The sequence below is a fragment of the Zingiber officinale genome, chromosome 1B (genome assembly GCF_018446385.1).
Source record: "Zingiber officinale cultivar Zhangliang chromosome 1B, Zo_v1.1, whole genome shotgun sequence".
Lineage (NCBI taxonomy): Eukaryota > Viridiplantae > Streptophyta > Magnoliopsida > Zingiberales > Zingiberaceae > Zingiber > Zingiber officinale.
Window position 1 is genome coordinate 39,145,178 of NC_055986.1, and position 72,089 is coordinate 39,217,266.

The 72,089-nt window shown below is 37.4% G+C and overlaps 2 protein-coding genes and 1 long non-coding RNA gene across 3 annotated transcripts; 2 read left to right on the forward strand and 1 right to left on the reverse strand.

Moving 5' to 3' along the window:
• Positions 1-11,661: 11,661 nt before the first annotated feature.
• Positions 11,662-13,247, forward strand: LOC122037955 (transcription factor MYB88-like). Its single transcript, XM_042597457.1, has 6 exons — positions 11,662-11,714; positions 11,816-11,995; positions 12,079-12,212; positions 12,340-12,485; positions 12,592-12,665; positions 13,133-13,247. The coding sequence occupies exons 1-6, from the start codon at positions 11,668-11,670 to the stop codon at positions 13,245-13,247; spliced, it is 696 nt and encodes a 231-aa protein (XP_042453391.1). The 5' UTR covers positions 11,662-11,667.
• A 33,950-nt stretch (positions 13,248-47,197) lies between these two features.
• Positions 47,198-48,205, forward strand: LOC122052720 (probable serine/threonine-protein kinase At1g01540). Its single transcript, XM_042614432.1, has 2 exons — positions 47,198-47,715; positions 47,895-48,205. The coding sequence occupies exons 1-2, from the start codon at positions 47,277-47,279 to the stop codon at positions 48,101-48,103; spliced, it is 648 nt and encodes a 215-aa protein (XP_042470366.1). The 5' UTR covers positions 47,198-47,276; the 3' UTR covers positions 48,104-48,205.
• LOC122052801 lies at positions 48,074-49,529 on the reverse strand. The gene is made up of 4 exons (XR_006132104.1): positions 49,460-49,529; positions 49,209-49,321; positions 48,474-48,580; positions 48,074-48,402 (listed from the first exon to the last, which is right to left on the reverse strand). It is a non-coding gene; the product is annotated as an uncharacterized LOC122052801 (long non-coding RNA).
• Between the last annotated feature and the right edge of the window lie 22,560 nt (positions 49,530-72,089).

Below are 72,089 nucleotides of genomic sequence, written 5' to 3' on the forward strand. Positions count from 1 at the left end.
CAAGTAGACTCACTCGATCAAATGAGCTCAACATCTAATGTTGACTCATTTGGGCATGGCCATGCACTTAGTGGTCTCACTCTATCAAGAATACCGGTGTCGCTCCCGTCATATGGGAGGGATAGATCCCATCTACATCACTCACATCCCTCTACATAATTCGTTATATACCCAGTAATCGCCTTTATAGTCCACCCAGTTACGGGTGACGTTTGATGAAATCAAAGTACATAACTCCTTATGTAGGGATCCATGTTGACTTCAGGTCTAAGGACTAATAGTCATACTAATAGCCACATGAGAAAGTATATGACACTCATATAATGATCCATGATACTTTCTCATGGCGGGTCATTCAGTATACATTCTCCAATGCATACCCATGTGTCAACTTGATATCTCCATATCCATGACTTGTGAGATCAAGTCATCGAGTTGACCTACATGCTAGTCTTATTGCATTAACATTGTCCTTGAATGTTAATACTCGACTAGGAATGATTTAGAGTAGTGTTCCCTATATCATCTCACTATCGGTTCAACTAACCGATTGATATAGGTGAGAACCTTCTACTCAAGGACGCTATTATACTTAGTTTATTTGGCACCAATATAAGTATAATAACCAAACTAAATGCCTTTATTAATATATAAGAATATGATACAATGAGTCCATACAATCATCAAATGATTGGCTCTAGGGCTCTAACTAACAAGACTATCTGTCCCAGATTACATTCTCTTTAAGATTGTCACAAATTGTCTTCTGCTAATCACATCTAAACCCTTGGCAGAGATCCGACCATATCACTGCCTGATGCTTTATGGATTGCGTCGGCGTCTTGATTTTGACATCATGTCGAGCATTTATTCGTCTATCATCACCTATAGTGAGCCTAACAGCTTCACCGTTTATATGCCTTATGGGCATATAATTACGGATTGGCTCGAGACCCTACAGATTGATGTCTCCAAGGGAAGGATAGTCAAGATGATGAGGCAGGACTGTAGACTTGGAAAATGTGCATTTTCCAAGTCTGGCATCATAGGAGAGTATGGGACGGTTCGTTGGAAGAATGGGAGAGCACTGGGTGAGTTACCACGGGCACCTCCACGACAGGTTGATGCTGCTCCTGTTGCTGCTCCTCCTCCTACTGCTGCTGAGTATGGAGAGGCAGATCCTGATCTGCGCTGGCAGATCGTTGAGCTGGAGAGCCGCATCGATCAGCACGATGAGCTGTTGGCTGCTGAGCTCCATGGGCTGTACGTTCGGATTGACCAGCGTTACGATGATCTACGCAGTCAGCATTTGGCGACGCAGCAGGTGCTTCTGGGATGGATGGAAAGCTACCCACCTCCGCAGCAGCAGCATGCCGCCTCAGGGACTCATTCCTCCAGCTGATGATGATGATGCTCCTCATATTGAGGATGTTGATTGATACACCTTGTTTTATGTTGGTCATTTTGATTGCCTATGTTTCGGATACTGTTTGATAGAGACATGTGTCTGACCTGGATATTAGCTGTTTTCATATATTTATGCTACTCACTTTTCTATTACTTGCTTCTCTTTATGTTTCAGTTCTTATTGGCTATTTATATGCTTTTCATATGTCATATCTTGATTGTCTTATTTACTGTCCGATAATACACTTAGAGGGAATTCTATGTGGATTAAGAAAGAGATAGTATGGGTTAAGGGGGAGTCCTTTAAGTCTTATTACCTAATTTGCACCTTTTCGGTGTTTGACAAAGGGGGAGAAGATGACTAAGTTTAGAGATGAATAAAGTTTTGATTTTAGGGGAGAGGATAACCTTGAGGATTATTGACTTCCTTACATAGTGTTGTATCCGTCTTAGGGGGAGGATCTTGATTCCCCTAAAATTATGGAAATATGAGCATTTTTGATCTAAACTTAAATTGTGTTGTCAAATAACAAAAAGGGAGAGATTGTTGATACAATCTGACCTAGCTGTTGTTTTGATGTTGACACTGATTTAAGTTTGTATCAGATATTAATTAAACTCAGATTGATTACTGATCAAGGTTGATCAGGTGGAAGGGAAAAGTCCAAGTATGGAAACTTGGCACGCAAAGTCGGAGAGGGCTCGGTAGCTCGTTCTCTGGACCGGACGAAGTCGGAGAGGGCTCGGTAGCTCGTTCTCCGGACTAGGTCAGAGAGGGCTCGGTAGCTCGTTCTCTGGACCGGACGAAGTTGGAGAGGGCTCGGTAGCTCGTTCTCTGGACTAGGTCAGAGAGGGCTCGGTAGCTCGTTCTCTGGACCGAACGAAGTTGGAGAGGGCTCGGTAGCTCGTTCTCCGAACTAGGTCAGAGAGGGCTCGGTAGCTTGTTCTCCGGACTAGGTCAGAGAGGGCTCAGTAGCTCGTTCTCTGGACCGGACGAAGTCGGAGAGGGCTCGGTAGCTTGTTCTCCGGACTAGGTCAGAGAGGGCTCGGTAGCTCATTCTCTGGACCGGACGAAGTTGGAGAGGGCTCGGTAGCTCATTCTCTGGACTAGGTCAGAGAGGGCTCGGTAGCTCGTTCTCTAGACCAGGAAGGCTTTAGGGTTTAGGGCTGGGAAGCCCTAAACCTACATAGGCATTGGATCAGTCTGTTGACCGATCCAGTGATACTATGGTTATCTGATCGGTCACTAGACCGATCAGTAACCAATTAATAACTCTCTGTGAACTCACCAAGTATTACTGATCGGTCTGTAGATCGATCAGGAGGCAACGGAGTTCGGGAGAAAGGATAGGGGGATCGGTCTGTGGACCGATCCACCTATAGCCTGATCGGTCCACAGACCGATCAGAGCTCTCCTGGACCGATCAAGCTGTAGCCTGATCGGTCAAAAAGGCTGTGGATCGGTCTGCTGACCGATCCACAATAGTGTCTATAGTTTCTGCTGTTTCTCTGCAACTTCTGATTCATCTGATTTAACCATCTGCTGTGAGCTTTTTAAATTTGTAGGTTGCAGGTATCATGCCAATGCTTAAATTCAAATCAACCTCCATCAGAAGAATAAGACAAAGTGTTCTTTCTACTGTGTTTCACTGCAAATGGTGCAATTGGAGCATCAATGTTTACTGACTACGATCTGGCTGCGATCAGCTGGCGATCAGCTGGCAATCAGCTTGACTCCTGCTTATTGGTTCGAGTTCAGAGACACCTGTGAAGACCATGTGTTCTATTGGTGTGAGTTCAGAGAACCAAATGAGGAGGAAGAGTGATTGGCGACGCCTTAGCTTGCAGCAACGATTCGGTGCAGGTTGACAGCGATTCGGTACAGGCTGAACGCAATGGAAAAGCAGAGGCATAAGAAGAAGGATGAAGAGATGTTCGAAAAAAAAATAGACTCTCTGTCGATCAAGCGAGTGTGCTAAGCTTTGAGCTCTTGGCTGAGAAGCTGCTTCCTCCTTGCGCTCTGCTTTCACTGTCGTTTTCGCGTGGCTGTGAATATATTCTTCATTCTCTTTAGCCACTGACCATTGTAAGTCTTGTGCTTTATTTACATATCTTCTGAGACTTTGTGGAGAGGTTACTCCACCGAGAAGGAGGAAATCTTTAGCCGGAAACTATCCGGGGTGTGATCTACCGAAAGATCAAGGGATCGTCCACCTTACGGACACGCCGAGGAGTAGGAGCAAGTTATCCCCGAACCTCGTACATACTGGTGTTAGTTGTGTTTGTCTCTTTTCTTGTATTATATTTTCGTTTGCATATTTCCGCTGCGCTAACGACTTGTAGGAAGAAATTCTTTAAGCTTTTAGAGGAGGCTATTCACACCCCCCCCCCTCTCTAGCCATCCGAAGATCCTAACACTAATCTGCTACAGTACTGCTCATAACTACAGAGGAAATATGTAAGGTATATACAAACTTCCAATAAGTAAACAAAGGACTAAGCACCCACAACGAGGGTACATCTCAACATAAGCAAGCATAGCAACATAAGTGAGCAACAGCAGTAAGTAAGCAATAGCAACATATATAAACAGTAAAAGCCAAAGCAAGTATAATAATAAACAGTGTATGCATGGATGGTCACTCCCGCCCACCTCTCTACACCATGACCCCTGCATGATCGAGAGGCCGGGTCAGTGACAGACTATACACCACTCCAGCTACCACTCTTTCGAGTGGTTGAGGGGACAGTTGCATAGTAGCTAAGTAGCTACATCTGCGACGGGGGTCCCTACTACTCGTAACTCCAGCTACCACTCTCCATGAGTGGCCGAGTGCGGCACGACAGGACAAACGACATCAACTCCATCTACCACTCTCTCGAGTGGCCGAGGATGCGGCCCTGGTCAATGACTCTCTTGACTACAAGGGAGAATTGGTCGTTGACATGCATGTCATGACATGATGCACTAAATGCAACAATCATCATATAAATATAAGCAAAATTTAGGTATGCTACATGAAGTCAGCATGCTCAACATAGTACATAAATAAACAAAGTCAAAGCATACAAACATGGTATCTAGTATCTGCTACTGATCATGGACAACAACAAGAGACTGTATAGATATGAAAACAAATTTCTCAAAGATCGCGTGGAAGTATCAAGCGTAGGAAAATAAGAGTGAAGTCAAGGTAAAAATAATTTCTTATCCAAAATAGTTCATGCACCAAGGTCAAAGTACTAAAAGAAACAAAGCAAGAAGTACTTGCCTCAAAAGAAGAACGTGATAAACTACTCCCACATCAAGATGTTTGTCTCAAATCAGCATCCTGTAGAGATTTATACAATTTAACTATCTTCACATATTTTACACAGCTAAATCAAATACCTAAAACTAATTAGGAAATTCGTACTTAGAACACCATCATTGTTTAATCTCCCAATTAATGTTTAGAGCTCTAATTCCATTCACAACAAACACATTCCATCATCACATTGGGTTGGGTTAAACATAATTAATTCCAACGATTCACCCAAAATTTGTGACCCCTGATAACCCTCGGCCGGAGAAGTTGCTGCCGGAAAGTATGGCCGGAGACAAGATGAACCTTCTGCCCTCTATGCAAACTATCTCCAATCAAAGCTTAACATAATTCCTTCACTTCAAATTAATTTAAAATTTACAACTAAGTATGGATTAATCACTAATAAATCTAATCAGCATTAGGTTGTACCTAATCCAACAAGACTTAGCTCTTCCGGCGATGGCTCATGGCGATCGACAAGTCCGCTGTGTTGAGGTTCAGGCGATACTTGATCTGACTGCCGGCAGAGACCACAAACACCCATGGTCAAGATCTAGCTGCATCAAATCACATCCGACCATGGTGGAAATCAAAACCAAGTATCGGGAAGGTGGAGCCTACGGCCAGCTAGCACATCTATCGGCCTATGGTTAGGAACATCGCTAAGGGAGAGCTGGCCAATGGCGATGGATCGAGGACGGTGGCATCTACCCATCGGTGCTAGGGTTTGAATATTTGGTCTTGGCCAAGATCAAGCTGTGCAAAGACAACGACTCGAATCAAGAAGGAGGGACGACAGGAGAAATCGATCGAGCGCTGTAGCGAGATCGGGAGGCGGAGGCGGAGGCGGAGGATCGGGTGGAGAGGGGCCTCGGTCGGCGATTTGAGAGGAAGAACATCCACTGGACGAGCTCCGTCGATGGAGGAGAAGAGGAGCTCAATCGATGGTGGGTCGAACGGCGCTGGTGTGATCGGCTTCCTGGCTATGTCGGCGTCGGCGTCGGGGAAAGATAGCGAAGGAGAGGGGAAAAAAGGTTTTGGCTTTAAGGTTATGGCACGGGAAGGTTTAAGAAAAAGGAAAATAAAAATATATAATATAAACTTAGGCTTAGCTTAATTAAATCCTAAGTTCTCTCCTTAATCAACTCCCACTTTTGGGTATTCCAAATAGACTTTTCCTATAGCCCAATAATTGGTCCCCTCAAAATACGTCAAACGGGCTCCAAAAAATTTTCAAAAAATTCCTAAAAATTCCAATAAGATTATTTGTCAAATAACCTTATTTTTAATTATTATTTTGTTACCGTATTTTATATATCGAGCCTACATTCGATCAACCGATCTCATTGTTCGGTCAACCGATCAACCAACGGTCTCTCCCTGAGCTGGCCCGATCAGCATGCTCGACTAAGTCTCTGGTTTATCTCCGGTTCGATCGACCGATCAGCCAACGGTTGGTTGCTGACGTGGCTACTGATGTGTCACCAACAGCTGGCTTCTGATGATAGGGGTTCGGTCGACCGATCATGGCGTCCGGTCGACCGAACACTTGTCAAGTCAACTTCCCGATTGACTTACTTTTGGTTCCATTCGCTTGGGTGATTGAGGCCAACCGGAATAGGGCTCACCTAAACCCAATTCCCGACCTTCTCCTCGAGCAGTCTTTCGTCTCAACTTTACGCCCCTCGAATGTCGCGCACATTCTTCTCGCCCACCGATATACTCTTCCATAGCTCTCTCGTCCTTCGGACGCACCGAGCCCGTCGGCTCTCTTCCCGTGCTGTCCTTCTCGCTAGCTGCGTCTTTCGCTCGACTTCCTGCGCTCCTAAGCTCTTGCACACTTAGACATAGGGATCAAAAGCAAACAAGACCTAACTAACTTGGTTGATCACATCAAAACAACCACGGGGTCCAACAGTCTCCCCCTTTTTTATCTGCATCAACCCAAGTTCAAGTTAGGGTAAAAACAAACAAATAGTAATTTTAAGAAAATTACTAAACTAACATTTTAAGCACAAAAATTATAATAAATAAAATTTACAGCATAAGTTAGAAAAAAAATTAAAAATTTTAATTATCCTAACTCCTCCTAAACTTGTTACTTAACTCTCTCCCTTTGATCACAGTAAAAACGGGGTAAAAATGATTTTCTAAGTCATTTCAAAATCCCCAAAAAATTTCTAAGTCATTTGAAAAATTTGCTAAGTAAAAATTTAATATTATTTTTAGAAAAACTTAGCTTAGATATATATATATATTTTTAAAAAATCTAATTTCAGAAAAGATTTTAATTTTAAAAAAAATTGAGAATTTTTCTAAGTAAAAATTTCAAGCAAGAAATATTTTTCTAGATATAAAAATATTTTTGAAGAATTTTCAGGAAGATGTTTAAAAACTTTTCAAATCATTATTTATTTTTAGTTTTAATACTTTATCAGAAAGTTAATTAAACATTTCATTTCTATATTCGGCTTCCAGACAGTGGCGAGACACTAGGTCTTCTTGGTTATTAGAGCAACAATCACTTTCTAGTCAAAGTCTCATAAAGAACTCTTAATGTTTAATTTTCTCGCTGAAAGCCCTTAACTTATAAAAATTTTAATCTAGCAAAGATTTTGGAATCCAGTATAGATTTCTTCCTACTGGGTTATTCAAAAACTTAGGGGGTACATAGTTTCTAGGAACTTTCCTAAGTTGTCCCTGATATTTTCTAATATACCAATTTAATTTTCCATAAATTCTTAGTTTAGATTTTGGGAATTTATTAATGCATGCATCATTATTTTTCAATTTCTCAATTTCAACTTTTAATTTTTAATTTTCTAATTTTAGATTATCATACATTTCTAGTGGGCATGCTTTTGCTAAGTTTAATTTTAATTCAGCATTTTCTTTCTCTAATTTTGCTAGATCTTTCGTAAGTAATTTAATAAATTGAAATGACTGATTAGGAGTGAGATCACGTACCTTACTTACCTCACTCGGTGATGCTCCCCCTTCGTCGCAACTTTCTTCTTCTTCTGAGGTTCCTCCCCCTTCATCTATGCTCATCTCTGAGCTTGAGTCATCTTCGAAGAGATGGTTGGCCATCAGTGCTAATCCTGAGAAGGCTTCGACTTCTGATTCGGAGGATGAAGAATCATCCCAAGTGGCCTTCAGACTCTTGCGTGTAGAGGGCGTCGGTCTTCGAGGCTTCTCCTTGTGCCTTATCTTTAACTTGGGGCAGTCATCCTTGATGTGCCCTTCCTCGTTGCAGTTGTAGCATCAGACCATCCTTCTTTTGCGTTGATGCTTCCTTGACTGTGATTTAAACTTATTAGTTTTAACGAACTTATTTAATTTTCTTACCAGAAGAGTCACTTCAGTTTCGTCGATCGATGCTTTGGAGTCAGGATCGTCCTTTTCGGCTTGTAGGGCAATGTTGAGGTTCAACTTCTCTACTTGTTTAGGCTCTGCAAGTCGAGACTCGTGAAGTTCGAAGGTAGAAAATAAACTTTCTAAACTACTTACCTCAAAGTCCTTAGAGATATAGTATGCATCTACTAAGGACGTCCATTCAGGAGTTCTGGGGAAGGCGTTGAGCGCATATCGGATGGAATCTCGGTTTGTTACCGATTCGCTGAGATTTTTCAGTTGCGTTATCAGCTCCTTGATTCTCGCTTGGAGTTGCGCTACCTTCTCACCGTTGTTCATCCAGAGGTTTGTTAGTTATGTCCTGAGGATATTGCGCCTCGTTAGCTTTGCTTCTGAGGTGCCTTTGTGGAGCTCCAGGAATTTTTCCCAGAGGTCTTTGACGAAGTTGTAGCTTCTGATCCGACTTACCTCCTGGGGTGGCAGGACGCTGAGCAGGTGGAATTCTGCCTTTCCGTTGACCACGAACTCGGCTTGCTCCTTCTTCGTCCAGTTGTACTCTTCTTTGTCTTTTGGCGCTGCATATCCATATTTCATTATTAAAAGTATATCAAATTCAGTTTTAAAAAATACCTCCATTTTTCAATTCCATGTAGCAAAGTCTCCGTCGAACTTTGGGAGATGAATGTTCGCGTCGGCCGTTGTCTCGATCTTTGTGCTTCAGTCGGCGGTTAGTCCTTCTAAGGCTGTCGGGCTCTGATACCACTTGTAGGCGCAGCAGGTCCGACAAGAGGGGGGGGGGGGGTGAATTGCTTGTAAAAAAAATATATCCTCCTCAAAACTTTCAACTCAAAATAAAAGCAACAATAAAGTAAAGTAAAAATGACATAAAAGAAAAAGGGACTCAGCGAATTGACTTGGTTACAACCAATACGATTGTTAATCCAAGGTGGTTGAATAGATGCACTAATAGAGTCTCCTTCTCTGAAGGCGGAGAAGCCTTTTACACTTTTAAAGCTCTTACACGTTGCTTGGAAATGAAATATAGAGTTGATTTTCGTTAATGCAGAATAGCTATTCGAGACCCCTTTATATAGGGATTCCAAGATTTATCCAGTTCACATAATCTTCGAGATCAGGATTTGACTCGAGAGGGATCGGTCGACCGATCCCCAGGTTCGGTCGACCGAACCTGCTTACTTGCCCAACCTTCTGTCCAGATGCAGTCTGTGTGGATTGAGCCTGTGTTCGGTCGACCGATTAGCCAATGGTCTCTCCCTAAGCTAGCCCGATCAGCATGCTCGACTAAGTCTCTGGTTTATCTCTGGTTCGGTCGATCGATCAGAAGGTTCGGTTGACCGATTAGCCAACGATTGGTTGCTGATGTGGTTGCTGATGTGTCACCAATAGATGACTTCTGATGATAGGGGTTCGGTCGACTGATCATGGCGTCCGGTCGACCGAACACTTGTCAAGTCAACTTCTCGGTTGACTTGCTTCTGGTTTCGTTCACTTGGGTGATTGAGGCCAACTAGAATAGGGCTCACCCGAACCCAATTCTCGGCCTTCTCCTCGAGCAGTCTTCCGTCCCGGCTTTACGTCCCTCGAACATCATGCACGTTCTTCTCGCCCATCGGTGTACTCTTCCGTAGCTCTCTCGTCCTTCGGATGCACCGAGTCCATCGGCTCCCTTCCCGTGCCGTCCTTCTCGCTAGCTGTGTCTTCCACTCGACTTCCTGCGCTCCTAAGCTCCTGCATACTTAGACACAGAGATAAAAAATAAACAGGACATAACTAACTTGGTTGATGACATCAAAACAACCACGGAGTCCAATAGTGATATCCATACCAGCTACCCTAGTAGCACTACAACAAAAACCCTCATAGATATCGGTGGAACAACAACAGTTTTAAGTAAAAATCGATGTCTTTGAGTATTTTACACCGATTATTTCCAAAATCGATGTCTATGAGCGTAGATTTTCGCTCATAGACATCGATTTTTTAGGCGATGTCTATGAGCGCCTTTTTTTTCGTTAATAGACATCGATTTTTACTGCGGTTTTTAAAATCAGATGTCTATGATTAAATAAAATAATTTAATTTTTCCACCCATACTTAGTCGAAATTTGCAACACTTCATTCTTCTCTCCAAACCTAAACCTATGTCGCGCCGTCCACCCATACTTAGCCCTAAACCTATATCGTCGCTACGACACCACCACTTTCCTCCGGCCATCTCTCTCAGCCCCTCATCTCCCTCTTCTCCTTCTAGCGTACCTGCCTCTCCCGATCAGGATCAAAACCACCTGCTCCGGTCCTAAACAAAACCGCAGCATAAATGATAGATGCAATTCCCCCCTTCGAAGAGCACACTGGCCTTCCCGTCGGTGACCCTCTGCACGATCCCACTGTACATGTGGAAAGGGTTCTTTGGGGATCATGATCATCCCGGGCAGGAAAAGGGGAAGCTCGGGGAGCTTCGGCTTCGCCCGCGCCAGCAACACCGCGATGCTCTCCTCGCCGCCCGCCCTTGCCTTTGCCTCGGAAGGCGAGGGGTTCCGCTGGATGAAGTCTTTGAGGCCCTTTTCGCCACTTGGGAAGATTGAGGGTGAAGATTGAGGCCCTGTGGAAATGTGAAAACCCTAATCCCCTCCTTACATCTACACTCTTACCTGTTGCAGTTCTTTGATCTGATGTTGGTTTTGTTTGCCTTTTCACTATTGTGGTCGTCGCTGGAAGATTTGAGTGGATCGGTTGATATGTGTAGGGTTTACTCGATCGATTTGTTTTCTTTGCAAATCTACGCCCGTAGATCGGTTTGGTTCCTGCCTTTTAGTGGCTGTCTGCGAGACTACCTTCGAACTCCGATTATATCAATCTCCTGGGTCTACAAAATCTGCACTTCGCCAAAATCAAACCTTTCCTCTCTGAGATACCATCGTTGTACCAATCTCCGGGTTCTACACTTTCAATTTGTTAGGAGGAGGCAACAAATCGCAAACAGAGTCGAAGAGAAATGAGAGGAGGGTTACTGGAAATCGAGCCTAAGGAGCTCAAGTTCGTTTGTAAGTCTACATTTCCCTTTTCTCCTCCTCGATCAAGCGATCCATGTTTTATGTGTTTTTCGTGGTTTGCTTTCTTTCTGGACGGTGTGAGGTTGGAGTCGTGTACGATCTTAAACTTGCTTAATGGTTCGCATTTGGTCTTCGAAACAGTCTAAGTCCTACATTTCCCTTTTTTTATGATCATGCATGATGGTTGTGGATTGTTTTGTTTGGCTTCTTGGGTGGACTGTTTGATCACAAGGAATTCAGTTAGTTTTCTAACAATTTTTTTGCTGGTTGTGGATCGAGCAGTTGAGTTGAAGAAGCAGAGCTTGTGTTCCCTGGAGCTAATTAACAAGACAGATCAGTACCTTGCCTTTAAGGTATTTCTTTTCTCCTTTTTATTGCATTATTACTTACATCTGTGTCATTTATTGATTTAAGTTACTGGTTTGATCAAATCTGGATTTCTTATATAGTTGTTTGGGTTTTGTAATCTAACTAATCAAGCTACCTGTCATTGCTTGAAGCTTTCTGATAATCAGGCACAAAAGATGTTTGGCAACAGATGGACAGAGATTGCAAAGGTTGTATCAGGAAGGTATTTCAACCAAACTTCTTTATTTAGTATTTACTAATAAGCCATCCGCTGTGATGGGTGGACAGGTTGTATAAATATGATTTGTATTTGCTTTACAACAGAACAGATAACGCTGTAAAGAACCGCTTCTCCACCCTCTGCAAGAAAAGGGCAAAATTTGAGGCTTCATCCAAGGAGAATAGTGTTCCATCTTTGGACCCAAGCAATAAGAGGGTTCTTGTTGAAGAACCATCTATAGCAATACTAATAGGGGAACCATCGACATCAAATAAGCAGATGGGGTAGATGAATTCACTGTGAACTAAACCACCAAGAAAAAGTTTAATTATTTATTTTTCTTATTAGTATTTCATTTGCAAGATAGGTATCACATCTCTCCTCTCAAAGAGACAATTGAAGCACATAGGAGATCTCTTGGGGAACATGGTCCAGCTCAACATCTGCAAAGGCCACCTCTATTAGAAGTTCAAAACTTTGACACAGTTAATCAGTCATCAGGTAATATGAGAGGCTATACATATGATGGTAAATCACTATCAATTTGGTTTATCTTCTTTTTGTGAAAATATTTGTTGATGCCTTCTGCTGCCCCCTAAGCCCTCGCCTTTTCCTAATGACTAAGCAGCTTCCAATAAGGTTAGTCAAGCAACTTTCCTTGGGAGAGATGACCCAAAACTAACTGCCTTGTTGCAACAAGCTGAATTGCTGACTACCCTTTCCAAGAAGGTTAATGCAGAAAATACCAACCAAAGTCTTGATGAGGCTTGGAAGGTGCTAATTTTGTCAGCGCAAATGATTTATATTCAATTTGCTTGAAATGTTAACCTAACTTCTATTTCATTAGTGTTGTGAATCTTTGGAAACTTTGAACCATTAGGAGCTTCAAGAGTACTTGATTCAAACTGAAGACAGTGGGCTACTAAGAAAAAGAATTGCTATTTTTGTAATCAGGTAACTAATCAAGCTACCTGTCATTGCTTGAAGCTTCAAGAGTATTTTTCTCTTGTAAATATTCAATGTTTTCATGACCTCACATTGATGGTTCTAATTAGAGTGGATCATAGTTCCTGTAATTTGATTCAACATATGCTAGTTCCATGTCTCTCTTATGCATGAGTGACTGGTTTCACTCATTTAGTTTATGTTAGCTACATCTATCTTGTTTGGTTCAGTCTTGATCAGTTCCTAATCGTTTCTTCCATAAGTAATCTCATGAATTTATGCATACCAGTGCATTTCAACTCTATGTTAGGGTTTTGATTTACTGGAACCACATTTCATCTCTAAATTAAACTTACCTTTTTCAACTCAAGAAATTCTATAACCTCATGTGCCTGGTTGGTAACTTGTGTTTACTGTCATATGTTGATGAATGGCCTAAAAACCACTTCTATTTCTACCTTGAGATATGCTGATAGTTTGTTGGGTTTTGATCAGGTTGTTGAAGTACCAAATGTCAGTTGGGATGATATTGGTGGGCTGGAAAATGTCAAGAGGGAACTGCAAGAGGCATTTGAAGGTGAAAAGTGGTGAGATTAGGGACATGAAAGGTGCAAGAAGAATGGAGCAGTATAGCAAGTTGAACAGATTCTGATTCTCATAATTTAATGCCCCCATCGGGTTTGCCTCCGTCGGCCTCTCGAACGACGAGATCCGTCTGGAGGATGAGAGCCCTCTCCTTGCCGAGGAAAACGACGCCCCCATTAACGGCGTGGCGGAGTATGAGAGACCGAAGAAGGTTTTGAATTTGATGAGTGATACTGGTGGTGGGCATCGCACGTCGGCGGAGGCCATCAGGGCTGCCTTCAACCAAGAATTCAGCGATGAGTACCAGGTGAATTAGAAATTTAATTAGTGGTCTTGTCTCCAAGTGGTCCAGAAAGTAGCTTTTTCCCCTTACTCTATGGATCAAAATCTTGTGCTAGTGTAGGTCTTTGTGACTGACTTGTGGATGGAGCATACGCCCTGGCCATTTAATCAATTACCGAGAAGCTACAATTTTTTGGTAAAGCATGGTGCTTTGTGGAAAATGACGAACTATGGTACTGCACCTCGCTTGGTGCACCAACCACATTTTGTGGCAACTTCAACGTTTATTGCTCAGTTAGAATGTTTCCTTGTTTTTATCTTTCCGACACCTTGTTTTTATTCTTTTTCAACATTAAAATAGTGTTGGATAACTTCTAGATGTGTGTGTTGGGAAAATTGGTTATTGTTATGAATTAGTATCAATGTTCCTTAAATAGTTTAGCTGTAAGTTTATCTTTCACTTTGGCTTAAAACGATGAATTCCAATATTATCTTATCCTCAATCTCTTTCTTTGTGTTGGCTAACATGAGTTCTTATCCATATTGCAGAGAGAAGTGAAAATATTCTACTTGTTGACCTTCTCTCTGATTGTTTCACACAAACCTGAGAATAAATAGTTTGATGCGGTTTTTGACTACTGAAAATGGATATACCCTTTAATTCAGTGAGAAATGTTGGATCAGAGTGAATCATCAACTTATATTTGTAGTTAAGATCTTCTCAGAGACATTTTTTAGTCTGTTTATCTCTATTATTTGGCACAATCAAAAGCCACAGTCACTAAACACTAGGAAGAACTGTGTGCCTTGGTCAGTGATGGTGCAAAAAAGAGGATCATTATCATTATCATGCCTAGTAATTTCAATTAAAGTCCATGCTGCTTTTATCTTAGGCGTATGAGGTAATCAGTGAAATTATATGGAAGTGGTTTTTTTCAATTAAAGTACTAGAACTATAGACTTGTCCTCTGCTCATTTTACTTTCTTAATTTGAGAGCAAATCAGGAGAACCCTATTTAAATTTAAATAGATATCTCGTTTCATCATCGAGTGGATAAATGCATAAATCTTTATGGTATTTTGCAGGTAAAGATCACTTGCATGTTTCTCAGTTTGGTGGAGAATAAGGTAAACCTTTCCATTAAAGGATCCAGAAGATTATTTTTTATTTACTGGGGTACTCCTCAATTTTCATCAGTACAACATGAATGTATTCCACAAGCTATTCTGGGAATGGATGTTATTTGTCAAGCAAAGTCTGGAATGGGTAAAACGACAGTTTTTGTACTTTCTACTCTTCAATAAATTGAGCTAATAGCAGGCCAAGTTGTTGCACTTGTGATGTGTCATACAAGAGAATTGGCCTTCCAGGTTTGACTTTATTTTTAAAGAATGATTTATGTTGATTTTGGTGGTTCTAGAATTTTGATTCATATTTATATTTGTGCAGATTTGCCATGAGTTTGAGCGATTCAGCACGTACTTACGAGACATCAAGATTGCTTATTGTATACTATACTTGTTGTCCAGTAACTTATCTTTGAACTATTAATATTATATCGTGATATAGGTTTTACATCAAAAACCAAAGAAGACACTGAAGGAGATAACCAAAGATTTATGCCCAGTTGAGACCACTTATAAATATTCAAAGTTTCAGTCATTTAGATTGTCAGTAACGAACTGTTTTTTTGGTTTGATTTGGTTTTCAGGTTCTTAGCATACAACAGTTATACAGAATCAGTACTATGTACTGGGATGACATGTATAGCACGCAGAGTATTACATCAGAGGTCTGATTTCACTTAGATATGTTCTTAATATATATATATATATATATATATATATATACATGCATAATTTTCATATTCACAATGGAATAGCTAAGTGTGGTACCAACTAAGTTTGTGTGGGGACAAAATAGAGAGCAATTAAAGCACCAAGACGGGGCCAATCTAGTGACGCAATAATGGTGCGTTTCTAGCATCTAGTAATATTCTTGTTGACATAACCAACTGATGGAAGACAATTGGGAATAAATATATTGGCCTATACCAAGTCTTCCATCTCATAGCTTGCCTTTGGGACAAATGGTATCAACCTTATTTTGCAATGACTTCAAACTGTTTTGTTGCACTTTTAGGTCTTTCCAAGTAATGACGTAGAGTTTTTTTTTTCCTTTTCAATTTTATAGATCATTTCAAGTATGAGACTTGTGATGGCCGAGGGCTCAAATAATTCTTCCAATAATTCTTTCTTGTTAGATGATGATTCCAGGTAGGCCTTAAACTTTTTCTTCCTCTGTTCTACATATTAGTTACTATAAATTAGATTTACATTCTTCCTCTGTTACCCTCCTGTTTATCCACTGCTAATCCCCCTGTGCCTATCATCAAGTAAACAGGGTAGTATTATAGCAAATATAATATCATTCTTTTATGATATGATCTACACATGCACATTATAAACAATATACAATAAGCAATGATGATATATAGTGAATTTACTTCTTTACTTATTTCTTGTTTTACTTGATGTATTATTGAGCATCCTCATCCATATATTATAGGCCTTGGAAATTATATACAGTTATATATTGACCATAATATTAGTAATTTGATTATCAAGTTGATCTCATAGTTCTGTTGGTTCTAAAGGAAATTTATTCTTTGTCACTTTTTATACGTACAAGAGTTTTGGATTGTTTAGGGGAGAGAATTACAAGTCAAAAAAGCTCAAGTTCTTTAGTGGATATATACAGTTGTTTGTTTCACCTTTCTTGATCTCAATGCACACCAATCCCTTAGTTTAGGGAGGTAGTACATTTTGTTGAGTTGTTGTTACAAATTAATCCCTTATATTTATGTGATAATTGATGAATGTTTCTTTTTTTAAGCATTCCAGTTAGTCATCTTGTTATCTTACTGTTTTTTCAACTATGATTTTTGGTCTTGGTTTACTAATATATTATTTATGTGTTTTTACAGTTTACAAATCTTAAATACTCTAGAGTTGAAATTGATGAAGTGCGGATCGAGTGGGTTGAATGCATGCTAGATTACATTTGAAGTGCGGTTCTACCTTGATGTGTTGTTAAAAGAATGTTCTACCTTGATTTTGATATCTATTAGCTAGCTTTTGATGTAAAAAGAATGTTTGGGTATTTTATGGATACTGTTGTAAGAAGATTATTTATATAATTTGTGAATATTTGTGTATTTTATGGATATTGTTGAATGAAGAATATTTGTATAATTTGTGAATATTTGTGTATTTTTTATTATTGTCGGTTTTTCATTGTTTCGGAAATCAAATTGTTAAAAAATATCCATATTACATCAGTTTTCCACCGCTGCAAAACCGGTGTTATTAATTAATATTACATCGGTCATTTATCGCTGCCAAAACTGGTGTTATTAACATACAATATTACATCGGTTTTACACCGTTGATGAAACGGTGTCGTTAAATGATACTACACCGGTTAATAACCGATTCGAAGATCGGTGTCGTTAAGTGATACTACACCGGTTTTAAACCGATGTCTAAAATGGCAGACCTTTTACATCGGCTTCATAGACATCGGTCGAAAATGAAATAGACACCGGTGGAAAACCGATGTCTATGAGGGTTTTTGTTGTAGTGTAGTATAAGTAAGATCATCTACCCTAACTAAGTTGTTATAAAATTCAGCACATAAACTTATGTTTACTGAACTGGTACAGTAAACAAGATTATGTAAGTTATAGTGGTTAATGACCTCTACAGCTAGAATACAGGAACATAAGAAAAACTATCTATCTAAACACCTAGTCCTAATAGACATATAAATGGTAGACTCAAACCTAATCCTAAGTTCGTCAGTTGGAAATCTAGGATCAACACTAGCAGTAGAGGGCCCAACACCAGATCTAGAACGTTTTCTACATTATAAAAAACTATACTAAGCATAAAAAATAAATGAAATATTTAAAGAAAACTTATGGGGGAAAAAGAAATTTACTAAGGCATCATGAATAATATTTTTAGAAATGACGACCTCGGTTGACTTGCAGTTGCGTAATGACCAAAAAAACGAGGAAAAATTTTAATTAGCACTTCCTCTCTCGTTGAGGCTCAAAGAAAGTCTTTACAAGAGATGAATAAGTACAGTGCAAAAAGTGTTGGAGTGTATACTAAAAGTCTAGCTTTTGTATAAACATTTATAAGAATCACATTGGTCCAGTGTCTACATTTATATATACCAAATGTAGATGTTCAATTAATTTATATTGTAGATAACATAGTGTGTAGTGTCACACACAGAAGATTGTGTTATCGGTTCTTTATAAATTATAAATAGTAGCTCACGACTAAGATGGAAAGGAACAAACCATTGGAATAGTCGTAGTGTAATTAGGTATTAGTTTATCTTGACTAATAAATTACACTAGTACACTTTAAGTGTATTGAGCAGAACCATTTAAGGTAAGTTCTTTTATACTAATTTAATAAAAGAACTAGACCTTAGTTATTATGGAAGTGTGTGCTCTTAATCCTAATATAATGACAAGCACATATATTTAATATTTATTTCTTTGACTTATCAAAGGGTGAGATTTAGTTTGATAAATCAAAATGTCCGATAAGTTGGGAAATGATGTTACTTATAGTGTGACTTGTTGATTATAGAAGGAAACTGTGCCCTAGTAATCTAGGTTGATAATGTCCCCAAGAGGAGCTCATAAAGATTGTCATGTTAAACCCTGCAGGTGGACTTAGTTCGACATGACGATAAGGTTGAGTGGTACTACTCTTGGACTAAGATATTAATTAAATGAGTTGTCAGTAACTCACTTAATTAGTGGACATTCGACATCTTAAACACAGGGAGACTAACACACTCATAATAAGAAGGAGCCCAAAACGTAATTTGGGATTGGTGCAGTAGTTCAATAATAATTCTTTAGTGGTATGAATTATTATTGATGAAATTAAGTTGGGTATTCGGGGCGAACACAGGAAGCTTAACTTCATCGGGAGACCAAAACCAATTTCTCCTCTCGGTCCCTATCATAGCCTCTCTATATATAAAGTAGTGTATCCATCTAAGCTCATCTTATAGTCCATGTTGTTGGCATTACTATCCAAGAATGCTTCATGTTGTTGTGATCAATGTGAACAGCAAGTTCATATTTACTTGCTGTGAGATGTCGTTTGCTTAAAACGTGAGAAGATGAAATTATTTTTAATTAAATAAATTTTCCTTTTCATGGCAAAAGAATTAAGAAAGTTTTTATTTAAATTTCTTTATTTGCCAAGACCAAGAATTATAAAAGAGGAGGTAGAGGTGCTTTCATGGCTAACGACTCTATTCTTTTCTTCCTCTCTTTTCCTCCTTGGTGTGGCCGGCCCTAGGGTCTTCTCTTCTTCTTCTTTTCTCTTCCTCCTTTGTGGTCGGCAGCATCAACACAAGAGAAGTCCATGGTGGCTAGTTCTAGCTAGGAGAAGAAGGAGAGAAAGAAGGTTTTGTTTCTAGCATCCCTTGGAGCTTGGTAGTGGTGGCCGGACCTCTACTTCTCTTGGAGAATTGTGGTGGCCGAATCTTGCTTGGAGAAGAAGGTGGCTTAGGTGGATTCTCATCTCGGTAGATCGTTGCCCACACAACGTCCGGGATAAGAAGAGGAATACGGTAGAAGATCAAGAGGTTATTTGCTTACAAAGAAAGGTATAACTAGTAATTGTTTTCCATAATCATACTAGTTTTCTTTGTATAGTTATTTTTGGAAATACCAAACACAAGAGGCATATGATTCTAGAGTTTTCGGATTTGTTTCGAAGTTGTGTTTCTTTTCTTTTATTTTTTGAATTTGTGATTCGATTGTTCCTTTTGGTTAACCTAGAGTTATTTAAGGAACTTAAATATTAGCTTTCCTTAAAAGGCTTTGTTTAGGCGGTGGTGGTTGCTCCCATATCCAAGAAGGTCATGTGCCTCGCCATGCAGTTCTGGAAGCCAATTTTGGAAATTAATATTTAATAAAATTAATAACATAGGTAGATTTGAATTAATAGTGTTAAGTTCCGCTTGCGATTCAAATCTAAACCATTAAGAACAGATAAGTTAAATTTGGAATCAATGATGTTAAGTTCCGTCTGCGATTCCTAATTTAATTTCTAAAGAGCACAATAGGTTATTTAAGGAAAGGTTCGACACTTGTACAAAAAAATTTTGTACAGTGAAACCGGTATGTTTTCCTAGAACTAACCAACAATTGGTATCAGAGCTAGAGTTTGCCTCTGTGTGTTTGGTTTTCAAATTAGGTTATGCACATGTCGACATATATAATTTAGGCAGGATAATAGTAGGATGTGCTAACTTTGTGGTTGCAGGCTCCAACTATTATGGCTTATAGATGTTGTGTGTGATTAGACCCTTGGACATGTCAAGGGCATTATTTTTGTGTGTGCATGATTGTATATAACTAATACAGCAGGAGTTGTATTAGCCTTAGGATTTTAGAATTTTATTTTTGATCTAGATTACATATACATTCCTTCGTGGAATATAGGATCGATATATGTAAAATTTATTTTTATCACGGATCGGATGCTTACGAGGCGTGGTACTTTTGGAGCACTACAGGCGCAGTGGAATAACAAGCAAGATAGATGCGACGACTCGACCCGGTGGCAGTGGCTAAAGAAGGCAGCAGCTAGGGTTAGAGCACGCAGAGAACAGTGATAGAAAAAGACCATAATAGTTAAATAAATAATTTCCATATTTATTGCTTTTATTTACTGTGATGTGTGTATATGCATGTAATGTATGCTAGGATAGTTTAAAATTCCTCACTTTAAATAACTAAGTGGGAGAGGGATTTATTTTAATAAATTCCATGGTCTCCATTACTGGTTTGTAAGTGATGCAAACAAACTTGCGCGTTGGCTCTGAGTGCCTTCCTCCATATCGGATGAGTTTGTTTGCGGATCACTAGATCAAACTTTCATTTTAGATGACTATAGGAAATTAATTAAGAGCGTGTGATCTTCCCCATCGGAAGGGGCACAATCTTATTAATAGACTTAGTGTCAAGTAATGGTATACACTTAGGCACGTCTAATAGTATCTTCGTCATCGGAGTCACTGCTATTATTTGTGTGACCAAAGGAAGACCAACTATTAATTTGTCAAAAAGATAAGTTGACAAGATAATAAAATTAAAACCCCCTCTTACAAATGTCAAATTTTTGTATACGTCCACACTATCATGACATACAAAATTCATGGTGTATGAGGTAATTTTATTTGTCAGGATGACAAGAAAATAAAATTAATGGGAAAAACTCCTCTTACAAATGTTTGGTTTTGTATACATCCACACTATCATGACATGCACAATTCACGGTGTTTGAGGTAATTTTATTTGTCATAAAGATTTATTGACAAGATAATTAATGGGTAAAACCCTACTCTTACAAATGTTCGAATTTGTATACGTCCACACTATCATGGCATGCAAAATTCCCGGTGTTTGAGGTGTTGGTGAATTTAAATAATATTATTTGAGGAATTAATGTTATTTTAAATTCAAAGTTTTGACCAAAATATTTGATCAAAGATAGACCAACTATTAATTTTATTTGTCATGAAGTTAGAATGATGAGATAATAAAATTAATGGACAAAATCTCTTTTTGTATACGTCCACACTATCGTGGTATACAAAATTCATGGGGATTTTAAAGTGTTGGTCTTAACCAAATATTTTTGTGATTCTTAGGTTTTCAAATGTTAGTCAATCCCCTAATTGTTATACTATAGAAAAGACTTAGTAGTCCCAATTATAATGATTGGAAATAGGACTTGGACATTAAGGTAGACTGTCTTCTTAGAACTGAGAACAATATAGGTGTATTTAATTTATTAGTTGTTGAAACATATTTAGTGGTATTATCTACCAGTACCTGGAGTGTAGATACAGATGTCACTAATCACGTCTGCAATTCATTGCAAGGTTCTAGGACACCCGACAACTATATGAAAAGGAAAACATCGTTTACATGGGCACTACTGCAAAAGTAGCAACTGTTACAGTGGGAGATGTTTATCCTCTAATAGATATAAGATATAGATTTTCAGAAGTTGTCTTTACGTAATGAGTTTAGAAAAAACCTAATTTCGGTTTCTAAACTATTAAAGAATAGATATTCTGTCTATTTTGATAACATATTTGTTATAAAAAAATAGGGAAGTTATCGCATTTGGGCGCCCCGGATTGCTATACCAGGGACGCCCACCTGGTTTTTGACCGGGTAATATATATATATATATATATATATATATATATATATATATATATATATATAAAGAATCAAGAATTTTTTTTGAAATAATTTTTAATGTTTTTAAAAGAATTTTTGAAATAATTTTAAAGGTTTTACAAGAATTTTTAAAAATAATTTTTTAAAAGACTTTATAAAGTAATTTTTTAAAGTTTTAAAGAATTTTTAAAATAATTTTTAAAGTTTTTAAAATAATTTTTTTAAGATTTTAAAATAATTTTTAAAATAATTTTTTAAAGTTTTTAAAGAATTTTTAAAAGTATTTTTTAAAGTTTTTAAAAGAATTTTTAAAAGTTTTTAAAGAATTTTTAAAATAATTTTTAAAAGTTTTTGAAAGAAATTTTAAAATAATTTTTAAAGTTTTTGAAATAATTTTTAAAATAAATTTTTAATGTTTTTAAAAGAAACTTTAAAATAATTTTTAAAGTTTTTAAAAGAATTTTTTAAAGTTTTTAAAGAATTTTTAAAATAATTTTAAAATTTTTTAAAAGAATTTTTAAAGTTTTTGATAGAATTTTTAAAATAATTTTTTAAAATATTTTAAAGAATTTTTAAAATAGTTTTTTAAAGTTTTTAAAGAATTTTTAAAATAATTTTTAAACAGTTTTAAAATAATTTTTTAAAGTTTTTGAAAGAATTTTTAAAATAATTTTTTAAAAAGTTTTTAAAAGAATTTTTATTAGAATTTTAAAAATAATTTAAAAGAATTTTTTTAAATTTTAATTTAGTTTAATATATATATACAAAATTCCCGGTGTTTGAGGTGTTGGTGAATTTAAATAATATTATTTGAGGAATTAATGTTATTTTAAATTGAAAGTTTTGACTAAAATATTTGATCAAAGATAGACCAACTATTAATTTTATTTGTCATGAAGTTAGAATGATGAGATAATAAAATTAATGGACAAAATCTCTTTTTGTATACGTCCACACTATCGTGGCATACAAAATTCATGGGGATTTTAAGGTGTTGGTCTTCACCAAATATTTTTGTGATTCTTAGATTTTTCAAATATTAGTCAATCCCCTAATTGTTATACTATAGAAAAGACTTAGTAGTCCCAATTATAATGATTGGAAATAGGACTTGGACATTACGGTAGACTATCTTCTTAGAACTGAGAACAATATAGGTGTATTTAATTTATTAGTTGTTGAAACATATTTAGTGGTATTATCTACCAGTACCTGGAGTGTAGATACAGATGTCACTAATCACGTATGCAATTCATTGCAAGGTTCTAGGACACCCGACAACTATATGAAAAGGAAAACATCGTTTACATGGGCACTGCTGCAAAAGTAGCAACTGTTACAGTGGGAGATGTTTATCCTCTGATAGAAATAAAATATAGATTTTCAGAAGTTGTCTTTACGTAATAAGTTTAGAAAGAACCTAATTTCGGTTTCTAAACTATTAAATAATAGATATTCTGTCTATTTTGATAACATATTTGTTATAAAAAAAATAGGGAAGTTATCCCATCTGGGCGCCCCGGATTGCTATACCACGGACGCCCACTTGGTTTTTGACCGGGTAATATATATATATATATATATATATAAAGAATCAAGAATTTTTTTTGAAATAATTTTTAATGTTTTTAAAAGAATTTTTGAAATAATTTTTAAAGGTTTTACAAGAATTTTTAAAAATATTTTTTTAAAAGAATTTTTAAAGTAATTTTTTAAAGTTTTAAAAGAATTTTAAAATAATTTTTAAAGTTTTTAAACTAATTTTTTTAAGATTTTAAAAGAATTTTTAAAATAATTTTTTAAAGTTTTTAAAGAATTTTTAAAAGTATTTTTTAAAGTTTTTAAAAGAATTTTTAAAAGTTTTTAAAGAATTTTTAAAAGAATTTTTAAAAGTTTTTGAAAGAAATTTTAAAATAATTTTTAAAGTTTTTGAAATAATTTTTAAATTAAATTTTTAATGTTTTTAAAAGAAACTTTAAAATAATTTTTAAAGTTTTTAAAAGAATTTTAAAAGAATTTTTTAAAGTTTTTAAAGAATTTTTAAAATAATTTTAAAATTTTTTAAAAGAATTTTTAAAGTTTTTGATAGAATTTTTAAAATAGTTTTTTAAAGTTTTTAAAGAATTTTTAAAATAATTTTTAAACAGTTTTTAAAATAAATTTTTAAAGTTTTTGAAAGAATTTTTAAAATAATTTTTTAAAAAGTTTTTAAAAGAATTTTTATTAGAATTTTAAAAAAAATTTAAAAGATTTTTTTAAAATTTTAATTTAGTTTAATTTAAATTAATTTAATTTACGTTAATTTAATTTTAATTTTAAATTAATTTACTTTTAAGTTAATTTAATTTTAATTTTAGTTTAATTTAATTTAATTTAATTTTAATTAATTTAATTTTAATTAATTTAATTTTTAATTCTTTAGTCATCTCCCCCGATCTATGTTTTCAATCAAGGAATTCTATAATTTTGTGAGATGAATTAGGTTCAGTTTTACGGTTTTGTTTAACTTTGTGTTAGATTCAGGTTTAGTTTTGGACTCAACAAATAGGAATTCACTTGGATATCATTAGAGTAATTATGTCTTCGAGGTTTTCCAAATAGTCCTATCCACTGAACTTAATACAAAACCTTCGTCTAATTGGTTAGGATCCATAAAGGGTAGCTTCAGTTAGTTCCACTTAGCCAAATGCACCAGGTTAAAACCATATCTTCCTAGACATGCATAGACTAAGCTTCCGTAATGTACTATCATCCAATATTTCATCAGTACCATATATCAAGTTAAACTTGGTCCCTTTCTGGTTTATGTCTGTTACTTTTATAATTATAATTGACTTGATGATATTCTAAGTTTTGAAGGGTTTTAAAATATTTAGATTTTGAATTTGTTGGTCTAGGTTTGTATTTTGGCTTTTGATTTGATTTATTCGATTTTATATAATATATTTTTTCTTTAGATATGCAGTATTGGTTATGTCCTACTTGCGTGGTTAAGCACGCTTTCGGAACCCAAGCTTTACTTGATTGTTTGTGTTGGGTTATTAAAGATTTAAATGTTTTTATTTGAACTTGACTTGTAGTCAAGTCCGGTTTTGTTGTAAATTACATTTTGATTATTGAAGATTAGATCTAAATTCTTAGATCTTGTTGTAAATTTTCTAAGAGATCTTTTAATGTATTATCTATTTTTAGTGATAAATTTTCCTCCTCAAGTGTTAGGTCTTGAGCTGGATTTGAATTTGTGGTTTGTTCCTTGAGATTTTGATTCTCTTCAAAGAGAAATTTATTTTCATTTTCTATTGTTATTAATTTCCTATTTAAACATGCGATAATTTTAAAGAACTTTCTATTCAAATTAAAGTATACCTCTTCGGGACCTTCGGAAATGAGTACGGACTCGTGGGTCAACCCTAAACCCTAAACCTGTCTTCTGATTCATCCTTCGACTCTGCTTCGAGGGCCATCAATGCGAAGTGACTCTGGTGCTTCTGGTCTTCGGCCTCCGATTCTTCTGAGGACGAGTCATCCCACGTTGCTTTGAGAGTCTTCTTTTTGGTTGTCTTCATCTTGTCACTTTTCAACCTCGGGCACTCGTTCTTGTAGTGTCCCTTCTTATTGCTTCCGAAATAGGTCACGTTCCTCAGTTCGTTCGAGGAGTTGATCTTTTGCAGGTCCTTCTTGCTGAAGATTTTCTTCCTCCTGGTGAATATCTTCCTTACCAGGTTCACCAGGTACTCTTCGTCTTCAGAATCCTGGTCAGACTCATCTTCAACCTCAAGCTTGGTCTTTGTTCTTTCCTTAGAGGAACCTGCAAATAAGGCAATACCCTTCTCGGTCCCGGCGTTAGTTTGCTCGTGTAATTCTAATTCACAAAATAGTTTGTCTAACTTTAACTTAGATAAATTTTTTGAAATTTTGTAGGAATCCACGATAGATGCCCACAAATTATTACGTGGAAAAGCGTTTAACTCATACCTAATTAGATCGCGATTCTCCATTTGATGTCCTATCGCGTGGAGTCCCTTGAGGATATCTTTGATCCGTGTGTGAAGCTGACTTGCCGTTTCTCCTTCCTGCATTTTAATATTAAATAATCTGTTTAAAAGAAGGTCGCGTTTCGTTATCTTGGCGTTGCTTGTTCCTTCGTGTAGTTCAATCAGCTTGTCCTATAACTCTTTAACGTTTTGATGTGGTCCTACCTGGTTCAACTCTTCCTTCATCAGTCTGCATTGTAGCGTGTTGAGTTCTTTGAAGTCTATTGACGCTTTTTTTCTTCATGTCCGGAGTCCACTATTCTGGTTCCAGTGGAATTCCAGAGTTGTCGACCGGCACCTTGTTGCTTCTGGTGATGCTAAACCATTGGTCGAAATTCGTCTTCAGGTAGACCTCCATCTGCTTCTTCCAGTACGGGAAATCATCCCGTTGAATAGGGGAGGACGTACTGTGATGAACCCTTCAACTTGAGACATTTTTTAACCTGCACACAATTAAACAAATAGACGAGGGGTCCTAAGACTTGGTCTTGGATTAGTAGTGCAGAATAAAATGAAAGAAAACTAAAACTGAATTGGTGTTGCACCAATTCAGATTAATTGCGAAAAAAAATCCCAAAAAGGTAACAATACTAGTTTGGAATATGACGCAAAACTAAAATCGAAAAAAATGAACAAAAAAAAATAGAAAAGAATTTCTGTTGGATCATGAAGTTTCGCTAGAGGGGGGTGAATAGCGATTATAAAAATTTCGACAAGAGTAAGCGCAGTGGAAAAGACGAAATTAAAACAATGTTAACACAATAACCAATTTTACTTGGTTCGGAACCTTTGGCGACTCCTATTCCAAGGCCCGCACACGAGGGTGCTTTCGTTGGGCAATTCACTAGCAATTCGAATAATCATTTTACAATTGAAAGTATAGTTGCTAATGAAAAATAAAGCAGTACCGACAGAGGAAGAAATCAAAAAGAAAAGAGCGCGTTGTCGGAGCTTTGCGGTGTCGCAGGAGCACAGAAGAGCAGGTCGTCAATTCAGAGTTGTTGTTGAAGCTCCACCTCTGCCCCTTCTTTTATATGAAGCTCGGGGAGCCCCGGATCCCTTCCAGGTGCCCTGGTGGTACGTGGCAAGTTCAACCAGTGAGCTCCACGTGGCGACGACGTGTTTGGATGAAATTTTCCTCCCGGGCGCCCGGACCTCCTTTTTCCAGGGAGCACCTTTCCTGCAAAACAAGGTTAGTCCGAGGCAAATATATAAATTATAACTTGTAAAACAGAGTGTTAGTTCAGTTTATAGTTTAGCAAAAAGAGTATGACTTAAATTCTGTCTTTCCGAGACCGGAATCTAGTCACGATCTCGACTTAGATATCCGAAATGGATCTAAGCCGGATCGACGCCTAATGTTCCCTTCCCTAGAACGCGTCCTCACAGTCACTCCCTTCCAGTGACTTACCTTTACTCACCTGCCAGACGTCCGGTCAGCCCTTCGACCCGTCTGGACTTCTCGCCAAGCGTCCGGTCAACCCGTCGACCCGCTTGGACTTCTCGCCAGCTATCCGGTCAGCCCGTCGACCTAGCTGGACTTCTCGCCAAGCGTCCGGTCAGCCTGTCGACCCGCTTGGACTTCATGCCAGACATCCGGTCAGCCCGTCGACCTGTCTGGACTTATCCTGCACACTCGGTCAGAGTGTTAGATTACGACAAACCTAACTTAACCTGATTTGTCATTCATCAAAACCTGAGTTAGATCGTTAGTGCTAACCGCACCAACAATCTCCCCCTTTTTGATGGAATGACAACCTGGTTAAGTTAGTAAAGAATATATGCGAGTAAACAGAGTTTAAACATTTTGTTCTCGCATGAGGTTTTAAGTTGGTTTTTAACTTTGACATTTTATTTTTCTAACTTAGCCACCTATTCCTCCCCCTTTGGCATTCATCAAACAATGATATAATTTAAACATTAAAAATACAGAACACATAAAAAATGTAAGGAATGATGTCTAGTTATCTTGGGGGAGTTTAAATTTTTTGAAGTCTTGTTTAAATCATTAGCTTTAGCTTTTGAAAAATAGCTAAGTTTTGAAAGAGTGGCCAATTTTTTAAGGATCATTTACAAAATTACTTTAATTTTCAAAAATGACTTTGCAAACTCAAAAGAGAATTTTCTAATCAAAAATTTGAAAAGCTAATTTTCTAATATAAGTGTATAAGTTTCAGATTTTAGGATCAAGGTATATTTTCAAAATATGTTTCAATTTTGAAGTATTTTTCAAACATAAGTTTTGAAAATCAAAATTTTAAGGCTAAGTTTTCAAAACTAGATTTTCCAAACAACATTTTTCAAATTTTGAAAAATATTTCAAAGCTAAAGACATTTACTTTTCAAAACTGATTGAAACTAAGTTTGAAAAAAAATCTTAGTTCATAAAAACTGATTGAAGAATTTAGTTTTATAAAGGCTAGTTTTTACAAATATTTGAAACATAAGGTTTCAAAAATTAAGTTTGAAAACTTTTCTTTTCAAAACTTATTAAGTTTGTAAAAACTTTAAATTTGAAACCAAAGTTCAATTTGAATAAAAATATTAGAAAAGATATTATGTTTAAGGTGGAGAAAATAATTTTGGTGTTAAGTGTTGATTTAATCCTCCCCCTAAACCTGACATCTAAAATAGTTGTCTAACTAATTAGGTACTTACTGACTATCAGAAGATAGCAGCTTTCACTTGGTTAGTCAAGTTAAATTCATTGTAATCAGTTAACGGTTGACTTAACTGAGTAACTTAGCTTGATCAATGTATGTTTTGTATTTAACGCCCAGACTTGTATCGATGCACTGACATAAGCATCTTATGTCCAGGCAATTGGCCTATACATCTCACCCCTTTCTATGTATGTCAATCGCAAGTAAGGTAAACCTAGGGTGTTGGTGAGATGTTCAAATGCTAGTTCTAGGGGAACATGATTTCTAAGGGGATTTTTCTAGTCTAATGCTAAAATTGTTTTGAAATTCTAAAAGTGGGAAAGTTTTGAAAAAATAAAGCAATTTTAACCTAGAATTTAAAACAGCCAATTTTAAAAAATAGTTTTGAATTTTGAAAATCCTAGTCTATTAAACACATCTCTAATTTTCTACGCAGATTACTGAATTCATTTTCAGGGAGTGGTTTTGTGAATATGTCAGCTAAATTGGAATTTGACTCAATGTATTTGAGTTTAATGTCCCCTTTAGTAACATGATCCCTGATAAAGTGATGCCTAATTTCAATGTGTTTGGTTCTGGAATGATACACTGGATTTTTTGTTCGGTTAATTGAGCTAATGTTATCAATTAAGACTTTGACATTTGTAAGGTTTAAGTTAAAATCTTTTAGGGTATGTATCTTCCATAATAATTGTGCAACACACTCTCCTATTGCTATATATATTCTGACTCAGTTGTGGATAAAAACCTAACCTTATACCTAGTATCACACAGTTAACTGATACTTAAAAGATTATACTTGAAATTTTCAATAAGTAAAAACATTTGTAATAATAAAGTCAATTTTTAGTTCGATATTACCTATCCCAATTACCTTGAGTTTGCCATTGTTCTCAAAGGCAACTGTTCCTAGGCTTTTGTAGGTGAGTTGAGTGAATTTTGTGTGATCTCTAGTCATATGTTGTAACACCCCAAATTTTAATATTTGGATTCCTAATAGTACTTAAAAATATTTAGAAATGCTTTAGAAAAATTCTAGAGATTTTTAGAAATTTTTGAAGTTCGTTTGATATTTTTACCAAAGGAAACAAGTTGCAAAAAAAAAATAATGTCCAAGCCAAGATTCGAACTGGAGACCTCCGGCCAAACCAAACATTAAGCAAATCCTGTTAGTTAGAGCCCTAGAGCCAATCATTTGATGATTGTATAGACTCATTGTATCATATTCTTGTATATTAATAAAGGCATTTGTTTGGTTATTATACGTATTTGTATTAGTGCCAAATAGACTAAGTATAATAGCGTCCTTGAGTAGAAAGTTCATACCTATATCAATCGATTAGTTGAATCGATAGTGAGATGATATAGGGAACACTACTCTAAATCATTCCTAGTCGAGTATTAACATTCAGGGACAATGTTAATGCAATAAGACTAGCATGTAGGTCAGCTTGATGACATGATCTCACAAGTCATGGATATAGAGATATCATGCTGACACATGGGTATACATTGGAGAATGTATACTGAATGACCCGCCATGAGAAAGTATCATGGATCGTTATATGAGTGTCATATACTTTCTCATGTGGCTATTAGTATGACTATTAGTCCTTAGACCTGAAGTCACCATGGATCCCTACATAAGGAGTTATGTACTTTGGTTTCGTCAAACGTCACCCGTAACTGGGTGGACTATAAAGGCGATTACTCGGTATTTAACAAATTATGTAGAGGGATGTGAGTGATGTAGATGGGATCTATCCCTCCCATATGACGGGAACGACATCGGTATTCTTGATAGAGTGAGACCACTAAGTGCATGGCCATGCCCAAATGAGCCAACATGAGATGTTGAGCTCATTTGATCGAGTGAGTCTACTTGGAGTTCAAGATTTAGATTGATTAGAGGATGACACGGTCTATGCCTCATATTGATCAATCTAGATGTCTAGGATAGAAGGACAATGTCATATATTTTGTGAGGAGTCACAATTGGTAGTCACAAGGTGATGTCGGATCTCGACATTCTTGTAACTTGGGTAGTAATGATGTGTTGCTAGATATCGCTCATTACTTATGCTCCTAAATGGGTTTAGGGCATTGCCAACGTTACAAGAACCTATAGGGTCACACACTAAGGACAATTAGATGGAGATTTGGTTCATATGATGAACCAAGAGAATTAGATTCATTTGATGAATCATATTGGATTAAGAGTAATCCAAATTGGGCTAATTGAGTTGGACTCAAGTTGATTCATGTATTCAATGAGTCTAATTTAGATTATGACTCATTAAATCAACTTAATTTAATGAATTAGATTCATTATATTAAGTTGGCTTGAATCATATGGTTGGATTAGATCAACCATGAGAGAGATTTGATCAAGTTTGACTTGATTTGAGAGGAAGAGAAAAAGTCATGTTTGACTTGACTTTTTGCCACATCACTAGTGAGTTGGCAAGATGTGGACCAATAGGATTGCTCCACATCATCAATGTGTGCCACCTTATGGAGGTTACAAGCTTCTATAGCATTTAATGTGGCCGGCCCACATTAAATGAGGAGGTTACACTTGTTGCCATGTCATTTAGTGAAGTGGCAAGATGTGGACCAATAGTGTTGATCCACATCATCCTAGAGTGCCACCTCATGGGGGTTACAACTCTTAATGGTCTCCACATTAATTGGAATTAATGTGGGGGTTACACCTCCTAGAGTGGCCGACCACTTGATGGCTAAGGGGTTTTTGAATTTCCTCTCAATTGATTCATTCACTCTTCTTCTCCCTTGGGTGCTCTCTCTTCTTCTTCTCCCATTCCTTGGCCGAACACTCCATTGGTGCTAGCACACCTTGTGTTTTGGTCATCTCCTTCTACTTGTGTCCGTGTGGATACATATAGAGGTTGTCTACTTTGACAACTAGAGATCCGACATACCATTGGACGAGCGGGATTTGCGAAGGGCACGCTTCAAGGGTAATGATCTTAACTTTAGTGTAGATCTAAAGGTTTTACAAACTCGTACAAGAAAAAGGTTTTTTTTGAAAATTTTTGTTCACGAATCTTTGCACGAGATCCATGGCTTTGGGTGACTCGGGGTTTCCGCGACGCGAAAAAGCGGTTTTCGCGGCCCGAATAACCCAACAAATCCGGTTGACCAAGTGTGCAAGCGGTCGCTACTGATCAAATAGGAAAAGAAATTTAATTAAGCAGTAGTTAGGAACATTTAAAATAAAAGGGGAATAAAAAGGCTCGATTGAGGATTCGAACCCGCGACCAGGTGTTTCGGCAGAAACGCAGCTAGCCAACTGTTCCGCAAGCGTTTTGTAAACAAATTTATAATGACTAGGTCTTAAACCATAACAAAAATGCTAGGTTATAAGAGGGATAAGTTGATATTGGATTTTCTTGCCCGAACCCTAATCCCTCTCTTCCCTCCTCTCACGCGGCGTCGGTTCTCTCTCGTACGAAGATGAAGCCGAGCTAGGGTTTCCTCCCTCCGGCGGCCGGCGAAGGCTTCCTTCCGGTGAACCTTGGTGATTTCGATCCTCTAGTTGAGGAGAGCTCGTAGGGACAAGGAAGAGCTCGGGAAGCTCAAGCTCCTCCGAACCCTAGAACCTCCTTCTCGGTTGGAGGTCCAAGAAAACCTAAGGTAAGTGCTCTCACCTGCGGTAAGGGTAGTTTTCGGGATTTTGAAGCATTTTCTTTTACTTGCACAGCCTTTCACTCTCACAATGTGGTTTAAGAATTCGGGTTGTGCTTGCTATACCTCCATGCGTGTGTTTGTGGTTGGGTTTGTTCTGTGCCATAGCAAATTCGTGTGTAGGTGGCTGCAAAATCCTAGTTTCGGCTTATCTTGATGCTGGTTGCCACGAAATTGAATTTAGTTTGTTTAGATATAGAGATGAACATGTTTAGTTTTTTTTTAAATGGCTATGGGTGGCATTGTAATTCCTTATTACTTCCTTGCCGTGGATTGAAACAGTAGCAATCTTATGTTTTCTTTTGTTGCCATGGCACATAGCAAGAGGAATAATCATGTTTTAGGTTTATAGTAGCAATTATCCTTACTAGTGCCCTTTTGTTCCTTATTGTTTCCTTGCCGTGGGACAGAACAGGGGAAAAGATTTTGGTTTCGGGTTGTTTCTTTTAAGCACTAAAATTGTCACAGACTAAGGTTTGTAGCGATTATGACATATTCCCCAGCAACCCAAACTAAGATGCTTTAGATTTAGATTAAGATTTGGACAGTAGCAAATCTGAACTTCCGAAGTCGATGAAACTATAATTGTCATTTCAGATTACTGTATTAACAATTGATCCGAAGTTTGTTAATTGAAATATTTTCTTCAAGCACTATTAGATGATATCTGTGGTCTTTGACTTTAAGATAGTGCTACTCACCTATATATTGTGACATACCGTATTGTGTTGCAAGTTGTTGATTATGAGGAATAAACGGCAATTAAGAAAGAAATGAATTGTTTAGTTAGGCATATGGTTTGGATTTCTTCAGGCTTTGTAGTAGAAATTTGGAATCTTTTTGATGTAGATCTTCTTGTTTGGGATCTTAATGGGCATGATCAATTTATATGGAGTTTTACAAGTTCCTTTGGACATAACTGAAGAAAATGGAGAAATGCATGTGATGAGTAGTTGTGGTCCATTGTTTCCTTAGGATAATTTCAATGTTGATGCATAGTTTGAAGTTCTAAAAAGGATACATTGCTTACTTATGATAAATTGACAGTTTAGATAAGATGTGTGATATGGTTAAATTTACAGTTATGGACAGCCTTAGTTTGTATTTAGTTAGATCTTCCAGCAGTTTATTTAGACTTGCAGATTTTTATTAAGAAAAGCCGTGCAGATTTTTATTAAGTAGAGCAGATTTTATTAAGCATTTCAAGTGTAGATTTTAATTAACATTTAAGTGTAGTTTTGTTAGCACAGTATGCAGATTTCTATTAGCTAAATATGTAAAATTTTGATTAGCATAGTATGCAGTTTTATTGAGCATTTCAGTATAGTTTTATTAAGTATTTTCATGCAATTTTGTTAAGCATTTCAGTGCAATGTTAATAAGCGTTTTAGTATAGTTTTGCATGAGACATCCTTTTAATAGAGGTATTAACAAGTATAAGAAAGATAAAGTATAAGAAAAAAAAGGGCCAAGGCCTTAAGTAGATCCTAAAGTCAAGACTTTAGGGATTTTGACACACAAGGTGCTTGTTAAAATGCCAAGGCATTTAAAGAAGAAGTAATTAAGATAATAAGATATTTTACTTTGAAAATGCTAGTACCTGACTTCCAAGGTTGTCGTTAAACAAATCCAGGTGTCCAATTCCAAGATCTTGGCCCTGGTAGACCAAGGTCTGCTCTTTTAGGATTGGTGGCTCGCTACCCCAACCTATTAGGGAACGCGCATAAGATGGTACTACGCCTGGGCCCAAGAGAAGTTGATTATTATTTTGAAGTATTAAAGTATAAGTTTTAAACAAGTGATATTAAAGTATAAGTTTTAAACTAATGAAATAAAAGAATGAGTTTTTAAGCAAGTGAAATAAGATTCAAAAAGTGTTTAAAATTCAGTAAGTTTAGTTCTCTATGCTAGCATGATTGTATAGATTTGCTTTACATGTTTAGCCTTTCAGTATGTTTCTTTTACTAGTAGATGAGCATGAGTAGTTTTCCTTTTGAGCATTTAGTTTTAGATTTCAGTATATTCACATGCATATCGAGATTTTGTGAGTTAGATAGCGCTTACTAAGCATTCGCTTATAGTTTGCATTTCCTCTTATTGCAGATACAGGAAAGGAAAAGATATAGCAAAGGAAGGCGACAAGGTGGCGCAGATGGTGTGTGATGCCAGGACTATGGGAGAGACTTGGGTATTTTTAAGTTTCCGCATTTTAGTGATTAAAAAATATTTAAGATTGTATCTTACCTTTCTAGTCATTGGAGATTATTTTTTTTTAGATTGTATGTTGAGATGAGTTTGACACTTATTTAATTGGGTAGTTGTTTGATATATGTTCCAGCCGTCTGTGGCTGATGTATACTATGTATGTATCCCAGTTTATGGTCACCGGTACAGGGGAGATGTTGCCGAAATTTTTCGGTAGAGACTCCTCGTGGTTTTGATCTTACCGGTTAAGTAGAGTTAGCAGTTAAGTAATGGTCACCCTTAGGGAGTAGTATAGTAGTGAGAAGGGTGGACGTTACATATGTTTGGAGCAACCACTATCCAAAATCCACTTAGTTTCCTACAGTAGGTAGGAATTGGGGTTAGTCTAACTATTGGACCAGAATTTTTTTTTTAGTTAAAAAAAATTAAGTTTTAATTTTAAAAATAAATTTTTAAGTTGGAAAACATTTAAGTTTTAATAAATTTTTAAGTTGAAAACAATTTAAACAATTATAAAAAATTTACGTTTAATTTAATTTAATTTTAATTTGATTTTAATTTAATTTTATTTTTATTTTAAATTTAATTTAATTTTAATTTAATTTAATTTTAATTTTAATTTATTTTATTTTATTTTAATTTAATTTAATTTTAATTTAATTCCTTAGTCATCTCATCCGATCTATGTTTTCAATCAAGGAATCCTATAATTTTATGAGATGAATTAGGTTCAGTTTTAGAGTTTGTTTTTAACTTGTGTTAGATTCAGGTTTAGCTTTGGGTTCAACAAATAGGTGTTCTCTGGATAAACTTCTGGGCTATGGTGAGTCACTCGGACATCATTAAAGTAATCATGCCCTCGAGGTTTTCTAAATAGTCCTATCCACTGGACTTAGTACAAAACCTTGGTCTAACTGGTTAGGATTCATAAAGGGTAGCTTCGGTCAGTTCCACTTAGCCAAATGCACCAGGTCTGTTGGGTTTTTCGGGCCGCGAAAATCACTTTTTCGCGTCGCGGAAACCCCGAAACTCCCTAGCCAACGGATCCGTGCGAAGAAAACTTTGAAATTACAAATACGAGTTTCTACCTAGATCTACTCCTAAATCTACATGAAAAGATTCATTACCCTCGTTGCGTGCCCTTCGCGTTCCCGCTCGTCCAACGTTGTCGGATCTCAAGAGTATCAAAATAAATACCCCTCTAGAAGTATCCACACGGACACGTAGGTGGAGAAAAACCACACAAAAGGGTGTGCTAGCACCTTGTGTGGTTCGGCCAAGAAGGAAGTGAGGGAGAGAGGAGGAGAGCACTTGAGGAAGAAGAAGATGGAGTTACCAAAATGCTTGAATGAAAATGAATCCCATTCAATCCCATAAGTGGCCGGCCACATTTCCAAAATGTAACCCCCTTTCTCATTAAATGTAGCCATTAAAGAGTGTAACAACCCACCCTCCTCAGTACTACTCGATAGAGAGTGGATGCTACTTAACTACTCATTCTACTTAACTGATATCGCTTACCCTAAAGATAGTAACACTTATCATTTAGTTTTTTTTTTTACATGCCAGTCTTATGCACAAAAAGATAACTACAGGTATGCTCTATAATGAAGTGGAATATCCAAATCTTCAGTGCACAATCAAATGAACGATTTATACATCTAAGTGTTATGTGGTCATAATCATTGTATGTATATCAAGTTGACTACAGAATCGTATATATCAGTAATGCCATATATTGCAATTAAATCAGTGGGTAGTTAATGAACAGATAACTTGATGGATGAGCCTAATATAATTATACAAATCACAGGTTGTATTCAACAGAATGATGATGCAATCAGTTGTAATATCAGGCATAGATATATTAATTGAAATATTGTATTCACTATACAAATAAGATAATCTATTCCAATAAGTCAACAGCTAAAACTAATCAAATACTTAAAGTATAAAGATGGCTTAAATAAAGGTATATTGTTCAAGCTAATAATAACAGATTATTTAATCAGTTCAACAATCATTTTTATTTTTATTTTTTCTCGGTCCCGTGGCTTCCATAGTTCAACATCACACACGTTATAGCATCTCCTTGTCGCCTTCCTTCACAGTATCTTTTCTTTTCCTTTATCTGCAGTAGGAGGAAATGCAGTCTATAAGTATAAAGCTTAGTGAGCGCTATCTACTCACAAAACTCGATATGCATGTATATAAATAAAAACATGCTAAAACTGAATGCTAACATATAAAACTACTCATGCTCATATATAGCAAAGGAATCATGCTAACTGAAATACTAAACATGTATAGTTAATCATGCTCATAAGAATGAAACTATAAAAGAAGCATACTAAACATGTAAAGCTACTAAACATGTAAAACTACTAAACATGTAAAGCTAAACATGCTGAATAATCTAGTAGCAAGGAAACAATTGAAACTACTACTGCATGCTTCAAATAACAAGAAAACTAACTTTCTAATTCTAGACAGATTTGAAGCTCGTTTTATTTGTTTCAAAACTTATACTTTAATACTTCAAAATAATAATAAACTTCTTTTGGGCCCGGCATCGTACCACTTTGCGCGCATTCTTAATAAGAATCGAGGTAGCTAATCCCGAAACTTACTAAGATACTTCTAGGCCTTGTGCCTAGGGGCATCTTGGAGCTCATCCCTTGGACCTTGTGTCCGGTACATGCCCTTTAAAAGTAACATACTTTCTTTTTAACTATAACTTCTTTATACTTGCCCTTACTTGGCATTTAAGCAAACACCTTGTGTGCGCTTTTGATATTCAATCTTCTGGAATTGAAATCAAGTCTAAACCTTAGTCTTTCTTGCTTATAGTTCTTAAAGACAGAAACTCATGCTTATGTAATAGCAAAGAAACTAATAACTGCATGCTTGTTAGAATGCAAGGTACCCAAAACTAAAATACTAATGTTAAGAACTGTTCTTGCTCCTTAAAACAGCAACAATAGATCTATCCAAATATACTAAGGTACCAAGTTATGCATGCTCATTAAGGAAACTACACTACTGTTCATGCTCAATTAATTAGCAAGGAAGAAAAATCAAGAAAATCAACACTGCAAGCTAAAGGCCGGCTGTTCATTTTCATGCAGTAGCAAAGAAAGGAATTTAAAGATATCAATGTTGCAAACTAAAGGATCGGCTGCTCATGTTCAACTAGTAGAAACCGAAACCGCATGTTAAACCTAAACAACTTATTCATTTATCTCAGATTTCGACAAAACTAAATCTGCACTTGTAAAGGCTGTTCATGTTCGGAATTTACAACAAGATTTCAAAAACTGAACTTCCAAATCAAGGTTACTCAAGCCTAATGCACGGCACAAACCCAAATCCGTACCAATCCGATTTGCACAGCAAGGTCACAACAGAATATTATAACTCTAACTTGAATTTCTAATTGCAAGGCATGAAGGAAATCCAAATCATATGCCTAAACTAAACAATTCATTCCTTTTCTTTGAGATCCCCGGCAGTAAGCACAAAACCATAATCTTTACAGCATGTTTCAAAAAAAATCGAGAAGATCAAGGTCCGAAAACTACTCTTACTGCAGGTGAGAAGCAGCTCACCTTGGGTTCTTGGACTTACAACCGAAGAGAAAGGGCTGCTAGGGTTCGGAGAAGTTGTTTCCTCAACGATCTCTTGGTATCTACTTGTTCTTCTCGACGAGGGGATCACGAAGGTGTGGAGATCTCGTCGGAAAAAGTCCTCGCCGGCCGCTGGAGACGAGCCCTAGATTCGGCTCTGTTTCCGCCCGAGAGAGCCGGTGCCGTCGCGAGAGAGGAGAGGAGAAATTTCGAGAGAAAATTTTTAGGTTTTCCTCTCTTAACTTAACCTCTTTTATAACCTGGGTTATTTTATTAAATACTATACCTTAAATATTTGTCCGTTCTTTCCTTAATTAACAATAGCTGCTGGCACAGTTGGTTGGCTGCGTTCTGCTTAAGGCGCGGCTCGCAGGTTCGAGTCTCGGCTGCAACTATTTTTTTCTTCCTATTTATTCTCTATTCATTAACTACTACTTAAATATTATTCACTCCATATAAGGTTAACAAAACCGTTTCGCTCAGCTGGTTGGGCCGATTTTCGCTTGGGTCAGTCTAACTCGAAGTCGTGGGTTCGAACCTTGCTTTCAACGGTTTTTGTCAAACTTTCTTTTTTTTTAAACATACTAAACGACTTTCAAAAATTGCATAAAAATACTCTAAAAATTTCTAAAAATCTCTAGAATATTTTAAAAATATTTCCAAATATTTTTATGGACATTTGGAACTCGAAATAAGGAAAATTGGGTCGTTATAAAGAGAATGACATTGTAACTCCCATGAGGTGGCACACTTTGATGATGTGGCACATCATCATTAGTCCTCCTAATACCAAATCACTAATGATGTGGCAAATAGTCAAGTCAAACTTGACTCTTTCTCTTCTCCTCAAGTCAAGTCAAATTTGACCAAATCTCTCCCATGGTTGATCTAATCCAACCATTTGATTCAAGTCAACTTAATATAATGGATCTAATCCATTTAATTAAATTGATTTAATGAGTCATATTTTAAATTAGACTCATTAAACACATGAATCAACTTGAGTCTAACTCAATAAGCCCAATTAGGATTACTCTTAATCCAATTTGATTCATCAAATGAATCTAATCCTCTTGGTTCATCATATGAACCTAATCTCCATCTAATTGTCCTTAGTGTGTGACCCTATAGGTTCTTGTAACGTTGGAAATGCCCCCAAACCCATTTAGGAGCATAAGTAATGAGCGGTATTTAGCAACACATCATTACTACCCAAATTACAAGAATGTTGAGATCCAACATCACCTTGTGACTACTAATTGTGACTCCTCACAAAATATGACAAGTGTCCTTCTATCCTAGACATCTAGATTGATCAATGTGAGACATAGACCGTGTCATCATCTGATCAAATGAGCTCAATATCTCATATTGACTCATTTGGGCATGGCCATGCACTTCGTGGTCATCACTGACATCCCTCCGCATAATTTGTTACATACCCAGTAATCGTCTTTATAGTCCACCCAGTTACGGGTGACGTTTGACGAAACCAAAGTACATAACTCCTTATGTAGGGAACCATGGTGACTTCAGGTCTAAGGACTAGTAGTCATACTAATAGCCACATGATAAAGTATATGACACTCATATAACAATCCATGATACTTTCTCATGGCGGGTCATTCAGTATACATTCTCTAATGCATACCCATGTGTCAACTTGATATCTCTATATCAATGACTTGTGAGATCAAGTCATCGAGTTGACCTACATGCTAGTCTTATTGCATTAACATTGTCCCTGAATGTTAATACTCGACTAGGAATGATTAAGAGTAGTGTTCTCTATATCATCTCACTATCGATTCAACCAATCGATTGATATAGGTAAGAACCTTCTAATCAAGGACGTTATTATACTTAGTTTATTTGGCACCAATACAAGTAAGTATAATAATCAAAAACTAAATGCCTTTATTTATATAGAATATGATACAACAAGTCCAAAATACAATCATCAAATGATTGGCTTTAGGGCTCTAGCTAACAGAAGTCATATCTTCATAGACATGTTTAGACTAAGCTTCCCTAACATACTATCATCCAATATTTTACCAGTATCATTTTTCAAGTTAAACTTGAACTCTTTTTAACTAATCCTAATTACCCTGTCAAGTAAGTTGGTTAGGGTTACCCTGCCAGGTAGGTTAGTTTTAGAGGTGCCAGCTATTCTGGAGTCTCCCCCTGAATTAATGGCCTTTTAATTTAATTTTGTTCTCGGTTTATGTCTATTTCTTTTATAATTATATTTTACTTAGTGATAGTTTACATTTTGTTGAGTTTTAATATGTTTAGATTTTAAATTTTTTGGTTCAGGTTTGTATTCTGGTTTTTTATTTGGTTTATTTGACTTTATATAATATATTTTATCTTTAGGGATATAACATGTAACGACCCACCTTCCTTACTATTTTCTAAGGTGACCGTTACTTAACTATTAACTCTACTTACTAGTGTTACTTATGCTAATATTAGCAATACTCAACTTTGTCATGCCCCCAGAGAAGTTCCTATCGAAAAATTTCGGCAACATCTCCTCTGTACTAGTGACTATATGGAGCATACATACACAAAAGAAATAACATCACCACGCAGTTTAATAAAATCAGATCATGCAAGTAATGAATAGCGGAAACATAATGAAATACAACTTCTAACTCCAAAATTTTCTTATCAACCTAAATAAAGAATTTATCTAAATAAATTCTTAAACTAAGTCCCAAGGCTTCTATAGTCCAGGCATCACACATCCATCTGCACCTCCTTGTCACCTTCCTTGACTATAGATTTTCCTTTCCTTTATCTGAAGTAAGAGGAAATGCAATCTATAAGCAAAATTACTTAGTAAACGCTATCTAACTCACAAAATCTCAATATGCATGTACATATATCTATAACATAAACTAACTGAATGCTTACTGAAAAATACTCATGCTCATCTAATAGTAAAGAAATCATAACAAACTGAAATGTTAAACATGTAAAGCTGCTCATGCTCACCTACTAGCAAATAGCAGTAAGCTAATCTAAATAACATGCTAGCATAAAAGAAAACTAAACTTGCTGATTTTAAAACAAAGTGAAACTTATTTCATTTGTTCTAAACTTATTTTTTTATTTCACTTGTTTAAAACTTATTCTTTTATTTCACTTGTTTAAAACTTATTCTTTTATTTCACTTGTTTAAAACTTATACTTTAATACTTCAAAATAATAACCAACTTCTCTTTGGCCCAGACGTAGTACCATCTTATGCGCGTTCCCTAATAGGTTGGGATAGCGAGTCACCAATCCTAAAAGAGCAGACCTTGGTCTACCAGGGCCAAGACCTTGGAATTGGACACCTGGATTTGTTTAATGACAACCTTGGAAGTCGGGTACTAGCCTCTTTAAAGTAAAATATCTTATTATCTTAATTATTTCTTCTTTAAATGCCTTGACATTTTAACAAGCACCTTGTGTGCCAAAATTCCTAAAGTCTTGATTTTGGGATTTACTTAAGGTCTTGGCATTTTTCTTTCTTTTCTTTATCTTGCTTATACTTGTTAATACCTCTATTAAAAAGATGTCTCATACAAAACTGCACTAAAATGCTTATTAACTCTACACTGAAATGCTTAACAGAATTGCATGGAAATACTTAATAAAACTGTACTGAAATGCTTATTGAAACTGCACTAAAACTAAATCTGCATACAAGCTTAATCAAATCTGCCTACAAACTTAATCAAAATTCTGCACTATAAACTTAATCAAAATTCTGCACTATAAGCTTAATCAAAATTCTGCACTATAAGCTTAATCAAATCTGCCTACAAACTTAATCAAAATTCTGCACTATAAGCTTAATCAAAATTCTGTACTATAAGCTTAATCAAATCTGCACTATAAGGAGATCTAACCTCCTCTTATCATGTTCAAAATATGAAAAGTCTATCACTTACTTTGAGCATTAACATGGTTGAAAACAAATCTCAGAATTACTCTTAAATCCCTGGCAACAATTCTTTAAGTATGCTACTGCCAAATTAAAAAAAAAAAGAAAGCAAATCTCTTATATCCCTAGCAATAATTCTTCAAGCATGCTACTGCCGAACTAAAAAAGGAGAACAAATCTCAGAATTACACTTAAATTCCTACTGTCTTCATCTATACAATATATCGTGTAGTTCATATAAGTTTACATACTTTCCTTATTGTTTACAACTTTGAAGTCAGTTCTATCTCTTCCCTAGAACATCTTCAAAGAAAAACATCCCCATTAATCATGTTCTATCAAAGAATTGAGTTGACTACACTTCCTCCAATCAAAAACATCAAACAACTTTCTTTGAAACAGATAACCTTTAACACACTTCTAAACATATGGCACTCACAACAGACCTTTGAATTCGTAGCTACAATTTACAAATGCTTAACTAATAGCAGATGGGAACTACTCATGCTCACAAACAACAACGCAAAGAGGGACTGCTCATGCTCGCAACAGCAAAGGAAAATTAACCAGCAAAAGAAAATTATCACTTGAAAACCTAAATTCAAATCTGTTCTTCATGCATAAACTGAACTAATCCTTCTCTTCTTTCTTTAGGGTTCAGGGCAGTAAGCAAAACCAAGAATCTTCACAGTAAAACTCGAAAAACAAGGAAATACCAAAGCAAATTCGAAACTACTCTTACCACAGGTGAGTAGCAACTTACCATGATTCTTGGATTCAAACCGAAGGAGAAGAAGACTTCTAGGGTTCGGAGAAGTGAAGATCTCAGCCACTTCCTCACCTCTATGTTCTCTCCTCGACGGGGTGATCTCGACGATGTAAATGGCTCTCGAAAACCCCCTCAACTGGCCACCGGAGTAGCCCTAGCTCCTGCTGCGGATTTCGCCCGAGAAGAGAAACGCCGTCGGGAGAGAAAAGAAGAGGAATTAGGTTTTAGGTCAAGGGAAAATTAACCCCTAAGTTCTCTTCATATAACCTTAATATTCTGTTAACTATCTTAAATAAATTTGCTACCCTTTTCTAAACAGAACCGCCCGTGTGAACACTTAGTCAGCCATGCGTTGCTTAAGGCTTGGCTCGCGGTTTCAAATCTCGGCTGCAACCCTTTTCTTCCTATTATTTCCTGTTATTAACTTCTACTACTTAAATACATTTCATGCTTCTTTTAATCAGCAACGCTTATTTGGGCTTCTGGTCAGCCGAGACAACGAAAGGTTTTGCTTAGCCGGAGGTCTCCGGTTCGAACCTCGGTTAAATTTCTTTATTTTTTTGCAACTTCTTTCGTTTAGTAAAAATACCAAACGACCTCCAAAAATTGCATAAAAATACTCTAAAAATTTCTAAAAACCTCTAGAATATTTTTAAAGTATTTCTAAATATTTTTAACCACTATTAGAACTCCAAATGAGGAAATTTGGGTCATTACATAATATTGGTTAGCTCCTATTTGCGTGGTCAAACACGCTTTCGGAACCCAGGCCTTGTTTGTTGATTTGTATTGGGTTATTAATGATTTAAACGTTTTATTTGAGTTCGACTTATATCCGAGTCCGGTTTTGTTATAACATGTCTTTTGATTATTTAGAATTAAGTCTAAATTTTTTGATCTAGTAGTAAATTTTTCTAACATATTTTTTAAATTATTAATTTCTAATTTTAATGATGAGTTCTCCTCCTCAAGTGTTGGATCTTGAGTTGGTTCATTATTTGCAATTTGTTCCTTGAGGATTTGATTTTCCTCGAGGAGCAATTTGTTTTCATTTTCAAACTTAACTAATTTATTATTTAAGCACGAAATAATTTTGAAAAATTTCCAATTTAAGTTTAGGAATACCTCTTCAGAACCTTCGGAAACGAGTACGGACTCGTGGCTCGATTCGGGTTCGGATCCGTCTTCCCATTCATCTTCTGACTCTGCTTCGCGGGCCATCAGCGCGAGGTGGCTCTGGTGCTTTTGATCTTCTACTTCCGACTCTTCCGAGGAGGAGTCGTCCCATGTCGCTTTGAGGGCTTTCTTTTTGGTCGGCTTCAGTTTGTCGATCTTTAATCTCGGGCACTCGTTCTTGTAGTGGCCCTTCTTGTTGCATCCGAAGCACGTCACGCTCCTCGAATCGGTTGGAGAATTGATCTTTTGAAGGTCCATCTTGCTGAAGCTTCTTTTCCTCCTGGTGAACATCTTCCTTACCAGGTTCACCAGGTGTTCTTCATCTTCAGAGTTCTGGTCAGAGTCTTCTTCCAGTTCAGACTTGTTCTTCTTTTCTTTTGAGGAACCTGAAAATAAGGCTACACCTTTCTCGACCCCAGTGTTAGTTTGCTCATGCAGTTCTAATTCACAGAAAAGCTCATCTAATTTTAATTTAGATAAATTTTTAGATATCTTGTAGGCATCTACGATAGATGCCCACAAGCTGTTGCGTGGAAAGACGTTTAGGGCATACCTTATTAAGTCTCGGTTCTCCATTTGGTGCCCTATTGCGTGGAGTCACTACAACAAAATCGCTCATAGACATCGGTTTTCCACCGGTGTCTATTTGATTTTCGACCGATGTCTATGAAGCCGATGTTAAAAGTCTGCCATTTTAGACATCGGGTTAAAACCGGTGTAGTATCACTTAACGACACCGGTTTTCGAATCGGTTATTAACCGGTGTAGTATCACTTAACGACACCGTTTCATACACGGTGTAAAACCGATGTAATATTGTATGTTAATAACACCAGTTTTGGCAGCGGTAAATGACCGATATAATATTACTTTATAACACCGGTTTTACATCGGTGGAAAACCGATGTAATATGTATTTTTTTTAACAGCACAGATTTGATTTTAAAACCGACAATAATAAAAAAAATACACAAATATTCACAAATTGTACAAATATTCTTCATTCAATAATATCCATAAAATACACAAATATTCACAAATTATATAAATAATCTTCTTACAACAATATCCATAAAATACCCAAACATTCTTTTTACATCAAAAGCTAGCTAATAGATATCAAAATCAAGGTAGAACATTCTTTTAACACATCAAGGTAGAACCGCACTTCAAATGTAATCTAGCATGCATTCAGCCCACTCGAACTGCATTTCATCAATTTCAACTCTGGAGTACTTGAGATTTGTAAACTGTAAAAACACATAAATCCACCCTATGTCAAATAACTAAAACAAATGTGTACATATATCAAATAAAAAATATAAGATCACAAGTGCTTGTCATAAACATGCTTACCAGCGTGTTGAAACCTATTCTGTGAATGGTGGCTTCGAATGAACTTCACGAGCAAGGCCAAAATTTGCTATCTTCACAAAGTCCTTAGTTACCAATAAGTTATCTGCAAAGGTCATAATCTAGTTTAATAGAATGCTAACTTCACCAGAATAATTATAGGTGCATAAATCACATTTAACAAAATAAATGCTAATCCTAGATAACAACGTTGTAGGAATAGATCTGTTAAGAGCACACAAATGAATCTTTATAGGGATATTTGGTTAAAAGCGGAACTAAAGAGGTACACCTACCTCCCATGTCAATAAGTCACTTCCTCGAGTTGGATATGGCTTTTGCAAATCTAGCTCCATATAGAAGGTGTAGAGTTTGATATCTTGAAGCTGCAAATCCAATCAGAAGTAGGATTAACGTGGTAAGCAAGACATTGAAAATCCCATTAATAGACACATATTGGCCATGAGAACCCTTGTTCTTGTCATTGAAATAAGGTGGGGTAGTTGTCATGCCTCCCAAACTTGAATTAAAAGGATATGGAAGAAGACCCCTAAATCCTTCATTTATCCATTGAACTTCCTTAATGTACGAAGGCATAAAAAATGAAGAAGGATAACGATGCCATTCACTTCCGATGCAAAGCATAGTCTCTGTGCATAAAGGCAAGCATTCCATCAAATTTAAAACTATAATCCAATCAATATAAAACTATAATCCAATCAAATTTACAGGCTATCGCTTCTGCATAATTTCCCTATTGTAATACAAGAGAACTATCAATTTCCAACTAGGGGCAAAGACAACAAAGAAGATGATAGACAAATTATATGACTTTCTTCTATTAAATGAGGCAATATGCAATAACTCTCAAACTAGCAATGAAAAAGGCAGATATAGTACTCTACCTGTTGCTTGTATATAATAGCCAAGTTGTTGAAGGGCACAGATATCCCTGTTGTAACTGCTAAAATTGCCTTATAGAATGATGCAACAACACTCATCATATTACTGCATGAAGAGAAGTTTCATTAAGGAACAAAAATAAACTATCCGCACAGTTGTCATCAAACATTTCTAAAGCTTACCAATCCATGTATATATATGTTGCCAAGGCTTGACAATGCTTGTGGATGGTTAGGTTGTAAAGCAAAGCATGACTTGGGAAAAATTATTAAAATGAAGTTATTAACAAGGAAAAAAACAACTTGTTATTATCTCCCTGATTTCAGGATCATATGATTCCAGTTTCAGAACTAAAATTCTTTCAAATCCGTAACATTCTGAACGGTTGGGTTTTTTCTGCAGTTGGGCCCTGTACTTCAAAAGACGGTAGAATCTTTTCGTCTCCTCCCTCCTACGGAAAATTATGTTCCCCCATTTAAGGACCCTTGGAGGTTTTGGTGACGACTACAATGTTTTGGTATGAAACCTTCCAACGTGTCTACAGATGACCTTCATTGTATTTTTTGTATATACCTTGCTTGGTGTTTGGATTTGTTTATGCAAGGAATGAGCACTGCATCATCTACTGGGGATCTTTAACCATGCTTTATTTTTGAAGCAACTACATCAGCACACTGGGTTACATTAGTTTGCTTTTTGTTCTAGCATCTAAAGCAAAAGAAAGTACATAAAGGATAGAGGATAAGGAATAACCATGACAAGAAATCAGGAAAATATATAATAACAGTAGTCCTTCAAAGACAATGAAAATAAAGTAACTAACTTAAATCTGAAGGTGATGCGTAAGTTCAAAAATCTTAATAAAATAAATTATAAGTCGACATAAAAGGATATAGCTTTATAAGTAATTTAGAAATTATAGACAGTTTTAATTTAGAAACCTACTACAACACTATGTTAAAGGTTTATGCAGAAAATAAGCTGTTGGCCTCAATAGCACTGATCCAACTGCTAAGTGCTCATATCAAACTGCTTCTCCACTCATTAGCCTTGAGTACTCCAACCGCTGGGATCCAATGACCGATGAGAGGAGCAGTATCGGGTCATCTCAAGAGGCTCCTCAGATCTATAGGTTTAACTTGGAGGAGATAGAATGTGCTACTCAGTACTTTTCGGAGGTGAATTTACTTAGCAAGAAAAGCAGCTTTGCGGCAACATACAAGGGGATACTACACGATGGAACGGAGGTTGCAGTGAAGAGGATCAACAAGACTAGTTGCAAGTCAGAGGAAGCTGAGTTTCTCATGGGTTTGAAGGCATTGACATTGCTAAGGCATGAGAACCTAGTTGGATTAAGGGGCTTCTGTTATTCAAGAGCAAGAGGAGAGTGTTTCCTCATTTATGATTTTGTTGCAAATGGGAGTTTGTCGGAATATCTAGATGTCAAATGCGATGAGATTCACAAGGTCCTTGATTGGTCTGTAAGAGTTTGTATCATCAAAGGCATTGCTAAAGGTATTCTACTTGACCTATATGACTATTTATTTTCCTTCTCAGATAGCTATCATAATGAATATACTACTGTAACAACAACAGCAACAAACATTGATCATTTAAGATGGAATTTCATCTTGTCATTTACCTACATTTGCACTTTGCCTTGAGGAATCCTAATTTGTTTGATTCTTACATAGGTATGGAATATCTCCACAGCGACAAACCTAGCAAGCCCTCCTTGCTCCATCAAAACATGTCATCGACAAAAGTCCTCATTGACCGCCATTTCAACCCCCTACTCTCCAGTTCTGCCCTGCACAAACTATTAGCAGACGATGCCATTTTCTCCTCTCTCAAAACAAGTGCTGCCATGGGCTACTTAGCCCCCGAGTACTCTACCAATTAAAATAAATTATAGTGGCAAATACTCTACCTGAGCAGGCTATCCAAAGCAAACCTTGTGGATGCAATAAATTATAGTGGCAAATACTCTACCAATTAAAATAAAGTAATCCAAAGGATTAAGTCTATGTCCAGAAACAATTAAGGTAATTTGATGTGCCTATATTGAAATTAATTACTATACAGATACATATGTACTCTGAAGGGGGGATACACAGTGAATATAGCTCACCTTGCAATGCTTTAATCGGATGCAATCATATTTATCATCTCGAACCCATCTCACTGCTGGAGTGGTATTTCCTAAAGCACAGAATCGAGTGCCAACTGATTTGAACAGAAACTAAAATAATATTATGAGTAAAAACACTTACCCTCATCCTCCTCTAGTTTTGATTCCTCCACATGAAGCAACTCCTTGACCCTTGCTTGATTCTCTGCACTTCCCAATCCAGTATCTAAAATAAGCACATCGCATCCTCTGAAACAATGTGTAAATGTATGTCAGAAAGAAGCAGGGTGGAATTAGGCATCGAAAACTGAATTAAAAAAAAACCCTAGAGGGTGGAAATTAAATTACAAAAACCTGGAGGAAATGAACATACAAAAGAAACGCTAACCATAGGTACGGCTCCCTTCTTTTAACATAACCATATTAAATTTATATTCTAACCTAAACCATCCAATATCTAAATTCCCATTAGATCTTCAAGGTTACAATCTTCCATAATCACCTAACATGAAACCTAAATGTCACTGAAACCATTTCAGATTCAGGTTAATCTTTATTTACAACATTCAATTACCCAATATAACAACTCTTATCCTTGTTAACTAGTAACACATCATACCCTTAACCTCCAACACCAGAACAAACAAATTCTTATTGACTCTGCCGTGGATCCAGCTCAAAACACACAGGATTCATTAGGTAACATCTACTGCAACTAATGATCGCACAAGGGTAAGGAACAAGAAATAAACCGTACCTCAATCCCCTACAAACAGAACATTACATAGTGCATCTTCACTAGCCGGATCAAGAAGAAAGAATAACAAGAAGTCATCAAAACAACCTGTTAACAACAACAATAGATCGACCTCATTACCTCTGCACCCTTCAATCACCGGAGACGATCACTGATACGAAGAAGAGATCGATCCAACAGAGCTGTGGTGGCCGGGACCAAAATACCAGTCTCTGCTTCCCAGAAAGAACCACCTGAATCAACACTAGAAAGGATCAAGGTTCGAATTCACAACCAAAACCAAACCCTTACCTCCAAGATCGAAGTTAGGGCAACGACTTGTTCTTGCCAACGAACAGGGACAGAGATCGGGAAGGAACAATGGTTGTTACCTCCTCCAAACAATCGATGCTGGCCTGATCCAACGCCGATGCCCTTGGTTCCCTCCCGACAGCCGACGAAATCCACCGATCGAGATCCGTCGCCGTTGTTCACCGAGATCAGAGAAGGGAGGAAGGGATCGGGGAGAAAGAAGGTTCGGCTGTAACTAACCTCTCTTCCTCTCAACGCTCCAAGGTCCGCTCTTCGCCGGCGCCACCGAGAGAAGAAGAAATCACCGGTCTCGGTCGCGTGAAGTCCGAAGTTGTGAGAAGCAGAGGAAGAACAGAGGAGAAAGTCGGGGGAAAAGAGAAGGCTTCGGCGCTTTATAGAGAGGTTAACCCCAAACCCCATCCTCAACCTTTAGCAATCAGACGATTAAGAAGGGGAAGAGATTCAAGAAGGGGAAGAGGGAGATGAGGCTGAGAGAGATGGTCGGAGGTTTAGGTTTAGGCTGAGAGAGATGGTCGGATGGTCGGATGGTCGGAGGTTTAGGTTTCGGTTTAGGTTATCGCGAGAGAGATGGTCGCGCGGAGGAAGGGGCGGGATAAAGATTTAGGTTTGGAGGGAAAACACTTAGGCAGATTTTGGCTTGTGGGGAAAATTAAAATATTTTATTTGGGTTCATTAACATCGGATTTTAAAAACCGATGTTAAAATCGATGTCTATTAACGAAAAAAGGGGCGCTCATAGACATCGCCTAAAAAACCGATGTCTATGAGCTAAAATCTGCGCTCATAGACACCGGTTTTTAGAAAAACCGATGTAAAATACTCAAAGACATCGGTTTTAGCCTAAAACCGTTGTTGTTCCACTGATGTCTATGAGCGATTTTGTTGTAGTGAGTCCGTTGAGAATGTCTTTAATTCTTGAGTGGAGTTGGCTCGTCGTTTCTCCTTCCTGCATTTTTATGTTAAAAATTCTATTTAAGAGCAAGTCTCGTTTTGTTACCTTAGCGTCGCTCGTTCCTTCGTGAAGCTCGATCAGTTTGTCCCACAGCTCTTTAGCGTTCTTATGTGGTCCGACCCTATTTAGTTCTTCTCTAGTCAATCCGCACTGTAAGGTGTTGATTGCCTTGTTCTCTGTTGATGCCTTCTTCTTTAGGTCTGTTGTCCAATCTTCTGGATCCAGTAGATTCCCGGAACTGTCTACTGGTATTTTGTAAGGTCTTATGACACTCATCCACTGGTCGAAGTCTGTCTTGAGATACACTTCCATTCGCTTCTTCCAGTACGGGAAATCATCCCCGTTGAAGAGGGGAGGTCGCACTATGCTGAATCCCTCGATCAGCGACATTTTGAATCTGCACACAAAAAAGATATAGAGAGGTTCCAAGACTTGGTCTTGGATTAGTAGTGCGGGAAGAATTAAAAAAATAACTAAATTGGTATTGCACCAATTTAGATTAAATTACGACGGAAAGAAAACTTCCAAAAAGGTAATAATACCAGTTTGGATCTGTACGAAAAACTGAAAACTGAAAAGAAATTAAAAAGTAAATCACCCCCTTTGTCTGATTGGTGGTTGCACCAAATCAGAGTGGTACCTGCTCTGATACCACTTGTAGGATCGTGAAGTTTCGCTAGAGGGGGGTGAATAGCGATTATAAAAATTTCGACAAGAGTAAGCGCAGCGGAAAAGATGAAATTAAAACAATGCTAACACAATAACCAATTTTACTTGGTTCGGAGCCTTTGGCGACTCCTACTCCAAGGCCCGCACACGAGGGTGCTTTCGTTGGGTAATTGACTAGCAATTCGAATAATCGTTTTACAATTGAAAGTACAGTTGCTAATGAAAAATAAAGCAGTACCGACAGAGGAAGAAATCAAAAAGAAAAGAGCGCGTTGTCGGAGCTTTGCGGCGTCGCAGGAGTACAGAAGAGCAAGTCGTCAATTCAGAGTTGTTGTTGAAGCTCCACCCCTGCCCCTTCTTTTATATGAAGCTCGGGGCGCCCCAGATCCCTTCCGGGCGCCCTGTTGGGACGTGGCAAGTCCAACCAGTGAGCTACACATGGCGACGACGTGTTTGGATGAAATTTGCCTTCTGGGCGCCATGACCTCCAGGCGCTCGGATCCCCTCCGGGCGCCCGGACCACCTTTTTCCAGGGAGCACCTTTCCTGCAAAACAAGGTTAGTTCGAGGCAAATATATAAATTATAACCTGCAAAACAGAGTGTTAGTTCAGTTTATAGTTTAGCAAAAAGAGTATGACTTAGATTCCGTCTTTCCGAGACCGGAATCTAGTCACGATCTCGACTTAGATATCCGAAATGGATCTAAGCCGGATCAACGCCTGGTGTTCCCTTCCAGGGAACGTGTCCTCACAGTCACTCCCTTCCAGTGACTTACCTTTACTCACCTGCCAGACGTCCGATAAGCCCTTCGACCTGTCTAGACTTCTCGCCAAGTGTCCGGTCATCCCGTCGACCCGCTTGGACTTCTAGCCAGTTATCCTATCATCCCGTCGACCTAGCTGGACTTCTCGCCAAGCGTCCGGTCAACCCGTCGACCCGCTTGGACTTTGTGCCAGACATCCGGTCAACCCGTCGACCTGTCTGTACTTATCCTGCACACTCGGTCAGAGTGTTAGATTACGACAAACCTAACTTAACCTGATTTGTCATTTATCAAAAACTGAGTTAGACCGTTAGTGATAACCGCACCAACAATTTCACCCCTGTCTGATTGGTGGTTGCACCAAATCAGAGCGGTACCTGCTCTGATACCACTTGTTGGATCGTGAATTCGATAAAGGGGGGTGAATATTGATTAAAAAAATTATCGTTGTATCGAGTAAGTACGCAGCGGAATAAATGAAAAAGAGAGAGTTGATGGTGCAATCATGCCCTAGAAGTTTCAATGTGTTGACAATTATTTAAGTTTAGGTTAATAGGGTGGAACTAACATGCATTGTGAGTTTGCAGGAGGAGTTTCTTGCAGGTCAGAAGACCAGATGCAAGAGAAGTCCAAGAAGGTCGAGGACTGGATTCTTGGCAAAAAGAGTTCTTGCAGGTCAGAAGACCAGATGCAAGGCAAGAGAAGTCCAAGAAAGTCGGGGACCAGATTCTTGGCAAGAGAAGCTCCTGCAAGTCACAAGATTATGTGTGTGATAGGCTCACTGTCAGAGATCGACTGGTAAATCGATTCAGACATGGCTGTGCGGCAGATTGCCTCTGAATCGATCAGCCGATCGATTGAAGGTAAGACAATCGATTGGTTGATCGATTGGTAAGGTTCTGCGCAGCACAGAATGCGTCTGGATCGATCAGCCGATCGATTCAAGGTACTGAATCGATCGGCCGATCGATCCGTGAACATTCTGTGCGAAGCACAGAATCGTTCTGAATCGATCAGCCGATCGATTCAAGGGATTGAATCGATCGGTCGATCGATCCATGAACATTCTGTGCGAAGCACAGAATCATTCTGAATCGATCAGCCGATCGATTCAAGGTATTGAATCGATCAGCCGATCGATTCACGAAGCTGCGATTTCATGAGCAAGTGGCTGAATCGATTCAAACGCTGCCCCAATCGATCCAAGTCAAATAAAAGAATCTGCACCGTTGATCTTGACGCGATGGCTTCCAACGGATACTTGTGAATCGATTAGGATATAATCTCAATCGATCCACGGCGACGGCGGTGTGAGAAACGGCTAGTTTTCTCAACGATTAAAACACGGGAAGAAACTGGAAAATGTACAACAACAAAAAACATATTGTTCCATTGCTCTCCAAGTCTTTTGAAAGCTCTCAAGTGATCAAGATTCAAGAAAAAGGGTTCAAGCTCCTCTCCACTACTTACTGAAGTCTCACCTGCAAAGAAGAAGCCGGTTAAAGCTTGTAATCCTTCTTTTCTTCTTCTTTGTAGTGTTTGTAATATTTACTTTGAAGAGAAGGGAGAGTTGTATTTCTGTTAAGGTTTCTCCACCTTCAGTGTGATTCCAAGAAGGAGGGTTTTTGATAGTGAAAGAGTGTGAGTGGTGTGGATCCTTGGACTAGTCACCTCCTTGAGGAGGTGGATACCAAGTAAATACCGGTGTTAGCATTACCTTCAGATTTCCGCTGTGCAAAACCAAGTTGGTCATAAAAGAAGTGAGCCATTCACCCCCCCCCCCTCTAGCTCAACCGATCCTAACAAGTGGTATCAGAGCATTGGTTTGCTTTTGAGGATTCATCATCAAGAAAGCACAAGTTAAAGAGCTACAAGATGTCAATGAAGGAGGGACATAGTACTTCACGACCACCATTCTATGAAGGCAGCAATTTTGCTTATTGGAAGAGCTGCATGGAACATTATCTCATGACCGAAATTGATATGTGGTTCTCAATCACGGAGGGATTCATGGCGCCAATTGAAAATGGAAAAATGCTTGAGTCATCAAGGTGGACTGTTGAACAAAAAATGAAGGCTCAAGCAAATGCAAAGGCGATTGTGACTCTTCAATGTGGATTAATCTCGGAACAACTCAACAAAGTTGGACCCTTTAAGAGTGCCAAGGATTTGTGGGATAAGCTTATTGAACTAAATGAAGGCACCAAGGATTCAAGAATTGCAAAGAGGGATTTGTTGATAAATCAACTTCAAAACTTCACCATGAAGGATGGAGAAACGGTAAGCTCACTACATGGGAGATTCAAGGAACTCCTAAATGGTCTTCATTCAGTTGGAGAGAGTGTGGAGAACCAAGATCTCATAAGGTATGCTTTAAAATCTTTCCTAAGAAACTCTTTATGGTCATCCATGGTGGATGCTTATAAGGTTTCAAGGGATTTGTCAATAGTGAAATTGGATGAATTATTTTGTGAACTTGAATTGCATGAGCAAGCTAACACAAGTCATAAGGAGAAAGGTATAGCCTTGGTTGCAGGTGAAAAGAGCAAAAAGAAGAACAAGGAAAAGAAAAAGGAGAAGAAGGAGTCATCTTCAGAATCCGAACAAGATAGTCATAGTGATAGTGATGAAAAGCTATCATCAAGTGAAATGGCAAACTTCGTTCGAAGAATGATGAGACATTCAAGGAAGTTTGACAAGAAGGATGTTAAGAAAATCTTCAATGATGAGAAAAGAAAAGGTAAATCTCTTGTGGATTCTAAGAATAAGATTGATGCAATTTGCTATGAATGTAAGAAAAAGGGGCACTACAAAACGGAGTGTCCAAAGTTGAAGAAGCAAGAGGAAAAGATCAAGAAAAAGAAGAAGGCGTTGAAAGCCACATGGGATGACTCATCATCAAGCTCATCGGAAGAAGATGACAGGAAGAGCTCAAAGCACATGGCTCTCATGGCCTTAAGTCATGTAGAAGATAGTGAAGATGAAGATAGTCATGAAGAAGATGTGGAGTCTTCAAGTGAGTCATCATCTAGTGATGATGAGGTAATTTCTCCCAAGCTTGATAAGATGTATGCCACCATTGCATGCTTAACCAATGCACTAGCTAAATCAAAAGGGAAGGTTAAAAGATTGCAAAATGAATTGAAATCACTCAAAAATGAAATTGTGCCATGTGAAAGTTGCATGCTTCATGAAAATGACAAAAATGATGTTGATGATCTTGAAAAAGAAAATGTATCATTGAAATCACAAGTTGATAATCTTAGATGTGCTCTAGTAAAATTTACTTCAAGCTCAAAATACTTAAACATGATTCTAGGAGATCAAAGAGGCGTGTACAATAAAGCGGGACTAGGTTTTAAATCTCAAGATAAGGAAATTAAATTCATGTCCCTAATTAGTAGAAACCATGCTTCAAGGGTTAAGGTTGTTCAAGCTTGGGTACCCAAGCAATTTGTTATTGATGCTACCGGACCCAAAGTGTGGGTACCAAAACATTTGGTTCATCGTGTTTAAACAGGCATGCGCAAAGGAGGAGCATTCAACAACATGGTTCGTAGATAGTGGATGCTCTAAGCATATGATGGGAGACTCATCAAAATTTTCATCATTTAGACACAAAAGTAAAGGTACCGTTTCTTTTGGTAATAGTGGTGAGCTAAAAGTTATAAGAATTGGAGATATTAGAATTTTCGAGAAATTTGTAATAAAAAATGTGTTACTAGTAAAAGGCATGACTTTTAATCTTTTGAGTGTTAGTCAACTATGTGACTCGGGGTATAGAGTTGAGTTCAACTCATCTCAATGCCTAGTCAAACATAGTGAACTAAACACCAATGTTCTCATAGGCCATAGAAAAGAAAATATTTATCAAGTTGAACTATTTGGTGCTACTAATGTGTTTGCTAAGTGTCTCATGTCCAAAGAAGAGGAGACGTGGCTTTGGCACCGGAGACTCGCTTACACCAACATGAAGAATATCAAAAATCTTTCAAAGAAGGAGTTGGTGCATAGATTGCCAAAGTTGAAGTTTCAAAAGGACAAAATATGTGATGCATGTCAAATGGGTAAGCAAACCAAAGCTACTCATAAAGGTAAAAATGTTGTAAGCACTTCAAATGCTTTAGAGCTCATTCACATGGATTTATTTGATAGTAGTAAATATATTTCTTTAAATGGTAGTAGATATTGCTTTGTGATTGTGGATGATTACACTAGATATACATGGGCATTTTTCTTGAAATATAAGGATCAAACTCTAGATACCTTGATTGCTTTTTGTAATAGAGTAGAAAATGAAAAGGCTCATAAGATAAACAAAATAAGAAGTGATCATGGAGGTGAGTTTGAAAATGATAGATTCACAAGTTTTTGTATGGAAAAAGGCTACAAACATGAGTTTTCAACCCCTAGAACACCTCAACAAAATGGAGTTGTTGAGAGGAAAAATAGGGTGTTACAAGAGGCCGCTAGGAGCATGTTAAATGAATATTCACTACATAGTTTCCTATGGGCCGAAGCAATTAATACAGCTTGTTATGTCCAAAATCAAACTTTAATACATAGGTTTCTAGGAAAAACACCTCATGAATTGTGGTTTGGTAAACAACCTACAATTAAGCATCTTAGAGTATTTGGGTGTAAGGTCTATATTCTAAACACCAAGGATCACTTGGGAAAGTTTTCCGCTAAGGCGGATGAGGGGATTCTTGTAGGTTACTCAAGTCATAGCAAGGCATACCGAATTTACAACAAAAGATCAAAACTAGTTGATGAATCACTAAATGTTGTATTCGAAGAAAATCCCTCTTTAAACTCTATAAGAACAAACGATGAAGAATTACAATTTGAGTTAGAGAAACTAACACTAAATGAGGTAAATCATCAAGGAGAAGAAAATCAAGAAAGTGATGGTGAGAAAAATGAACCTTTGCCACTTGAACCCAAAATTATAACAAATCAAGACTCAAGACCTACTAGGACTCATGTAAATCATCCCTTAGATCAAGTAGTAGGAGACATTACTCAAGGAGTGAGAACTCAATCTTACTTTAGAAATGAAGGAAGTCAAGTTGCCTTAATATCTCAAATAGAACCAAAATCATTGATGATGCCTTGTTTGATCCGGATTGGATTTTAGCAATGCAAGATGAATTATCTCAATTTGAGAGAAGTCAAGTTTGGGATTTAGTTCCTAGGCCTAACAACAAATCAATTATTGATACAAAATGGATTTTTAGGAACAAACTTGATGATAAAGGAATAGTGGTGAGAAACAAAGCTAGATTGGTCGCTAGGGGTTTCAATCAAGTAGAAGGGTTGGACTATGATGAAACTTATGCACCCGTAGCAAGATTGGAGTCAATTAGAATGATGTTGGCCTTTGCCGCCCACAAGGGCTTCAAATTGTACCAAATGGATGTAAAATCAGTATTTTTAAATGGTGTAATAAAAGAAGAAGTATATGTTGAGCAACCACCGGGATTTGAAAATTTGGAGTGTCCAACCCATGTATATAAACTTAAAAAGGCCTTATATGGACTAAAACAAGCTCCTCGGGCTTGGTATGAATGATTGTCAACATTTCTAGTATCAAAAGGGTTTCATAGAGGAAAAATTGATCTTACTTTATTCTTGAAAAATAATGGTAATGATTTTTTTGTGGCCCAAGTATATGTAGATGACATTATTTGTGGTTCCACAAATAAAGATTTTTTAAATGAATTCATTAATCACATGGAGAGTGAATTCGAAATGAGTTTGGTTGGTGAGTTGACATTTTTCCTAGGATTACAAATTAAGCAAACAAAAGAAGGCATTTACATTCATCAATCCAAATATGTCAAAGAGCTATTTAAGAAATTTGGAATGGAAAATGCAAAGGAAATATCTACCCCCATGGCTACAAATACTAAGTTGGATAAAGACATTAAGGGGAAAGAAGTTGACTCCAAAGTGTATCGTAGTGCTATAGGAAGTCTTCTCTATCTCACGGCTAGTAGACCGGATATACTTTTCGCCGTAGGTATATGTGCTAGGTATCAATCTTGTGCCAAGGAGTCACATTTGAGTGCCGTCAAGCGAATTCTTCGTTATCTCAAGGGGACTCAAAATGTTGGTCTTTGGTATCCTAGAACCGAAACTTTTGACCTAGTAGGCTATACCGATTCCGATTATGCCGGATGCAAGTTGGATCGCAAAAGCACTAGTGGTAGCTGTCAATTTCTAGGGTCCTTTTTAGTAAGTTGGTCAAGAAGAAAACAACATTGTGTAGCTCTCTCCACAACCGAAGCGGAATATATTGCCATGGGAGAGTGTGTATCACAATTATTGTGGATGACTCATACTCTAGAAGACTATAAACTTACCTATAACAATGTTCAAGTACTTTGTGATAATGTGAGTACAATCAACTTAACCAAAAATCCCGTTCATCATTCAAGAACGAAACACATAGAGGTTAAACATCATTTTATCCGTGATCATGTAACTCGAGGTGATATCATTTTAAATTATGTTGGATCAAAATCAAACTTAGCCGATATCTTCACCAAACCTCTTCCCGAAGTTGAATTTAGCTTTCTTAGAAGAGAATTGGGAATGTGTTGTATTGATTAAATCAAATCCTCCATGGTCACTTTATAGGTAAAGCTTTTAGGTTCTTCACCTTAATTTTTGCCTCTCACAAACACATAGGGTTATCTTCTTTGTGTGATTTAGATGGGGGTGAGAGGTTAGGAACATTTATCTTGGTCATAATGCTTGTTATGATGCATTAAGTTGGCCAAGAAAAATGATTTTCACATGAAACATTCATTTGTCCAATCATAAGGAAAGCAAGTGTACAACTCATGTGCCCGTTGTCCTACGATTATGATTGGAAATTTTCAATTTACCATATAACAACTCACTTCTGAAACATTGGTTGAAGTGTGTTATTGGATGGGGATTATTATGAAACAGATAGATACAAACTTCCTCATATCTTTGAAGTTTTCAATAATTTGTGGCTTTGTGTAAGTTTTCACTAAGGTGAGTTCATTTTTATTAAACTTTATTTTTTTTTATAATTTGGGACATACATATAGTATCTATGAAAAATTTCGTGATTTTTGGAGTAGTGTACAATTAGTTGTGTTTTTCCAAATCTTGGTTCTGAAAGTTTTTCAGACGTGCAGAAATATCAGGCTTCCCAATCGATTGGTCAATCGATTGGGAGGCTCGCACTTGGCCACAGAAGGCATCTGAATCGATCAATGGATCGATTCAGAGCACCTCGATCGATCAATGGATCGATTGAGACGCCCTTTCGGTTTTCCACAGAAGGCATCTGAATCGATCAATGGATCGATTCAGAGCACCTCGATCGATCAATGGATCGATTGAGACGCCCTTTCGGTTATCCACAGAAGGCATCTGAATCGATCAATGGATCGATTCAGAGCACCTCGATCGATCAATGGATCGATTGAGACGCCCTTTCGGTTTTCCACAGAAGGCGTCTGAATCGATCTATGGATCGATTCAGCCGTTTGTTCGATTTTCACAGAAGCATTGTGAATCGATCGACCGATCGATTCACTTACTCTCAATCGATCGGTCAATCGATCAAGACCTTAAAACTCGTCTTAAACCCTTAGATCCGAATCGATCCCCTCATTCTTTTTCTTCCTTTTTTCTCTCTCTCGACGCGGTTTTGCCCTAGGCGACTTCCCAGGCGACGGTTTCTGCTTGTCTTGCTCGTTCCCTCCGACAAGTTTCTCCGACGAAGGGAGCTCTTCCACCTATCTTCCGGTTCTGTTCCTTCTCTCTCGGCGAGCGGGCAGTGTTCTCTCGTGTCTCCGTGACGCAGACCACATGAGGACTCAAAACCCTAACCCTAAGTAAAGCTCTTAACACTTTCTCTAAGTGTTTTTCTTTGGTTATTGCTCTTATATTTGACCTAATCCATGTGTGTCTTGTGTGTTTTTGTTTTCTCCTCATGCATTGCATTCCGTATTCTGTTCTTGCATTTGTCTTGCCCTCTCTGTTCCGCTGCAAAACCCTTGCTATCTCTTGTTCTTTTGTATTTCTTTTTTAATAGAAAGAAACGAAAAGTGGGTGAATCGAGCGAAGGATCGTCTGTACCTTCCTCACGTCCACAACCTCCCACTGATCCTAGGTTTCCAAATGCTGCAATGCAACAAGCTTTCACCAAAAACACCTTCAAACTTATTCCCCCTAGATCAGTGGATTTGCAATATTATAGAACATCTTGTTTTGATACCTATAATAGGTTCAAGCATTATAAACTTGACTCTTTGTTGACTTGTGAGAGGGACATCAATATAGGTCTTGTCTCAGAATTTTATAATAATTTACACACTTCAGATGGTGTAAATTATCGTACTCGTGTAGCAAAACGGAGCCTAGACTTCTCTTATGAGATTCTTCAATCTTATCTTGAATGTTTACCTTCAAATAATGATTTTGTCTTTTATCCCAATCTTCCCGATGAGCTCCCTCCACCTTTTAAGCATATTAGCATTGCATCCATGCATCAATTTCTTTTTGGTCGTCCGCGTCCGGATGGATCAGATACTCATATCACTAAGTTCTCTTCTCTTGAGTTATCGGCTGAAAATGCTGCTTTGTTTAAAGTGATCATCAACTGCCTTTTCCCGATTGCCTCTCGTGCTCTAGCCGCTCTACGACCGCCTCATATGTTTGCCCTCTATGCCATTCGTCATTCCCTTGACATCAACATCCCTCTGAATATCTTTCATTGCATCATCCATTTTACCCAGCTCGTGTAGCAGACGATACATATGCCTTACGGGCATCTTATCACAGATTGGCTGGAGTCCCAGAAGATAGATGTCTCCCGGGGACGTCTGGAGCACATGACCGTGGCTTATTCTCGGATTTCTTCACGCTCTTTCAAGAAGTCGGGTCTGATTGGTGGTCCAGCTGGAGTTCGATGGATCGATGGTCGTGCTTTTGGGGAGGGACCCCGGGCTCGACACAGGGGGGATGCACAGGCCTTGGCTCCTGCGGAGGATGAGGCTGAGGAGGAGTTCCACGGGCCAGCTTCTCCGACTTTTGAGGAGACGATTTCCACTCGCCTTGAGGAGCTGACCCTGGAGGTAGCCAGCCTGCGTACCACGATGGATACCGTGGTCCAGCAGCAGACTTTGATGCAACGGACTCTGGATACACTAGTGAACTTAGTGGGCTCGTGGGTGACGGTTCACCCGTCTCAGTCTGGTCCATCCACCGCCCCTGTCCCCCCTGCTAAGGATGCCCTTGATCCTGACTCTGCGGCGGTTCCTGCTCCGGCTACTACGTCCGCTCTAGCTGCTGATACTGATCCCACTCCTCCTGGAGACGAGCTTATCAAGTTTTATGTTCCTGTGTGATATGTTTTTTATTTGTTGTATGGATGGTTGTTCTGGAGTCCTTTTTGTGAACTCTCTTTCATTTTTAATGTATGATATACTTTTATGCTAAGCTCTCTTTTTGATTCAATATTTCAGTGTTGTTATGTTCTGTTGATATATGTGTGTTTTAGGGGGAGCATTCCTCGGATTTATCGTATTTGCTTTGTGCACTTATTGAGGGGGAGTTATTTGCTTTTGATTTTTGACAAAGGAGGAGATCTATGTTGAAGTTCATGCTTATTGCTTATGCTTATCTCAGTAAATTAAAATCAAGCTTGCTGTAATTATGCAATTATTATTTCAGCAAGCTACAATCATTATTTATCATTGTATTAGAAACTAGCCTAAACTTAAATAGATTGTCAAACATCAAAAAGGGAGAGATTGTTGGAGCAATCATGCCCTGGAAGTTTCAATGTGTTGACAATTATTTAAGTTTAGGTTAATACGGTGGAACTAACATGCATTGTGAGTTTGCAGGAGGAGTTTCTTGCAGGTCAGAAGACCAGATGCAAGAGAAGTCCAAGAAGGTCGAGGACTGGATTCTTGGCAAAAAGAGTTCTTGCAGGTCAGAAGACCAGATGCAAGGCAAGAGAAGTCCAAGAAGGTCGGGGACGGGATTCTTGGCAAGAGAAGCTCCTGCAAGTCACAAGATTATGTGTGTGATAGGCTCACTGTCAGAGATCAACTGGTAAATCGATTCAGACATGACTGTGCGGCAGATTGTCTCTGAATCGATCAGCCGATCGATTGAAGGTAAGGCAATCGATTGGTAAGGTTCTGCGCAGCACAGAATGCGTCTGGATCGATCAGCCGATCAATTCAAGGTACTGAATCGATCGGCCGATCGGTCCGTGAACATTTTGTGCGAAGCACAGAATCGTTCTGAATCGATCAGCCGATCGATTCAAGGTATTGAATCGATCGGCCGATCGATTCACGAAGCTGCGATTTCATGAGCAAGTGGCTGAATCGATTCAAACGCTGCCCCAATCGATCCAAGTCAAATAAAAGAATCTGCACCGTTGATCTTGACGCGATGGCTTCCAACGGATACTTGTGAATCGATTGGGATATAATCTCAATCGATCCACGGCGACGGTGGCGTGAGAAACGGCTAGTTTTCTCAACGTTTAAAACACGGGAAGAAACTGGAAAATGTACAACAACGAAAAACATACTGTTCCATTGCTCTCCAAGTCTTTTGAAAGCTCTCAAGTGATTAAGATTCAAGAATAAGGGTTCAAGCTCTTCTCCACTACTTACTGAAGTCTCACCTGCAAAGAAGAAGCCGGTTAAAGCTTGTAATCCTTCTTTTCTTCTTCTTTGTAGTGTTTGTGATATTTACTTTAAAGAGAAGGGAGAGTTGTATTTCTGTTAAGGTTTCTCCACCTTCGGTGTGATTCCGAGAAGGAGGGTTTTTGATAGTGAAAGAGTGTGAGTGGTGTGGATCCTTGGACTAGTCACCTCCTTGAGGAGGTGGATACCAAGTAAATACCGGTGTTAGCATTGCCTTCAGATTTCCACTGTGCTAAACCAAGTTGGTCAGAAAAGAAGTGAGCCATTCACCCCCACCCCCCCCCCTCTCTAGCTCAACCGATCCTAACAAGAGTAACGCTAACATAAGTATTTTTTTACTTGGTTCGGAGCCTTTGACGACTCCTACTCCAAGGCCCGCACTCGTTGAGTGCTTTCATTGGACAATTCACTAGCAATTCGAAAAAGAATTATAATAGTAAAGTACAAAACTGCTTTTAAGAAATTAATACAGACAATAAGAAAAGGGAAAATAGCAGCACTTTGTTAGAGAGATGTCGCAAGAGCATGGGAGAGTAGATCGTTTGTTGTTGTTCTTTGGCTCCAGCCTTTACCCTCCTTATATAGGAGGTTCGGGGCGCCTGGATCCCTACGAGCGCCCTGAATATGACGTAGCCGAGCCAACCAGGGTGCTCCACGTGGTGAAGCGACGTTGTGGATAAAAATTGCCTCCAGGCACCCGGACCCTTGTTTTCCAACAATCTCCTTCCTACAAGAAAACGTTATTCCGAGGCAATGTAAATTATATATCCTGCAAAACAGAGTATTAGCACAATTTATAATAAAACAGAGTAGTAATTAGATTTTGTCTCCTTGAGACCGGAATCTAGTCACGATCTTGACTTAGATATCCGAAATGGATCTAAATCGGATTAACGCCTAATGTTCCCTTCCCGGGAACGCGTCCTCACAGTCACTCCCCTCTAGTGACTTACCTTCACTTACCTGCCAGACGTCCAGTCAGCCCTTCGACCCGTCTGGACTTCGTGCTAGCTATCCGGTCAGCCCGTCGACCTAGCTGGACTTCGTGTCAAACGTTTGGTCAGCCCATCGACCCGTTTGAACTTAGTGACAGCTATCTGGTCAACCCGTCGACCTAGCTGGGCTTCGTGCCAAACATCAGGTCAGCCCGTTGACCTGTCTGGGCTTCTCCTGCACACTTGATCACACTCGATCAGAGTGTTAAATAACAACGAAACTAACTTAACCTATTTTGTCATTCATCAAAACTTGAGTTAGACCGTTAGTACTAACCGCACCAACAGTTAGTGTCGAACCAGAGAGGGGTTCCCCGGCGATGGCCCTCCGACGCTCATGTCAATCACCGGCGGCAAGCGAATGAAGTAGAGAAGAAAGGAGCAGCAACGTAACTATAGCTACTGTAGTGAACTTACCTCCGTCGAAACCTGGGGGTCCTTATATAGGGCTCCCAGGAGGCGCGTGCACACTTCCCAAGGTGTGCACGCTTCTCAAAGCATATCTGGAAAGGAAGTGTCAGAAAAGCGTGTCTGACGCAATACCTTAACAACCCAAGCATATCCCTGACGTGATAGTGGAAGCTTCCAACGTACGATTCTCTGTCTGACCATGCCGGCAACCATGCCGTCTGTCGGTGACACTGGTCCCTAGGAAGATATCGCCAACTGCCTCTTTTGTCTGTTATTGGGATGAGCGGGAGAGCCGCTCGGCCAATCTGTCGTGCGGGTGATACAATGGTCGGGTCGAGCTTCCGCTCGGCCAATGATCTGCTATCCGACTCCGCCCTGTCGAGCAAGGGAGTCCTGCTTGCCGGGTCGAGGCTGCGTCCACTGTTTAACCGAGTGAGACGGTCGCTCGGCCTTCTTCCTTCCCTGCTTGAGCTTTATGAGTGTCAGAAGCTTGGTATCTGACTGAGATGTCGAAGTGTCGGACCGGCTACTCTTCATACTGACTGGGAAGGTAGTTCGCTCGATCAGACGCCTGCCTAGGACGTTGACCACTTTGACCGAGCCCTTCCACGTGGCGATGACCCTCTACCAGGCAAGCCCCACCCTTACCACCGGATCAATTAATAAAATATTAAAACTCGCGAGCGGCTCACAAACTATCGAATAATATAATTTGGGCTCGAGCGGCTCGAAACAAAATTTGAACATGTTCGAGTTTGGCTCAAATTCGATAAATTTAAATATGAATCAAATATTTTTTGAGCGGACTCGAAAAGTTTATGAGCAGGCTCAATTTATTTGTACCCCTAGATATAAAATTCTACCCCTATGTCTCTATTACCATCCCGACCTGTGCCATTGAAACTGAACCGAGGCGCCAGAAATTACTTATTAATTAATTGATTAAGTTAAAATTAATTATTAATTTATTAATTATATTATTATTGATAATTCAGATATTTTATCATCGAACCTACTAATCTTGAAGATGAACTATTCAATTCTATAAAATTCCACTATGGGAAATGTTGAATTTATCGGCAAAAATTTTTCGACCAAATTAAATTTGGCTGGTAAACAAAATTTACAAACAAATTTAACTTTGGTAGGTTAAAAATTATAATTACCAATCAATATTTATTTTAATTTATAATTTTATTTTTTTACCAAATTAAAATTAAATTTGATCGATAATGTGTAAATTTTTATTAACTAAAGTTAAATTTTACCGATAATATTTATTTTTTTTACCGATCAAAATTTTTATATTAAAGAAAATCTATTTAACCTAAATTAAAATAATGATTAATGATTAATGTGTTTATTTTACTTTATTTTAGTTTATTTTGTACTATTTATGAGTCAAATTAATTTTATTTATTTATTTTAAATTATTTATTAACCAAATAATTTACTTGTTTAACAAATTAATAAACCATACTTTCATTTATATCCTATTTCCTTTTTTTCATTTTTATTTTCGTTAAATCTTTTTTGGTTTATTTTCCTTATACTGTTTGTGTTTATATTTCTTTTCCTAAATTCCAGTACCCAAGCCTCCGAAACTTAAGACCATCTCCAATCCATATTATTAAATTTGGTGCAATTTTCACATCAAAATGGTACTATTTCAACATCAAACACTATTTCAACTCCAACCTATTATCATCATATCACATCAAAAAGGAATATTCTTTAGAATATTCTATAATTCTTATTATTTTTTTATATGATAATTATTATATTTAAAATTAATACTTCTTAATATTTTAAATTTTAAATTTTTAAAAATTTAGTATCCAACTAATATATATATATATATATATATATATATATATATATATATATATATATATATATAATTTTTATTTTTATTTTTATTATATAATTACTCCGGCATAAATATATTTTAAAAATATTATAAAATCACACACAATTAGGATAAAATATTTTACTATTTTATATTTAAAACAAACAAGGATACTTAATTGAAAATACAATATTACAAGACTTTAACTTTTAGAATTACTATATTATTCCCAAAAATACTCAATTAATGCATTTCGAAGGGCAATATGAGCTTCTTTGTCTTTGTTTTGTCTGTATCGAACTGGAAACCCTTCAATTCGAGTACCATCATCTCCTTCATCTCCTTGTGTGTCTGCTTTTGATCTTAATATCACTGATTCAGATAGCGGTGGTAGTTCTATTAAACGACCTCCAGGGTGAAAAAAGCAAAAATGAAAAAAAAGAATGATGAACAAATTGCAAAGGTAATTAATATTAGTGCTCAACTTGTTGAGGCAATGAATGCAAGTACTACTGCTACTACAAAAATGACAGATACTATGCTTTACAAGGAAGAAATCAAAATTTTATTCAAAGATTTGAACTCGATCTCTAACCCGATGATGCGTGAATATATTCACAATGAGCAAATTAGAATTATGCAAAAGAAAATGTAAGTACAAGGATCTCATTCAGTTGCACATCAAGGATAAGGATCTCAAACATCTTAAATACAGGGAGAAGGATCACAACTTAATCAATATCAAGGTGAAGATCAAGAATCTCAGAATCCTACGAATATTTTTGGGCAATTTCATAATTATTTTAGCAGAATGGGGAGTGATCTTCCTGAATATTAGTATTATAATATTATTAAAGTAATTTTAAGTTTATGTGTGCTTTATTTGTATCGTTTGTACCATGTACTTGTTTGTTAAGCTTAGTTAATTATGTTTTTAAATTTGTATTAGTAATATTTTAATTTAATGTCATTACTATCTTTATTTTGTATGTCAATGTAATGGGTAATGTATTGTATATTTATGTATATCAAAAATTTTAATATTTTATTGTATTATGTTTATGAAATTAGTGATAATTTATAAATGTAATTATAATTAAAATATATTAAATAAAATTAAAATAATAATTTTAATAAATTAAATATTTACAAATATACATAATAAAATTTAAATATTCTATTAAATGCACTTAATTTAAATTTATAATAAATAATAATTACATTTAATTATACTATAAATAAAGATAAAGAAAATAATAATTATTAATTAATTACATTTGATTTTATAATACTATAATAAAAATAAAAATAAAAAATCTCTCCATCTACATCATCATATTTGGGATGGGTTTTGATGTATGGGTTGGAGTAATTTGATGTCAAATTGACACCAAATTTGATGTTTTGATGATGGATTGGAGATCTCTAAATCTCACTTTCTAAACCACTTCCTCTACGCTCTGCGCTTTCTCTCCCTCCTGTCGTTAAAGAGCTCCGCCTGAGGTTCTATTAGGAGGAGCGATACTCTATGTCGAACTGAGCCTTCCACCTCCAATTGGGCTCGCTGCCTTCTCTATTTATCCTCCATTCAAGAGACGCTGAGAAGCCGAAGCCTTCTTCTTCCTCTCTTTTTCAAAGAAAATAATAAGTGTCAAATTGTGAGGTTTGTTGTTTACTTATGTCAGTGTTAAACGTGCTTTCTAAGTATTAAATATCTTGTAGACGTTGTGTTACTGATGTGAAATGCAAGATAAGGATTTTGTGTTTTATTTGCAGTATTCCATTATAGATGCGTGCATCTTTGTTAAAGTTGATTGACTAATCACTTATCCGAAAGATGTTAGTTGCCATTGTGAGGGTCTGGACTTTGGATATGTGAGCCTATATCACCTACAAATTATATTATTTGATTTCTTATTTATGAAGATATATCTACTTATGTGTCACAATTCATGATGTTACTACTAATATATGTCAATCTAGTTATTATCTTGAACATAAATTTTGTCAATTTTCAAAGGCTTGATTCAGTTCATGATGCCTATTTTAAAAAACTTCGTTTATCTGTCTTTATCCATCAGAATTATGATTGGTGTTCTATTTTTGGTTTGATGTTATGTTGTAATTCATGTCTAAAAAAATTTGCTTGCTTGCTTGATTAATGCAAAAATTCATTTGATTGATATTAATTATATGCATCACGCAATCAGATTTTGAAGAATGGATAAAAGTTGGATAATGGAGTGAAATAGAATTAGTCAGAGGTATAAGAATGGAGTTAAGGAATTTTTAGATTTTGCAGCTTATCATATGAAGGAGTCGTCAGTTATTAGATGCCCTTGTATTTTATGTCGAAATTTGAAGTTTGGAGATCTGGAGATGGTTAAGGCTTATATTCATCTACATGGATTTGATCAAACTTATTTGATATGGATTAATCATGGTGAAGAGATTGTAGACTTATCTGAGAATATAGATGTAAGAATTGATATTGAAAATGATAATGTGATAAATGAAAGGGAACGTGAGGATCCTGAATTTGTTGGCATGTTGAACAATTACTTGACTTAGAACGAGTTATGCAAGAGAGTCGACAAATTGACATGGATAATGGAAACAATAATGCAACATCTGAGATGTTTAAATTATATATTGTTTGAAGAAGCCAACCAAGATTGGTATTCGGGAGCAAATAAGGTGAAGACATTTAGCTTCTTGGTAAACTTAATGCAAATTAAAGTACTCAATTGTTGGTCTAATCGTTCCTTTGATATGCTATTAAAGTTTCTCCAAAGTTGTCTTCCGCAATCCAATTATGTCCCAGTCTTATTATGTTGCAAAGAAGATACTTCAAAATGTTGGGATGGGATATCAGATAATACATGCATGTGAAAATGGCTGTAAATTATAAAGAAAAGAGTGTGTAAATCTTGAAAAATGTCCAATATGCAAGAAATCACCTTCAGTGGCGGATCCAGAAATTTAAGCATAGAGGGGCGATCATGATCTGAGCTGAGCGCGGCCAATTTTCAGACAACTGGTCATTTATACACCGGGATGTGTTCAAGCTTCAACTGTTAACCATAGACAAGAACCAACCGAGCTGACCTGGCGAGGTGCATTACACAGGCTGGACAGCATGGTCCCTTAAACCTCAGCTAGCAGTCTGGCTTACTGCTCCTTATACATGCATTGTCCACATTGCAGAGCCACACCTTTAGAGCGAATTCTTCTGGACGCTTTCCGAGCACAATTAGCAACAAAATTTAGGCAAAATTTGAAATTCATCAAATTAAGAACCTAGTCATCTTAGTAAAGCTAAAGGTAAGAATTTTCATGAATGCATGTCATAGAGAGAGAGATAAGAATAGGAGGAAAACAACAACCAAACGGTTGAAGAAAAGCTTTAGTTTGTATGTCATAGACAGTAGAGGCATAAAAAAATTCTCTCCTACTTAAACAGATTATCATATTAGAAATTGAGAAGGGCATTGTTTCAAATTTAATCAAATGTTAAGTAATAATGGACAAATGCAACTTAATTAAAGTGTCTCTTTAAATGCTATAATTCAGTCCCTCTGATCCAAATAAGATACTTGTCTCCATCTCCTCATCCTTAATTTCCTAACCATGTGCCAAACCGTAGTGCATAATCTTGTTTAGGCATTTCATCTTCTTTTCTTGAATCAGGTTAATCTACACTATAGCAACTTGTTTCATAACCAACATATAGTCCATTGTTTAGATCTTTTATCAGTTATTTGACATTTTTTTTTTTGACATTGTTGGATAATTTATTACTTTATGTAAAATTCACATTTTTACCATTTATTTAAATATTTGTTAAAATTTTATTAATTATTATTTTATAGAAATGATTGATAAATTAATGAAAATATATATTGGCTAATAAATTTTTAAAAAATTATCGATCTAATATATATTTATCGATCATATATATTGGTTGGTAATTTTTTAAAAAAAATTACGAGCCAAAAATATATTTGGTCGGTGTTTTTAAAAGAAATTACCAGCCATTTGTTTAAAAATAATATCTGCCAAATATATATTTGGCTGGTAATTTTTAAATAATTACCGACCATTTGTTTGGCTGGTATTTGTTTAAATAATTATCGGCTAAAATAGTGGTCGGGAAAAAATTTTACTGATCAAGGATTACCGGTCAAGTCTTGACCAAATTTTTTTTGGGCGGTAATACATATTATCAGCCAAAAAAAAGGGTATTACTGGCCATTTCTATTGGTCGGTAATCTCTTTTTATTTTTTCCCCTAATGTTTTCCATTAACTATCAAGACAAATTAGAAAGGACTTGCGAAAGCCGATCCAAGTGGCTAGCATTACATAATTAATTAATTATTTTTTAATTGTCACCATATATCTAATTCTTTGAATCGATTAATCCTGGGATGATCAATCAGTTTTCATGAAAGTTTTCCACCGATAACTAAGATAAATCGGAAAATATTCATGGAGACTCATTTAGATTGTCAACGTTCTTAAATCCGCTTCTCATGAGAGGAGAAATAAATGTGTTATACCTGAGATTCAAACCTTAGATCTATTATTTATTAGTTGGAGAGTCTAACCATTGCATTATTGTCCTGAAAACTACATAATTAATTAATTTCTATAATAATAATAATAATAATAATAATAATAATAACAATTGATCCTGTCCAAAAGTGGAAGAGACGGAAAGCCGGGGATATGGCGCTCACGCTGACCTCCTGTGGGCTCCGCGCAGATCTGCAACACAGACTATGTCAGTGCCGAGCCAGGGAAGGGGCCTCCGGCGTTGGTCCTCCGACTCTCAAGGGAGTCACCGGCGATGAAGTGGAAAGCGGAGCAACAAGAAGACTACTGTAGCGTAAACAGTGAATATCGCATATCTTCGCTGATGCTTGGACCTCCTTTATATAGAGCTCCGGTAGCACACGTATACGTTTCCCAAGGTGAGTACGCTTTTCAAAGCTTTTCCTGAAAAGACTTGTCAGTAAAGTGTCCCTGACACAGTACCTTAACAGGTCAAGCATATTTCTGAAGTGACAGTGGAAGCTTCCGCCGTACGATCTTCTGGCAGCCCATGTCTAGTGTCAGCGACACCAACTCCCAAAAGGATATCACTGGATATCATCAGAAGTGTACTGCTAGGCCGAGCAAGTTGACAGCTCGGTCGGAACTCCACCGCCCTAGTGCTTGTCTGGCCGACTAGAACCTCGTTGTTCCTCCATGCGTGTCTGCTCTACCGAAGGTCCACTGCGTTATTGCCGAAGACTGTCGTCGGGCCGAGCGGGGTAGCCGCTCAACCAAAGCCTGTTGCTAGGCTGAGCGGAATAGCCGCTTGGCCAAAGTTAAACTTTGCATATTTATGTTGTCTGGTCGAGCGGGGTAGACGCTCGGCTCAGCCTTTACGCATTGTCTCCCTTGAGCGTCGGTTGTTTGATTGCTTCCCGTGTCAGAGGCGACGGTGGGTCGGAGCCTTCTCCCCGACCGGGGCATTACTTCGCCCGACCGGCCGATGCTATCTACGCGTTGACTGCATTGACTTTGACCTCCTTTGACCTCCACTGTGGCAGCGGGGTGGGGCCCTTCATCATCACCGTATCACAAGCCTCCCCCTCAAGTCTAGTCGAAGGAGACTATAAGTCCGATTGACTGGACAATTGTTTGAGTATATTTCCTCCCGATTGGCCTTCGAGACTATGTGGTTTCTGATTAGGATGTGACTGTTCTCTGTTGATCGGCCTGTTTAAAGCTTGTCGTTCGACCGTAGGTATACTCCTCAATCCGATCGGCACATGAAAAGTTTGTACTTGTGCAATCTCTGCTTGGACTGTCTTGGGTGAGCACGAGTAAGGCTTACGTCATCCAAATTTCTGGGAAATCGTTCAAATCTCCGCTCATTAAAGCTAAGCACGCTCCCAAGCCTTCATTAAATGTCGACCTACCCGTGGCAATGAGTCACGTGTCAGTGTCTGTTCTCATAGACGACGCCAAATATGATCCTGTCCGAAAGTCGAAGAGATGGAAAGTTGGGGATGTGGCACTCACGCTGACCTCCTGTGGACTTCGTGCGGACCTGCAACACAGATTACGTCAGTGCCGAGGCAGGGAAAGGGTCCCCAGCGTTGGCCCTCTGATACTCAAGTTAGTCACCGGTGATGAAGAGGAAAGCGGAGCAACAAGAAGACTATTGTAGCGTAAACAGTGAATATCGCATACCTCCGTTGATGCTTGGACCCCCCATTTATATAGAGCTCCAGTAGGCGTGCGTGCATGCTTCCCAAGACAAGCACATTTTTTCAAAGC

Coding starts and splice junctions, on each gene's coding strand:
- LOC122052720 (XM_042614432.1), top strand. CDS start 47,277: ATGACCGATGAGAGGAGCAGTATCGGGTCATCTCAAGAGGCTCCTCAG. Junction 47,716..47,894: donor CATCAAAGGCATTGCTAAAG/GTATTCTACTTG, acceptor ATTCTTACATAG/GTATGGAATATCTCCACAGC.
- LOC122037955 (XM_042597457.1), top strand. CDS start 11,668: ATGTTTGGCAACAGATGGACAGAGATTGCAAAGGTTGTATCAGGAAG. Junction 11,996..12,078: donor ACATCAAATAAGCAGATGGG/GTAGATGAATTC, acceptor TTTGCAAGATAG/GTATCACATCTCTCCTCTCA. Junction 12,213..12,339: donor CACAGTTAATCAGTCATCAG/GTAATATGAGAG, acceptor ATGACTAAGCAG/CTTCCAATAAGGTTAGTCAA.